The 69,680-nt window shown below is 47.0% G+C and overlaps 3 protein-coding genes, 1 long non-coding RNA gene and 2 pseudogenes across 6 annotated transcripts; 5 read left to right on the forward strand and 1 right to left on the reverse strand.

The window, feature by feature from the left end:
• Positions 1–4,379: 4,379 nt before the first annotated feature.
• LOC118990233 (uncharacterized) lies at positions 4,380–16,308 on the forward strand. Its single transcript, XR_005067183.1, has 3 exons — positions 4,380–4,392; positions 5,834–5,835; positions 16,080–16,308. It is a non-coding gene; the product is annotated as an uncharacterized LOC118990233 (long non-coding RNA).
• Positions 13,846–16,085, forward strand: LOC118990232 (protein S100-A2-like; annotated as a pseudogene).
• A 6,553-nt stretch (positions 16,309–22,861) lies between the features above and the next one.
• S100A3 (S100 calcium binding protein A3) lies at positions 22,862–25,629 on the forward strand. The gene is made up of 3 exons (XM_037050755.1): positions 22,862–22,915; positions 24,599–24,744; positions 25,202–25,629. The coding sequence occupies exons 2-3, from the start codon at positions 24,604–24,606 to the stop codon at positions 25,364–25,366; spliced, it is 306 nt and encodes a 101-aa protein (XP_036906650.1). The 5' UTR covers positions 22,862–22,915; positions 24,599–24,603; the 3' UTR covers positions 25,367–25,629.
• A 1,503-nt stretch (positions 25,630–27,132) lies between these two features.
• LOC118990220 (protein S100-A4) lies at positions 27,133–29,297 on the forward strand. The gene is made up of 3 exons (XM_037050748.1): positions 27,133–27,238; positions 28,068–28,223; positions 29,003–29,297. Exons 2-3 carry the CDS (start codon positions 28,083–28,085, stop codon positions 29,165–29,167), a joined length of 306 nt encoding a protein of 101 aa, XP_036906643.1. The 5' UTR covers positions 27,133–27,238; positions 28,068–28,082; the 3' UTR covers positions 29,168–29,297.
• Positions 29,298–31,333: 2,036 nt separating this feature from the next.
• On the forward strand, positions 31,334–34,711 carry S100A5 (S100 calcium binding protein A5). 3 transcript variants are annotated; one of them, XM_037050757.1, is made up of 3 exons: positions 31,334–31,406; positions 32,559–32,710; positions 34,409–34,711. In XM_037050757.1, exons 2-3 carry the CDS (start codon positions 32,573–32,575, stop codon positions 34,550–34,552), a joined length of 282 nt encoding a protein of 93 aa, XP_036906652.1. In that variant the 5' UTR covers positions 31,334–31,406; positions 32,559–32,572; the 3' UTR covers positions 34,553–34,711. The 3 variants fall into 3 exon arrangements, with proteins under 3 accessions (XP_036906652.1, XP_036906651.1, XP_036906653.1); XM_037050756.1 differs by having other exon boundaries at positions 34,412–34,711; XM_037050758.1 differs by lacking the exon at positions 31,334–31,406 and adding an exon at positions 31,817–31,868.
• Positions 34,712–44,186: 9,475 nt separating this feature from the next.
• On the reverse strand, positions 44,187–44,824 carry LOC118990221 (ATP synthase F(0) complex subunit C2, mitochondrial-like; annotated as a pseudogene).
• Positions 44,825–69,680: the final 24,856 nt, after the last annotated feature.

The raw sequence follows: 69,680 nt of genomic DNA on the forward strand, positions 1-69,680 counted from the left end.
GGGTGAGGCAGTAACTGAAGGTACTGAGAGGAAAGGTCTGTCTGACTAGGTGAGGTTGCAAGGAGAACTCTGAGCACTTGGGGAGCACTTGTGGCTGGCAAGGCTGCTTGGCCAGATCTGGGGTTCTGCAGAGCAAGGCAGAGATGATGTGCATCGGGGCTTGGGTGACTAGGGGAGCAGCGAGAGCCTGGGGCTTGGAAGATGGGGCTGGCTGAGCACAGAGCCAAACTGTTCCATTTTAAGAGTTCTCTAAACGGAGATGGTGATATTGTGAGACTGAGGGAAAAAGGGAAAGGAGTCTCAGAGAAGCAATCAAGAGAGAAAAGAAGACAGGCCCACCCGTGGAGGTAAGAAGAGGAGGAGGAACCAGGGAAGTGGCCAGGGAAGGAACTCTGGGTGAGGGAGCAGCTGTTGGGGTGACTGAGGAGTGGCACTCTCCTGCCAGGCCAACCTGAGTTCAAACCCTGGCTCAGAACTTGTTTGCTTGAGCTTCCATTTCCTGATCTATTAATCATAGACATTGTCCACATTATAAAGTGGTTGGGAGGATTAAATAAGATAATGTGTATAGAGTATGAGAACAATGTCTCCATAGAGTAAACACTCAGTAAACTTTAGTTTCTTCCCTCTTACCTGTCTGCCACCCTCTTCCCTTCTTGGAAGATGTTTATTTGGACAAGCTGGGCAGATTCTGAAAGTCATTTTTTAAATCACTTCCCTTAGGGATGGTCTTGTTCTGAGAGATGAATTCTTGTTTATTCTTATGACTGCATGGTAAACACAAACGTTCCAGGAATCAGCTCGATTTCTTGCCAGAAGGAAAGTCCCTTTGAGAATCTAAGTGCAAACCGGAGGTTGGTTGGTGGATAGAGAGCTGAGGTGACTGGAAGTGCAAGATCTTAAAGAGCTGCACAAATGAGCTGGGATGGCCACGTGTGTTATCCACACCACACAAAGAATTGCTTTCTTATCTACGAAATGGGGTATGGAGAGGCATTGACCTAGATCTGGCTAAGTTGTCATCAAACTCCACTATTTTTGAAGACAGCCTAGGTTTATCATCAATTGCTATAATGGGAAAAATACGACCATTTCCAAGCTAGGAGGAAGAATGAAGCAAATGAACAGACTTCTCAAGTTGAAGGTTTTCTTTATTTTTTCTTAAACTGTTAACACTTGATGGTAGCAGATGACAATGTGAGGGTTCAAAGGATAAATACATATTGGCAGGAAACCAGGAGTAGATGATTGTCCTCGTACGTTAGCGGAAGTGTGGGGTTCGATCGCAGTTTAACGCTGCTGATGTGTCAGACAGCCTCGTCTCAGCAAGGATGTAGGTTCTCACTGTGTGTCATGGTTTCTTTTTCTACTGCTGGATCCAATAACATACACTGAGTGCTCACTATGTTCTTTGCATGTGTTATATCATTTGACCTGTGAGGTAAGTGATAATATCCTCATGTTACAGAAGAGCAAACTGATGCTTAACGGAAGGTTAAGTAGTGCTAGTAAGGTCACTTGGTGCAGTGACTTGCCTTCTTTTTTTGGTAAGAGATCCTTGCTGAGTACCTGACCACACCAGTCAAGCATAGCACCCTGACCTCCTGGAAATGAGGATTGGTTCATGGCTGAGTACATGGATGAAGCAGGGCCAATCAGGGCTCTTCCCAGAATGTATGAACCCTGGGTTTATAAAGCTGGAACATTCTGTGACCATGGTGCTCATAATTTAGAGAGGTCCTGTTACAGTAAGTAAAGCCAACATGGAAAGAGAGACAAACAGTGGTGAGAGAAGGATGGACAGATGAAAGGAAGGATGAATGGATGGCTGTTGTGGAGTTTCTTGTGGCAGCCTCCAAGCGTGTGGTTCACTGATTCTGTGCATTATCCAAGTGACCTTACCAGTATGTAACACGAAACTTCCCTTTTCTCTGTGTCAGTGGGCATTGATGGGACTACAACATGGGGGAGTCCAGATTCAAACCCAGCCCTGGCTGGTGTAGCTCAGTGGATTGAGCACAGGCCTGTGAACCAAAGGGTTGCCGGCTCGATTCCCAGTCAGGGCACATGCCTGGGTTGCAGGCCAGTTCCCAGCAGGGGACACATGAGAGGCAACCATACCTTGATGTTTCTCTCCCACTCTTTTTCCTTCCCTTCCCCTCTCTCTCTAAAAAAAGAAAAAAAAGAAAAAAAAAGATTCAAACCCCAAATCCACTATTACACATCGATCTCTTAAAACATCACTTTAAACCACTTCCTTATGAGCAACACCCTATAATTTTTAAAACTACTGCTCACTCCCCTGAGTCAGCTTTCTTTTCTTGAAGCTGGCCTTAGTTCCTTTCTGAGATTTGTGAAGTTCCCTGGGTTTATCAGGACACATCAGAACGTGTCTCTCAAGTTGAGTCCTCTGGGAAGGTGGTTAATCACTCCGTTTTATGTTGATTCCTGTTAGCGCCAGTTTCACCAAGCGACATTTTCCATGCTTGGTCTTTCCATTGGAGCAAATGGCAGAGCCCAACTTCAGACCCAAGTCTGCCTGACACCCAGGCCTGAGAGTTTGCTGGGACAGCTGCTGCCCTCCAGGCTGTGGGAGGCTGTGAGGAGCCTATAGGCTGGGGTGGAAGTGTCCTGGGGTCCTGAGTCAGGTCAGACCTCAGAAACCACAGGTCTCTGTACCTGAGTTTCTGCAGATGCTGTGGGTCGAGCAGGTAAGTCTCCACACCTGAGCTGGGCAGGAGATGGCCCAGCGTGCTGTGCTCCTGTGAGTCTGTTTTCATGAGAACACAAATGGATGTTGGGGGCACAAGAAATGGTTTGTTCTTGACCAGAGTCTCTGCAGAATGACCCTGGTCAATGGCACAGATGACAACAGAGGGCCAAGGAGGAGGAGGCCTAGACATTGGGGTTTCCAAGGGTGCAGATTGTTCACACCCCTCTTCTGTTTGAGTGCTGACAAAATCTCCAGACCTCAGCTGTGGACCAGAGAATGCAATCTGGAGCTGAAGCAAAAAAAAATCTTTATGTTCTAATGTTGCTGCTTCCTTACTGACCTTCCTAAACTCCTCACAGAGAGCGGAGCTACCCAACTGTACCCTGTCCCATGGGTGGTGGGGTCACCTGAGAGGTGAGGAAGAGGAGGGACTGGCTGATTGAGAAAGAGGGAGCTGGTAACCTAGAACAGGCAGCGTCTCACCCCTCTTCCTTCAGAGGAGGGTGAGTGATGGAGAGAGGAGTGGACTGGCTCCTCCCTCTGAAGAGACCTCTGAGGAGCGGGCCTTATATTGTTCCCTCCCCAAAACACTGCCATTGGCAAGAAGGAAGTTTCTGGTACCACTGGAGAAAGTTGGTCCGCAGAGTATAACAAGTGAGCTTTTAGAAGTTTCAGGGGTGGGGCTAGAGAATTTAGGGCGGGGTCTGGAAATGTGGTATTGAAGGGAGGGGAAGGATAGTGGCCATTGAGACAGCACTGGTGCCCCCCTCTGGCCATTCACCAAACACCTGCTCAGTGTCAGGCACCTGGGACTGTGGCAATTACCAGTACTCAGTGTGTTTCCCAGCAGCCCAGGCTAGTGGGGGTGACACATAAATAGTCACAATTAAATTAAAAAAATTAAAAAAATTAATTCATTGATGAGAGAGTAATTTGTTGTACTACTCATTTATGTTGTTCTACTGGTTGACTCTTGTGTTTGCCCTGACCGGGAATTGAACCCTCAAGTTTGGCATATTGGGACAACACTCCGAACAACTAAGCTACCTGATCAAGGCAAAATAGACACACACACACAGACACACACACACACACACACACATTTAATGTTTCAGTTGCAGTTGACGTTCATCATTATTTTGTATTAGTTTCAGGAGTACAGTACAGTAGCCAGACACCCATATAACCCACAAAGTGATCCCCCCAATAACTCCAGTGCTCACTGTACACAGTTGTTACAATACCCTCGACTACACCCTCCATGCTGCATTCCACATCCCTGTGACCACCCAGCGACTGCCAATTTGTACTTCTCAATCCCCAATCTCCGCCCAGTCCCGCCCCCACCGCCCCCAACCAGGCAACCATCAGTCTGCTGTCTGTGTCTATGAGTCTACAATGAAACTTAAAGGGTATTGGGCAAGGGGCTGCCAAAGTACGTAAAAGAAACACCTAACTCTGTGCGTGCATGTGCGCATGCTCATATACACACTCACGCATTCAGGTGTGTGGGAGGTAGATTCAGGGATGCTGTACAAAGGAGATGATATATGAGCTGAGTTTAGAAGGTGGCGGGTGAGGAGACTGACTGGGGTACAAACTGGGGAAAGGCTTTCTGAGAGAACAAAGGAGAAGGCAGGGCTCGGAAGCATGGATGGGTCTGGGGTGTGCACAGTGAAGTTTCATTCCTGGGAAGTCATGCCATGCTCTGTAGCCTTCTCCTGAAAGTTTGAGAGTTCACTCAGTGTTTTCACCTGGAGAATGACGTGCTCAGGTTTGAATATTAAGATTACCCTGGTGGCAGAGCTGGGAAGGGGTCAGAATGGGGGTCAATGTTAGAGTAGGGGAGAGAGTCCAGATGTGTTTGGAGCGTCCAGGGACTGCAGAAGCACAGGCAGTGTGGATAGAGCTGAGCAGTATGTAGAAGGCAGGACAAAAATGTTAGCTGATCAGATATCTGGAGGGCGGCAAGGGGGAAACAGGAGGCTAGAAGGATGGTCAAGTTTCTGCTTTGGGTCATTGGGTGGGTGATGGTGTTATTTGTGGCAAAGAGAAGGGCTAAGTAAGGTGGGAGACATGAGGAATGTTTCTTTCAAGCTTATTTTAAATCTGGCCCAGAGGATTTGGAGGCAAGAGGAGAGAGGGTCCTTGAAGATGACAGAGCAGAACAGGCAGCGAAGGTGGGCTCCTGGGCACAAGGGCAGGTTGAGAAATGAGACTTAACAAGTGGATGGGGAGAGCATAGGCAGAGAGACCAAGGCTGGTCTGAGAGGAATCAGAAAGTTAGGGAGCTTGGGGGTTCTCAGTGATTGGGCCTATAGAGGAGGTTTAACATGGTGACTTCCTGTGTTTACCATGTCGTGTTAGTTGTGTGAACTTGGGCAAACTTTCCTCAGCCTCAATATCCTCCTCTGTAAAGTGAGGTGAGATTGTACCAATTTGCTGGGATTGTTGTGTAAATTAAAGGGGAAAATACACAGAAATCACCTAGCACCCCAGTAGGTGCTCTGTAATGTTACACGCAGAAACCAATCGCACATGGCAAGTCCAGAATGACCCAGACCCACTGTGACAACACTGTCATGTTGATTATGCTATCAGGGGATAGTTAGATAAATTATTATCATTTTATTTTAGTTTATTTTTGGTAAATAAATATACATTTATTAAATTGGATTTATTAAATTTCTGTGACATTGGCTAATAACATCATACAGATTTCAAGTGCACATTTCTATGATACATCATCTGTATATTGCACTGTGTCCACTACCCAAAGTCAAGTCATCTTTTGTCACCCTATATTAGGTGCCCTTTACTCTTTTTTTAAAAAATATATTTTATTGATTATACCATTACATTTGTTCTATTTCCCCCCTGCATTCTCCTCCACCCTGCACACCCCTCCCCCACAATTCCCCCCTTTAGTTTATGACCACGTGTCTCAAGTTCTTTAGATTCTATATTTCCCCTACTATTCTTGCCCTCCCCCCTATCTATTTTCTACCTACCATCTACGCTACTTATTTTCTGTACCTTCTCCCCCCTTATCCTCCTCCCACTCCCCTGTTACTAACCCTCCATGTGTTCTTCATATCTATGGTTCCACTCCTGATCTAGCTGTCTTCTTGGTTTGCTTTTGTTTTAGGTGTGGTTGTTAATAACTGTGAGTTTGCTGTCCTTTCACTGTTCACATTTTTTATATTCTTTTTCTTAGATAAGTCCCTTTAACATTTCATATAATAAGGGCTTGTTGATGATGAACTCCTTGAATTTGATCTTATCTGAGAAGCACTTTATCTGTCCTTCCATTCTAAATGAAAGCTTTGCTGGATAGAGCAATCTTGGATGTAGGGCTTTGTATTTCATGACTTGGAATACTTCTTTCCAGCCCCTTATTGCCTGTAAGGTCTCTCTTGAGAAATCAGCTGACAGTCTGATGGGAAGTCCTTTGTAGGTGACTGTCCCCTTATCTCTTGCTGCTTCTAGGATTCTCTCCTTCATTTTAATCTTGACTAATGTAATGATGATGTGCCTTGGTGTGTTCCTTCTTGGGTCCAACTTCTTTGGGACTCTCTGAGCTTCCTGGATTTCCTGGAAGTCTATTTCCTTTGCCAGACTGGGGAAGTTCTCCTTTATTATTTGTTCAAATAAGTTTTCCACTCATGGCTGTTTCTTTTCCCCTTGTGGTACCCCTATATTTCGGATGTTGGAATGTTTAAAGATGTCCTGGAAGTTCCTAAGCCTCTCCTCATTTTTTCGAATTCTTGTTACTTCAAATTTTTCTGTTTAGTCATTACTTCCTTCCTTCTGGTCCACTCCCTTGATTTGAATCCCAGTTTCCTTTCCATCACTATTGGTTTCCTGTGCATTTCCCTTCATTTCAATTAGTTTAGCTTTCATATGTTCCTCTAATTTGTGACTAAAATCGACCAGTTCTGTGAGCATCCTGATCACCAGTATTTTGAACTGTGCGTCTGATAGGATGGCTATTTCTTGGTCGCTTAGATTTATTGGCTCCGGGGCTTTGAGTTCTTCTTGAGCCATGTTTTGGACTGTTCGCACCTGTTATGTATGAGGAGCGGAGCCCTAGGTGTTCACCAGGGCGGGGCAACTCAGAAGCTGGGTTGTGACGCTATATGTGAGGGCGGGGTCAAAGAGGAGCAATGGCGATCTTCTCTGTTGCTTCCTGCCACTGGGGCCTGCGTGGTCTGTCTCACTGTGCGTGAATGTGTGAGCGCAGTTAGCCTGCTGCCTTGTGCCCTCACTGGATCCACCCGTCGCTACCCCATGCCTGGGATCTGTCCAGAGCTGCCTGGGCGCCTGATGTCTGGGGATCCTTCCTACCCAACCCTGCTCCGCTGCTGGCTCCACCCCTCTTACTGGTCGGGTTGAACAGTTCATTGTTGTCGGACTTCCATATAGTTTAGTTTTCTGTTCTTTGGCTGCGTCTTTGTTTACTAAACCTTTGTTGTATTCAAACTTGGTTGTGGGAGAAGGCACAGTGTTTCCACCTATGCGTCCATCTTGGCGGAAGTCCTAATTATTATCTTTTTTTAAAGATTTTATTTATTTATTTATCTTTAGAGGGGAAGGAGAGAGGGAGAGAAACATCAATGTATGGTTGCCTTTCGTGCGTCCCCTGCTGGGAGTTGGCCTGCCGGGAACTGGCCTGCAACCCAGGCGTGTGCCCCGACTGGGAATTGATCTGCGATCCTCTGGTTCGCAGGCCTGTGCCTAATTATTATCATTTAAAAATATTTCATGTATTTTCAGAGCTGATGAAGAGAGAGAGAGAGAAAGAGAGGGAAAGAAACATCCACGTGTGAGAGAAACATCAGTTAGTTGCCTCTTGCATGCCCCCAACCAGGGACCTGGCCCTCAATCCAGCCCTGTGCCCTGACTGAGAATGGAACTGGCGACCTTTCGGTTCATAGGCTGGCACTCAGTCCACTGAACCACATCAGCCAGGGCTAGATAAATTATTTAATGCAGTTTTCTAGGGGAAAATATTTCAAAGCATATTTCTGAGGGCGGGGAAATGATCAGAGTGATCCTTGCAATGAAGAAGTGTAAGCTCAGAGGTATGGTGCAGTTCACCTAAGATGGTGTGGCGAGTCCAAGGGAACATCAGGCTTAAACCTGGGGCCCCAACAATAAGGCCATTTCCCTTTGCACATAACTGCCCCAGGGAAAGGGGTGAGTGGGCAGTGTTTGGCCCCTGGGTTCTGCCACCTTCTTCCCTCATACCCCTATCCTAAGGCTTTTAAAATAGCGCCCGGGCATTTGGCTTACCTCCAAAAGTCCACCTGGGACTGTCCAGGAAACACCTTATACTCTATGTGAGGCAGATATGAGGCTTGTGGATGTTGGAAGGCTTCCTGGAGATGAATCCACACAGCATCCTCCTGTGTGAGTCAGGAGAAGGGCATGGCAAGGGCTGGCCAGCCCCCAAGAGGAAGGGATGGAGAGAGCAGGGAACCACCAGGGGGCACAGATCAGGCAGGCAAAAAAAGGAGAAGCTGCTGGTGGAAAAACTGGTGTGCGTGTGCGTGTTGGAGAGAGTGAGGACCCCATTTATAGTTATTTCTTTTTAAATATGTTTTATTGATTATGCTATTACAGTTGTCCCATTTCTCCCTCTTTATTCCCCTTTGCCCTGCACACCCCCTCCCACCCACATTCCCCCACTTTAGCTCATGTCCATAAGTTCTTTAGCTTCTACATTTCCCATACTATTCTTAACCTCCCCCTACCCTCTACTTACCATTTATGCTACTTATTCCCTGTACCTTTTCCCCCTCTATCTCCCTTCCCCTCCCCGCTGATAACCCTCCATGGGATCTCCATTTCTGTTACTCTGTTCCATTGTAGTTTTTTGCTTAGTTCGTTTTTTGTTTGTTTGCTTTTTAGGTTTGATTTTTGATAGTTGTGAGTTCGTTGTCATTTGACTGTTCATATTTTTTATCTTCTTTTTCTTAAAAAGTCCCTTTAATGTTTCATATAGTGTCATATAATAAGAGCTTGGTGATAATGAACTCCTTCAACTTGACCTTATCTGAGAAGCACTTTATCTGTCCTTCCATTCTAAATGAAAGCTTTGCTGGATAGAGCAATATTGGATGTAGGTCCTTCCCTTTCATGACTTGGAATACTTCTTTCCAGCCCCTTCTTGCCTGTAAGGTTTCTTTTGAGAAATCAGCTGATGGTCCTATGGGAACTTCTTTGTAGGTAACTCTCTTCTTTACTCCTGTTGCTTTTAATATTCTTTCCTTACCTTTAGTCTTGAGTGTTTTCCTTATGAAGTGCCTCGGTGTGTGCTTCCTTGAGGACCCTACTTCTTAGGCTGGGCATGGCCAGCATCACTGCCAGGAATGTGCCCACTGCCTGTCTGTGTCCTGGCTTCTCTGACTTCACAGAGAAGTGAAAAGTCAAGAGGGGGATTGGATTCTGGGGTTGGTTCTACCCAAATCTTCCTGTTTTGCTGATGGGGAGGGAGGGGCTCAAGATCACATAGCATGCTAGTGGCAAATTAATGTGATGTTCACTAGTCTCAGGCATATGGCCACTTGATGGACACTCTCTACCCTCGGTTCTTAGGTATGGGACAGGTCTCTAGGTGGGACCCTTAGTAATCATCGACTCAGCTTCTCTTTCTCTGTCTCTCCTTCTCTCTGTCTCTCTCACCTTATTTCTTTCTCCATCACATTTCCTTTATTTCTGTAACTATTTTTCTTCGATCTTTTCTTCTAGTTTCCATCTGTCTGCCTCTGTGTTTCTTGTTCCTGTCCCCATCTCTCCCTGATGGGGAGTTTGTTCATTGGGTCCCTGGAGTGAGATGTTTCCTGCAGTCAACCTTCAGGGATTTGTAGCTCTCTGAAGCTCTGTTTTCCAACCCAGTGTCTCAGTTCCACTCCTGGGATCCAGAGATGTTATGACCTGATAACATAACTTCGGGAGGGAGGTGAGAAGGCCTTCTGCCCCCTAAATGCTACCCCCAGTGTCCCCCAATCCCTGTTGCCATGCAGTAACCACAAACACTAATTGGCAGCTGGTGCGGGAGAGACCATTTCCACATGCAGAAATGAATAAGACCCAGTGTCTGCCCAGTGAGCTCACCATGTGGGGGCAAGGGCAAGAGAAGGCATGTCCACAAGTCATTCAATCTGAAGCAGAATGCTCACAAGGACACAAGGACAAAAGGAGTGCTTTGTATGGGACAGAGCAGGTAGAGATGGAATCCAATTGGGCCTGGGGAGGCTCCATGAAGTAGATGGCATATACCTGGGCTTTGAAGGACAGGTGGGATTTCAATAGGACCCCTCTGCATATGCTAATCAGAGGGATCAGCATATGCAAAGGGTCTTGGCCACCCCAGGCACAGTATCTATAGTTCAGGAGCAATGAGCAAGGCAGTTAGGGCATATGCCGGGGAGATTGGAAAGCAGGTGGGCCTCATTACTGGGCTTTGTAGAACAGCCAGGGCACACCACTGCAATTACTGAGCAGGAGAGGCATCTGCTAAAACTCTCAGTTAAAATGGAAGGACTGCTGAGAAAAAATGATGCATTGAACCTGTTGATGAACATAAAGGAGTCAGGAGGCTCGGGAAGAAAATAATGACAAAGATTTATTCAAGGGTCTTAGGATTTGCAAATTGAAAACACAACTAAGCAATACCCAGAGTGTTCTGAAGAAGAAAGAAAAGTTGAGAGTTCTTACAGGAAAAAGTACATTTTTGAGAACAATCAGTTCTTCTTCCTGAGCCTCTGGACTGGTCTGTGGTAGTAATAATCTTCCCGATGTTCAGTGGCCTGGCTAATGGATGTCAGGTGGTCTGGACTAGTGAAGGTTCTTTCCTAAGTTTGTCATTCTTTTCTAAGTCCTTCAGAGGGCTATCTGTGGGAATTTTGTATCTCCAGACATTGATGTATAACCAGAAAGTTCAAAACTTTAAGTCTTCAGGCTAGTTAAAAGAAAATAAAATTTATTCCTCATGCTTCAGCCCATTTGATCTGAACTAGTTTTGTCAAATTCACTGTAAAGAATCCATTTTAAGTCAGCTTAGCTGTACTGACTCCATCTTGTTTTCTTCACTCACTTCTCACTCCCCATTAGTCTTGGCGCTCAGGGTAAGGAATTTTTATTCCAAGCTCCATGTGACAGGTTTTGATGAGGAAGTGCAGTAGCATGGGAGGCTCAGGAGTCTTGGGAAGGAGGGAACACTGGGTGGTGTGCAAAGGTGTAGAAGAGGACATTGGGGCTCCAGGGCCTGACTTCATTTATAGTGCTTGGCTGCCCCCCAAGTCCCAAGGTGACCCCCAGGAAGAGGCCAGCTGGCTTTGCATGTGATCCTAGTCAGTTCTCAGTCTGAACTTCTCTGTTGTGTTGTAGTCCACAGCTGCCCGGGTGGGACACTAGAGAGTCTCAGGCAGGGTTGGGGTTTTCCGCCTGCTGTGCTGGCCCTGGGGGAGGAGGGCTGTGAGGGAGCTGCTGACTCACTGCCTGGGGCATCTGGGCCTGCACAAGGGGTGAGTCATGAATCACGTAGGACTAGGGGAAGTGTAGGGGGCTGGGATAGGGGAAAATCTGCTGGACTTCTGGAGGGGGGCAGAGGGGTAGGCCTGCAGGAAGGGCGGTGCCCAGACTGAGTTTGGGAGAGACCAAGAGAGCAGGCCTGGAGGGGGGCAGCATGAATCCTGCTCTGCCCCAGAAACCTGCACCCCAGGCTGGGTCCTGAATGTCCACAATGTTCACTGTTCTCTTGGTGTGGGTACTGCCTGTAAGGAAGGCTGAGGGAGAGCTGGGGTCTGCAGCCTCTGCCCTGGGACTGGCCTCCAGGCTTAGAAAGCTGTCACACCCCTCCTCGATCACCAATCCCCCAGGCTGGAGAAAGGAAGGTCTGAATGCTCTGCTCTCCCTTTCAGCTCTGGACTCCGTTACAGTTGGAACGGTGTATTGCTCATCCACTCTGATGGTGAACAGAGCCATCTCCATCTCTCATTGTGTCCCTATCTCCTTCCAGAACTTTTCAGACCCAAAGTGGGCCTTTCAAGGTATTTCTAAGCAAACCCACTTTCCTTATTACCTCATTCACAAGTATTCTTGTGGTGGCTGTAAAGAGTAACTTCATTTGTCCCCACTCCGTGAAGTCAGCCCTACTCTCCTCCTCCTCCTGTAGCTTCTCCACCTCTTTTTTGGCCCCCAGCTTTTTAAGGGGGATCCCAGACTGCTTTAAACTCCCCCCTCTCTCCCCCTCTCTCGTGCGCTAACACACACACACACACACACACACACACAAACACAGGTCTGTGAAGTCCCAGTGTGCCTTTGTAGCTTGTGACACATGAAAGAGCTGTGAGTCACAGGCATGTCATGAGAACAAGACCTAACATGAGTCTCCAGGCCCCACAAACCCTGGGCCCAGGCTGCTCCTTCCCCATGACGCCTTCCACTCCCTCTGGTGCCTGGGTGCGCCCAGGGGCTGCCTTCTGGGCCTTGAGCTGTCCTTCAGCTGGTGGTGGAGCTGGCACTCTCTGAGAGGGAGGGTACCAGGTGGGAGGGCTTGGAGGTGGCTGAAGGCCAGGCTTTGGCGGGATCAGGTTAGGGCAGGTTCAGTTTCCTGGAAATGCCAAGTTGAGGGCCAGTGGGGCTGGCATATAAATCCCCACTCTGGGCACCTGGCCCTTACTTTCCTTCCATCTCTCTCTTCCATCTCTTCTGGTGAGTACCTCTGTCTTGCTGAGGGCTGGGAAGGGAGGACCCCCATGAGTCTCTGTCTTTGCCTCTTTGTCCTGACTTTTTCTCCATAGTTTCCTGTTTCTGGTTTCCTTGATAGATCAGCTTTGGTCCTCTCTGCATCTCTCCCACTGGGGCAGGACTTTTATGAAGGATCAGTTTGAAGGTTTCTTTCCAGTTTCTCTGTGAGGTCTCAGTTTAGAGGTTACTCTGAGGCCTTCTCTTGGATCTCAGTATGGGGGCTCCCTGTGGGTCTCTCAGTGCAGGAGAGAGGATCTGTGGGTCTCTCAGTCTGAATGCTTTAGTCTGGAGGCCCTTCTTAGGGATCCAGGGCTAGGAGTATGAGGTGTGGGGGTGGTGCTTTGATGAGAATCCTGAGTTTGTTTTTTTGCCAAGTCCTGGAATCCAGCAGGACTAAGGAGCAGGAGTCAGGGATCTCAAATGCGTGGGCCCACTGGGTCTCCACCCCAGCAGCAGCATAGCTTTGCCCACTGCAGCTTCCTGTCTCCTTCTGCCCTTCCCTTGCTGGCAGGATGGGCCCCCGGGGTGGGGGTGGGATTTTTTAGCCTCCCTCACCAGCTCTGTTGGCCTCATCCTGGGTCCTGCCCAACCCTCCTGGGCCTGTCTGAGCATTTTCAGAGGCAGGAGTTTGGGAAAGACCTCTGAGGTCTGCCCCTGTGTCCCAAGACCCCGCACTGATCCCAGGGTACTGGGCATTTAATTTCCTTAATTCCAAACCCAACAAGATCCTTCTGGTGGAGAAGGTGTTTATGTCTTGTCTGCAAGGAGCCAGCACCCTGTCTCAGGGGCCTCTGATATGAAGGGAGGCTTAGTTCCTACCCTCTGAAAGTTCCCAGTCTGAGGGAGGAAACATCCTGCCCGAGGAAGTTTCCATTTAAATGGGAGAGTGACAACTTTTGGCCTTAGGAGCCCCTGTCTGAGGATGGAAACAGCTCCTCAGGGAGCCTTGTACCCCTAGGCTGTAGCCATGGTTACTGCCCTAGCCCAGTGGTTGTCCACTAACTAACCCATGGAGATGCCTGTCACCCCATTGCTGGCAGAGTCCTTGGCCTGAGAACGAGCCAAATGGGACTCTGGTGCCCCTGTTATTTCCCTTCCCACAGACGCTTGAAGGTGGGAGCCCTACCCTCAGAGGTATGCCCCAAGAGTGGTAAGAGGAGGCTTGAGGCCCTGCCCTTGGGGACTTCCATACACAAGGGAAGGTTTACGATCTGCCCTCAGTGTGAGGTGGAGCTATGGCCCCTGCCCAGGGAGCCAGATTGAGGGGGAGACACAGCCCCTGCCTTCCTCGTTTGGAGGGGCAGTTTGGGGCACAAGGGCAGAAGTGGGTTTTGCAGGTTTGACTGAGGTGTCTCCATCACGTCACTTATTTGGGTCCCAGATCCAAGATGTGCAGTTCCCTGGAGCAGGCACTGGCTGTGATGGTCACTACCTTTCACAAGTACTCCGGCTTGGAGGGTGACAAGTTCCAGCTGAGAAGAAGGAGCTGAAGGAACTTCTGAAAAAGAGCTGCCCAGCTTTGTAGGGCTGAGTGGGGCCGGCCTGGAGCGGTAGGGCTCTGCTGTGTGAGTATGGGGCTACTGGTTAAACCTCTTCTCTCCTCCTCCGAGAGGGAGGTGCCTGCTGACACAGACACCAGGGTAGGGCTGGGCCCTCCATGGCCTCGCTGGAGTGGGAGAGAGGCCCACGTGTGAGAGAGCCCTATTACTGCCTGTTCCCTGCAGCTCTCCAGGGAATGGGTGTGCTGTCAGTGCCTTCAAAGTCTGTCTGTTCTGTCCTCATTGGAGAGTTGAGCAAACCAGAGCCCAGAGAGGGGAAGTGCCTGGCCCAAGGTTGCACAGTGTGCTCTCTCTCCCATTTATTATTATTATATATATATATGCCACACTAAGGTGTGCTGGGGAAGAAAGGTCCAGCTAAGACACACCCCTGGGACATTTGCAGAGAAATGCAGTCAACTTTTCAACTTTCAACTTTCATTTGCTCCTCGTCCTCCCCATATTGACTACTGGATAATCTAAGTCAGGTCTCAGACTCTGAACCAAGGAGGTATGTCCTTTCCTTTAAAAAAATTTTTGGGCCCTGGCCAGGTGGCTCAGTTGGTTACAGCATTGTCCCAATATGCCAAGATTGTGGGTTCAATCCTCAGTCAAGGCATGTATAAAAATCAACCAATAAATGGATAAATAAGTAGAACAATAAATTGATGTCCCCACCTCCTACCATTGCACTTCCTCTGTTTCTCTAAAACCAATTAAAAGTTAATTAAAATTCTTTTTGGCCAAGCTTTTAAAATTTAGTTTCATTTTGGCTAGTATTAAAAAGTTTGGCCCTGGCTGGTGTAGCTCAGTGGATTGAGCGCGGGCCTCCGAACCAAAGGACCGCGGTTCAGATTCCCAGTCAGGGCACATGCCTGGGTTGCAGGCCAGTTCCCAGCAGGGGACTCACGAGAGGCAACCATACATTGATATTTCTCTCCTTCTCTCCTTCCCTTCCTCTCTAAAGATAAATAAATAAACTCTTTTTTAAAAATATTTTATTCACCCATCTTAGAGGGGAAGGGAAGGAGAGAGAGAGAGAGAGAAATATCAATGTATGATTGCCTCTCATTCGTCCCCTGCCGGGAACCGGGAACTGGCCTGCAACCCAGGCAAGTGCCCTGACTGGGAATCGAACTGCGATCGTGTGGTTCGCAGGCCCTCGCTCAATCCACTGAGCTACACCAGCCAGGGCAAATAAATAAACTCTTAAAAAAAAAAGTTTGCCTTGCCTCCCTTGGCCAGGGGGCTCAGTTGTTGGATCTTCGTCTCCTATACCAAACGCTGTGGGTTCTATCCCCAGTCAGGGTAAATGCCTGGGTTGTGGGTTTGATCCCTAGTTGGGAGGCAACCAGTTGATGTTTCTTTCTCACATCAATGTCTCTCTCGCTCTCCCCCTCCCTTCCTCTCACTCTGAAATCAATAAACATATCCCTGAGTGAGGATTTTTTAAAAAGCTTGCTTTCTTGTGAATTTAACTTGCTGATAATGGAGAGTGGTGGTGACTCCAGAAAGCTTTAGTTTCTTTGTCAGCAAAATGGGGGCTATGACACCTACCTCACTGGGCTCCTGTGGGGAGTAGAGTTGACCCTGTGCTTAGGGGGTGCCTGGCATGCTCCCCACTCCCAGCAGGAGGAGCTGGACGCTCTCACCAATGAGCACCCATCTGTCCTCACTCACAGGGCCTCTGAGGAGCTCCCAGCGGCTCTCCTCCCCCCCAACTCCCCACCCCTGCCCTGCTTACTGGGCTGCCCAGTTCACAGGGAGAACTGGGCTCTGACCAGTGAGTGTGTGTTTGGGGTAGAGGTGGGTGGAGAGCTGCCTGGTGATGACTCCACTCTCTCTTGCCTTCAGGAGAAGGTGGTTGAGGAGAGCCTGAAGAAGCCCATGGAAGACCTGGATGATAACAGTGGCCAGGAGGTGGACTTCCGGGAGAATGGTATTTCTCTGGCCCTGATCACTGTTACGTGCAATGACTTCTTCCAGGGCTCCCCAGACCGGTCCTGAAGCAGAGCTCTCGGCTCCCTGCCACGGTCTCTTGGGCCCAGGAGGACTTCCCATCTTTTTAGTTTTTGTTTGCTGATAAAATTTTAATCACCCAGTGATGCCCTGTAACCAGGCTGGCTTAGTTGGAATGCTGAAAACTGAAGGCCTCCTAGATCTGACCCCCTTCTGGGCCCTGACTCTCCTTCTAGAAGTCTCCCCAAGGCCTGAGGTCCCATACTTTGGGGTTTCAAATACCAGTAAAAATTTGGAAATTGAGATACTTTGCTAACTTTTCTTTTTTTGCCAAATAAAGATATTTAAAAAGGAAAATTCTGTCTACTATCACTATCATTTCATAAAAAAAGAAAATTCCAATGAAGAAGGAAAGATGTAATCTCAGAACAAAGGGTAGACTTTGACATTCAGTATTGCAAGCAATCATGGCTTTGGGATCTGCTCAAGAGATGTTAGTCTAGTCATCCAGCAAAGCTGCGTACCAAGGACTTCTTGTCTAATTGCGGGCCATAGGCTGTTTCCGGCAAAGCTGTATTTCCTTTTATATCTGCTTTCAGATTGGCTAGCTCTAGTCAGAGTTCATTCCTATCCTGTTGGTCTCTGCTGAAAGCTACTAGGACATAGTTCAGAACACCATTCTGATTTTTTTCTACCATTTCCCCCTAAAATTGCCATATATTTTGCATCCTATGGTGCATTATAAGATGATGGTTTGACCATGCTTTGCCATTTCATAACAAGGTCATCCATTTTCCAATTTGCAAAGGTTAGGTCCTTAGATTTTATTCTTTTCTCTCTTCTTCCAATTCCACATTTTTGGTTCCTTTTTTTTTAATGGAGCTCACTTCTAGTTGCTAAATTCTCTACCAGTTAGGAATATATTCAGTTGTGAGTTACAGGAAACCTTATTAAATGTTGGCATTTAAATGCTTTGTACAATAGCAAGACTGGTGTATGCAATTCAGATTTGGTTCAGTGACTCAAAGATACTCTTCTGGTTACCTGTTACTGTATAACAAATCACCCCAACACTTGGTGAGTTAAAATGTAAAATTGTTACTGAACAGAAATGGGGTTCTACTGCCCACTGCCCATAGGCAAACCCCAGAGGCAGAGGCTTGGTGAAAAAAGAAAGAGGTTGTTTATTCAAAAGACTCACAACTTCAGGAGAATGGCAGGTTTCTGCCTGAGGGCCCATTCCCTCTGAAACACCCAAAGAAAAACCCCACCACCCTTTGCCAGATTAGGTCAAGGCTGTGCCTGGAGTTTCTCCTCCCCAGAGATGGAGAGGAGCTGAGTGAGGAGATGCCGGGACAACTTGCTTGTTTTCACTTACTCTTCTGCCTTAACAGCATGTCTGGGGCTGGTGAGGCGAGGCCAGGTTTGTTCTAGCAATAAAAAAATGAGAAGCCTACTTTCCTAATATTCTGTAGGAAAGGGAGCCAGTGACTATAGGTCAGGGAATCACGATAATGGTAATTAACATTTCCACAGCAGTTCTCAAATCTCTGTTGGCCTACATTGTCATTTCAGCCTCGTGGTAACACCAGGAGGCACTATCATTAGGTCCTTTTGCAGATGAGGAAACTGGGAGGAAAGAGCACCCCCCACTCAGGAGCACTTCCTCTGGCCAGGCTCGGTGCTGGGCCTGTTTGAGCACCAAGCGCCGTCTCGTTGACTCCTCAGCATTGGATCAGGGATTTGCCATCAGTTCTTGCACTTCACAGAGGAGACGATAGGGTCTGGGAGAGGCTAAGAAGAGCAGTGCTGGGTCTTGACCCTGGTCTCTGAGAAAAGGTCTCACTCCTATGCAACACAGGCGTGGCAGTCTGTGCCTTCCTCCCCTTCCCCCGAGCCATCTCCAGAGCCTTGGCTTTGTGTCAGGTGACAGAGACCCTAGGTGAGCAGAGTCCAGATGCTCTGGATCAATGGGGAACAAGGCCCAATTGCTAGTGGTGGCATAGTATAGTCTGACTGTTCACCGTGGACCCCAGCCTCTGTTGGGGCTCAGTTCCCGGTGCTGGGGCTTATTTGGCTGGTGGAGACTGGCCTCAGCTGGCTAGGGACTAAACAGGACTAATTTCCTTCCACACATTTGATAATCTAACAAATGGCAGCCTTTCTTAACTGATCTCAACGATCTTTCCTTGTTCTGACGTTCCCCTCACATCTCCGTGCTGGTGCAGAGAGCAGGAGGATCAGGAAAATGGCGCTGCACACAAGACAAGACTGCTGACCAGGTTCTCTCTCACCTCCCACTGGGATTGCGATTGGGAGGAGAGCCTTAGGTATACACATCTCACCTCCCATCGGGTCCTCCTGTCACTTTGGTCTTCGGTCTTTTAGGTAAGGCCCTGGAAGCCTATTGACCCTCTAAGAAAAGAGAGACTTAAAGCAAAGGTGGGTTCTGAGACAGGGGAATGACTGAAATAGGGCTCTCCCTATTTAGATCTCCCTGTCTTTAAATCACTTGATCTCCCCACCAACTCACTGCGCCATTCTGGGAAATGGGCATAATTGGGCATTGACTTGGCAGTCAAGAAGGGTAGTAGGTCTAAGCCCCACAGGCTGTCTTTGATCCCATTTCTGACCCTCTGCCCACCCGTATCCCCCAGCCCTGAGCGAAGGCCTCCCTGGCTCTATTCCCAGGAATCAAATATCCCTTCCCACACTTTCTCTATACTTGGCTCAGGTGATGGGAACGGAGGTGGATCAGTGTGACAAGGTTTATTGGCCCCATGGGTCACCCTGTCCCTCAGGCCCAAGTCCTCTGGCACAGCACGTAAGCACCCAGGTGCTCTGGGACACTTCATCTTTCTTTCTGATGTGCAGCACTAGACCTGACCTTCAGGGGTCAAGGTAGTTTGGCCTTAGTGAGGGGATGGGGGTGATAGTGAGGGACAGAGGCAGTGAGAGTTGGGAAGAGGGTCAGTGCTGTGAGAAGTCCTGCCAGGCAAGATAGCATCTGCTCTCACCCTTTACACTCTGGTGCTACTTCTGCAGGGACAGACTCTCCCCACGTGGTGTACTTCTCAGAGTCGGCTCCATATCTCACCTGAGAGTTCTGGTGAGAGGCCAAGGGCAGGGCTCCACCCCAGGGTAGAGAATCAAGTGGACATTGTAGGCAGTGGGGGTGGGGAAGGAGGACTGGTCCCGCCGGGGCCTCAGAGGGGCAGTTAGGGTGATGTGCATTTGGAACCACTGTGGAAAGGGGGGTTCTGGTGGACGCTGGGCAGCACTTCCGGCAGTGCAGGAAGAGTCCAGTTACTGTGAGGATAGCTTGGGAGGCAAGGGAAGAGAGGCTGCAGCTTTGCCCTCTGCCTGCGTGGAGGTAGAAGGTGGACAAAATGACCTGGTGAGGAGGGCCTGGTGCTCTCGCTCCACCTCCCTTCTCCCTGCTGCCTCCATTGTGCTGCCTCCACTGAGGGGACTGTGTGCGACTGTTGAGTGAGACTGAGACCTCTGCCCCGAATTGTCTACAGTAATAGCAAGACTTTCACCTCAGAGTCTTGCCATAGGAATCTTCCCAACACATTTTGGAGAAAAGGAAATTAAGGTCCAAACTAGGTACAGGGTGTGCTCAAATCAGGTGGGCAAGAGGGTGCTGGAGCTTGGAGTAAGTGTCCCACCAAGGGTTCTTTCTCTAGTGGTCCTCCAAGTCCAAAATGCCTAGACTCAGAACCCCTCTCCATCCCCCAGCCTGCCCCAGCCTGCCCTGTTCTGGAAGTCTCAGCCTCTCCCATTGGGCAAACAAAGGTGAGACATCCAGGCTGGGAAACATGAGAGGCTGGGGGCTGAGGGTGTAGCTCGGGAGCCTGGCGACCCAGCCCTGCTCTGACGGGCCACCTGTCTAGAGTTCCCTGGGCCCCACTTTCTTTTCCTCGACCCTGCTTATTGGTCTCCCTGGCATTTAATCTGCCTGCTTACAGTGTATCGCATATGTATTTGTTATTGTCTGATTTCGGTTTCAATTCTCATCTTCACAGAACAGGGACTATGTCAGGTTTTTTTTTAATGGCTATATCCCCAATGCCTTGGACAGGTATCTCTGAATATTTATATGAATAATAAATGGCTCTAAGCCCTGCCGCTGATTAGTTATGTGACCTTTGGATAAGTTACCAACCTCTCAGTTCACATTTCTGCCCTTACCAAAAGCCAGGCACTACTTATATAGAAACTTTGTGTAAATGAATTCATTTAAACCCTGCAGCAATCCTATGAAGTGGTCCCCATTATTATCCTTGTCACTGACAGATGAGGAAAATGAGGGATGCTGGTGGTAAGGGAGTGACCTGCTGCCAAGAGGTGGCTGGAGGCGGAGCTGGGCTATCAGAGGTGAGAATAAGTGCTTGACCTAGAACTGAGTTAATTGCTGGTCCACTCTGGCCCCCACTTCTTGTAATTCTGAGCCCTGCTCCTTGTAATTCCTTGCCTATAAAACAGGGCTAATCACAGCCCCCATTTCCCTCCCGTTGTTCACTCCCCTCAGCCACAGGGGCTGAGTCTCCAAGGAGATGATGGCACAGGCAAGGTTTGGGTGCTAGGGGCCCGGGTGATTGCACGGTGTCATTTCCCTGTCTACCTCTATGAGCGCTGGGGGTTCTTCAGAGGCCTGGCATGTGACCTCTCCACCACTCTTCTGGGTCTTGGGTTCTCTGTCTGTGAAATGGGAAGGGGTCTCTCAGGCTCAGGGATAAGGAATGAAGAAGGAATATAATGTGTGGGGAGGAAGAAACTTACCTTTACTCATTTTAGGTTCTTCCAGCTGGTCTAATAATTAAATCAACATGAGCCTGATTAACAAAAGATAATAGCCAAATTCAATTACAGACGTACACATGGAAACTCCACATACATGAGAGAGTCAGAGACCCCACATACATGCAGGGTTCAGAGACAGAAAGTCCAAATGAGGTATGTATGACATTCTGAGCTAAGGATGGGGTCAGGAGGCAGGGCTTCAGAGGGGAGGGTTATTGGTAGGATGATAAAAAGAGCTGGTGTTCAGTAATTAGATGTTTGCACTGCCATATAGTTAGGTTGTAAAAGTTATTTCTGGTGATACTCTTATTACCGACAAAGCCCCTAATTTAAATTCTTTAAGGGAGAGGTAAAGTCTTCTCATGAGCCCATAGGGTCTCGGTTGCCTTCAGTTCAAAATAAATCACATGCCCAAGTGTTACCTCTCGGAGAGGCCTGTTCTGAACCCCATAAGAGGGATTTCCATTTCTGGTAACATGGAAATCTGTGCCTGCTCCAGCTAAAAACATCAAGAAATGCTGTGCAGAATAAAAAAAAACACACACAAAACAAAACCTTTTCAAATATGTAAGTGCTGACAAAGCAGTAAGGAATGGAGAAATCACAGTCTAAGTAAAAGCAGACTCCAGGAGGTGAGCAGGGCACCAGGGTCCCCTGTGCCCTGAAGGCATTGACCAAACTAAGCCGAGAAGAACTTTAGTTTTGTTGGTTTGTGAAGAAGACAGAGCTAAAGCCCAGGGTCCACTCTAGGCGGGGAGGCAAGGGGCACTCCTCTCCCTTATGCTGTGACCCTAAATGGTTTAAGTTTAAAATCCATACGTGTTTAAGCTTAAAAACCAGAGGAAACCCATCCCATCCACTTCATGGGATTGCAAGGAACGGTCATGCTGAAGGGGGCTGGGGAAGGCAGGAAGTAGGCGGCCCAGGCAGGTGTCCGCAGTCCACCTTCATTTAAGGCACTTCGGCAGTGGTGGGGGTCGGGGGTGTAGGGGTTGTGGGAGAACTCAGCCCAGCTAGACCGCTGCGAGTGCCCCTATGAGCGACACATTTTCCTCCTGTGTCTCAATCTGTAGGGGCTCGGAATGAGTATCCCCAGAATGCACCACCCTGGCTTGCGGATTCTTTGGGCTGAAGACGATAGATGTCCAAAAGTCTCAGGAAGGGTATTCATGTCCCTCTTAGCTGCCTAAAAGAATTTAAATAAAGGACCTGGTCCAAGAAGAGCACTATTACCAGAAAGACTGCAAAGAATGTGGGCTGGGTGCAGGAGGGGAGACTCAGCTGGGCTTGGAGAGAGTCCTCTGTGTCCCATTGTCTCTTCTGGGCCCAGCAAATATTTGGTTTTCCACCTCCATGTGAATTGCCTTTCTCCCCTTTGAAGTCCCACACCCTAGCTCCCTTCTCTTTAGTTCCTACTACTTTATCACCCCACTTGACCACCTGTGGACCCCATATTCTTATGGAGACCCCCGTACATACAAAGTTAATCATTTTTTTCTCCTGTTAATCTGTCTTATGTTAATTTGATTATTAGACCAACCAAAGAACTTAGAAGGGTAAAATAAAAATTTTTCCTCCCTCACACATCCTACAGGTGATCTCCTCAGGGCAGTGAGCAGTTACAGTCACCAGCGCAAAGCAACCCAAGTGCAAAGCAATCAAGATCAGGCAGGGGAATGTCCCCTGCCTTCCTTCTTGTCACCTGTAAATGACAGGCTCAGCCAGATGTTCCAAGATCCCCCTGGCACAAGGGTTCTCTGGGGTACACACTTACTCCAGGTAGAGTGTGCTCCCACTTTGTATTCTGTGGTTCCTGTCCAGAGTGAAGTATAGGGGATGCGAATGATGGACTGGGCCAGAAGGAGCTGGGCAAGAGGCTGCCCCAGTTCCCAGCTCTGGTGGAGGGCAGAGGAGTAATGAAGTGGCTGATGACTGAGGCCCAGACTGGGCCTTTGATGTCTGCGTGGATAGGTGGGTGGGTAACAGTCCCAGTAATAGGTGCTGCCGGAAAGAGGGGGAGCCCCTGGGGGCATCCTCTGCTTGACCTGCTTCTCCTGTAATTGCCCTCTTCCTTCCCTGGCAGACTACAAATAGGGGTGTCTGCTTCTAGGCGCCTACAGTTGAAACAGCAACACCAGTGGTGAGTGCCAGCTGCTTGGGTCCTGCTCTGGTTTGGGTGTTAGGCAGCGCAGGACCTGTCTCCTGGCCCAGGGTCGGGCACGGGGCTGGGGGATAACCACCGCAGGGGTTGGTGAGGTGAGGGAAGTCAGATGTAGTGGACTCAGAGGTTCCCGTGTACGGTGAGGGGCTGTTGGGAAGTTTGGGTTAGGGGGAGTGCAGAGCTGAGGTCTGGGCCTGGGGTGGGGGCAATGGGTTAAAAGCACCAGTGCTGCCCTCAGTTAGCTCCCCTCTCCTCCCCTTTGCCTTCTTCCTTCTTTCCTGACTGCGGGTTGAGACAAGCCAGACTGCTCAGGGAAGAGAGGGTTCCCTCCAGTTTACAGGCACCGAGCTTCTGGAAAAGCACAGTGGTGGCACCGGGCAGGCTGGCAGGAGCCTAGGAGGGCAGCTGCGCACCTCTGAGATTCCCTCGTCTGGGATCATGGCCCTTTCTCCTCCTGGGAACCTGGGCACCCTGCTCCCATCCTGGGCTGCCGCAAAGAGACCCCCGGGAGTGCTTGGACCCATCTCCCCCTGCCTTTTCTTCCCCCACAGCCACAGCCATTTGCTGGCCATTTGTTCCATAGGCCCAGCAGAGGGGGAATCATTAGAGGGAGAGGCTTGGCCCTGGGTCTCTTATGTTGTAAGACTCCTGTCCCTGGGGGAACCAGGAGTGAGTCATGGGGCTCGAAGGAAAACAACACTTGGCTCCCCAGCTGCCTCATGGTTCCACCAGGCTGGAAGTGTCCTCCCAGAAGGCCAGTGAAAGGAGCCAGTGGAATGGGGTGGAGGGAAATTTTAGAAAGGGTTTCCCCTCTGACAGAACAGGGTACCCCTATGCAGAGCCTCTGTCTCAAGACCCCCAAGGGTCAGGACGATGGGATGGCCTCAGATGGGGCAGATTAGAGATAGGCAAAAACACCTGATCTAGCTCCCCGTCTAGGCCTGTGAGGTAAGACTGGCCTCGCTTTATAGATATGACACCTGCCTGACCGAGCCTGTGAGATGGGATTGACCCCACTTTACAGATAAGGCACCTGAGACCCAGGCAAGGTAAACGGCTCGTCCAGGGTTGCACAGCTAGTGAGGGGCAAGAGGGTCCCAGAAGTATTTCCTCTGGATGCAGCTTCTGAGTCAGGGGAGGAGGGATGGTGAGGAGTGGTGAGGCAGTGGGGGTCCCTCTTGGACCTGACCCTTCCTAAGAATGCCCAGCTTCTTCAAGAACCTGAGGACAGGGGGCATGGGGCAAGGGTCTTTTTGAGTACGTTCCTACAGAAGCTCTGGGGTCCTGAAGGGGAGGAAGCTTCCAGGGCCAAGGGCTATATGTTCTGGGGTGGCACAGAGGGAACTGATTTGTCTTGGGTGTCTGAAATGAGAAAATGTGGAGAGAACCAGGGAGTCCCTTGGGGGCTATGCCGAGATGATGGGGAAATGAGACCTCTGTCCAGGGAAATAACGTCCAGGTGGAAGGGATGGGCAGTAGGGAGGTGGATTAGGTGACACTGGTATAATCAGGGTGGGCTGCTCAGAGGAGGAGGGGCTTGTAGGGCCAGGAGCCTGGTGGAGATTAAGAGAGGCCTGGGAGCAGTCCCAGAAACATGGAGGGTAGAGGTGCTGAGGGGTGACCAGGGCTTCTGCTGTGGGTCACATCTTTGTTCCCTAACAGTGAGGATGGCTAGGCCTCTGGAGCAGGCGGTGGCTGCCATCGTGTGCACCTTCCGAGAATATGCGGGGCGCTGTGGGGACAAGCACAAGCTCTGCCAGGCAGAGCTCAAGGAGCTGCTACAGAAGGAGCTGCCCACCTGGACCCCGGTGAGCACCGGGGATACCGACCCTGCGGGGAAGCACTGCTTGGACAAGCTCCCCTGTACCTGAAGGCATTGACCAAGCAGAGGACAGCAAGAGCGGCGAAGCTAGACCACGGGGACGGGATACCAGGAAGGGAACTGACGCGCCGGAATCTCCGATTCCTCATCAGCCCTGCTGGTTTTCAGGGCTGCTGGGAGGACGGAGTGAGAGCTTGGGAAGAATGCCTAACACGCAGAGGCACTTGGTGTCAATAGCGGGTGCTCAGTACCTGACCTGAGAAGGAGGGTTTGGGAGGGGGTTGGCGTGGTGAGTTATCAGGGTGGGGAGGGTGAGGCTGGCCCCCAGAAGGGGTGTGGGTTGGGGATGGGCGGGATCGCGCAGGAGTAGAGGGGAGGGAAGCAGTGCGTGTGTAAGGTGCCCTGCCCTCTTCAACCTGCCCCCCTCCCACCCCCCCCAACAGACGGAGTTCCGGGAGTGTGACTACAATAAACTCATGAGCGTTCTGGACACCAACAAGGACTGCGAGGTGGACTTTGCTGAGTACATGCGCTCCCTTGCCTGCGTCTGCACCTACTGCCACGACTACTTCAAGGACGGCCCCCCGGAGCCTCCCTGCTCCCAGTAGCCTCTGCTCCCGCAGGCGGGGCACCTGCAAGCCAGGGTCTGCTCAGATCTGCTCCATCCCTGCCCTGAGGTGGTCCTGGTCATGTTGCCCACACCCCCTCCCCTCTCTCCTACACCCTCTCCACCAGCAGTCTCCAGTTTTGCCCCTGATATCTCCATCTGGAGTCTTCTCCCTCTGCCCATGGTAAGGGACACATGAGGGACCTGTTTCCGGGATCACAGCTAGTGACATGTACAGCAGCCACCCTCGAGACCCTACATGGCCCGAGATGGGTGGGCAGGGGTGGGGGTTTGTTTCAAGGGTCTCTGGGCCTGACAGAATATGTGCACAAATGAAACCACGGCAAGAGCAGGCCTACTTAACTCTTAATAAAGAACTGGTGTCACTTGACTTGCTTTGGTTCTTTTAAGAGGACAGCCAGGGCCTCGGGGCAAAGTCTGCTGACTTCTTAGCTCCTCCCTGGCCTTTTCCACTGGAGAACAAGAGACACTGCAGAAATGAAATGGTCTCTATGGTCCAGCAGGAGAGGGTGGGATCTATACAAGGCCGATGTTCAGATGAGTCTGGGAGTCTCTCTGTCTCTGGGGTCTTTGAGGGACAAGCTTCCTTGGGCTGTTCAGGAGGGAGAGAGGGCAGCCTGGAGAGGGAGAGTGGGCAGCCTGGGGACCAAGTCAGCCCTCTGACAGGATGTTGTGAATGAGGGTGAGGCCGTGGGGCTGGGGCGGGTTTGTTCCCTGCCCCGGGCTGTGTGAGCCCAGAGTGCAGCACTAATTGGATTAGGGTGCCTGAGATCTGATTAGGGTATTGTCCCAGCCAGGGAGGGGTGCCTTGCAATGGGAGGGAAAGGGGAAACCTTGAGGTGCACCCCGTCCCTGAAGCTGCAGCCACTTGAGGGTCTTAACCACCACTTCTGACCCTCACTCAGTCCCTGAATTCATACCCCACCCTGAGGGCCTAACCCTGATCCCTAATTCTCCCATTTTGTGTCATTTTATCTCTAAATTTCTACCCCGTTTTTCATTACAGACACCCACCCAATTCTAAACTCCCACTGTGGAGGCCCTGCCTGCCCCACCTGCCAATCCATCCCTGAACTCCCACACCCGATTCCTACTCCCTACTCATCACTACCTCACCCAGGTTCCCTCCTCCACTGACAAGCTTTGGTGGTCCCAGTTCCTCCTTTAGGTGTGAGCCTGTTCCTCCTCCCAGACCCCCGGCTCCTGCCCTGGGCCTCACTCGGCATGGCAGAGAGCCCTTTGGGGAGGGGAGAAAGGCAGCGTGAGCTGTCCCAGTCGCTCTAACTGAGATCCTAGAGCCAGCACATTCCAAGCCTCTGGGGGTCCCTTTATCTGCCTTTGGTCCACTCAGAGTCAACTCTGTCACACACATAGGAGCCTGGGGTCCTGTCCCTTAATTCCTGGGCAGTCATGTTTCCAGGGCAACCTCCCACCTACCATCCACCATACCTGGATCCCCTTTCCTAGCTGCTGGGTGGGACCACTTATTCTATGTCCCCCATTCCCAGGCATAGACAGCCCCTTCCTTCAGCTACTAACACTCAGGCCGAGCGGTGTACATTGTGGACGGAGGGTGCCCGCCTCCCTGAGGCCCCTGCCTGTGCCCACTGGGCTCTCCCATTGTCTCTCTTTGGCCCCTCAGGGCAGGGAGCTGTGATTCCAGGCTGGGCTGGTGGAGGGGGCCCTGGCATGCACCACATTGGCCCAGGCGGGAGGGCTGCCTCCCACTCTCCCCCATCCGCTGCCATGGGCAGGGCCTGGCTGGGGTATAAATAGGTCAGACCGCTGGGCTTTCCCCACTCTTCCTGTCTCCCCAACCCTCTCTCTTCAGTGCTTCCTCTCTCTTGGACTGGTGAGTTGTGGTCACTTGACTGGCAAGCAAGAGGTGGCAGGCTGAGGTTCAGGGCAAGAAAAAGAGGTGGCTGGTAGGGGCCAGATGTGCTAATGAGGTCCAGATGTGAGATTCCAGGGTGGAGGCTCTGGGATGGGATGTGTGTGCTGTGCACACCCTTGCATGTGCGAAAGAGAAAACAAAGAGAAAGATGTGTGCAGGTGGCTGGATCTGAGCTATAGTACGTCCAATTGCTCTAGTATGTTTGGTGTGCGTGTGACCTGTGGGTGTGCACATTGGCTTGTGTTTGCTGGCTTGCACGGGCTTGTGTGTGCATACTCTGGTGCAGGAAGCAAAGTGGGCGCAGAAGGTAGCTGTGAGCTTTTGTCTGGTAGTGTCCGTGAACCTCTGCCCGGCACCCAGCAGCCCAGCCCATGGGCACTCAGCCTCCCTGGCATCCCTGCCTCTGCCACCTCACCCTGCCCCTCCCTGTGCTAGGCCGCTGGTGTTTTCCGCTACAGGATCCTGGGCAGGCTCCAGCAGCCTCGCCCAGCGCTGGGAGGGGGAAGAATGAGCTGGGCGGGCTGCTGTGGGCCGAGTGGACCAAGTGAGGCCCCGGGAGTTTGCTGCCTGAAACCCAGAGCCTGTGCAGTGGATCCTGCAAGTGTGTCCTGCCAAAACATACATTTCCACTGTGCTGCCCCCAGGAGCTGAGCCCCACCTTTCTGGGCTCCCCCTGTGGTGGGAGTAGAATGTCACCAAGGATGGTGGTGGGGGTGGGATGAGGCATTCTAATTATATGGCTGGGGTGGGGTAGATAAAGAGGCCTCTGTGACCCCCACCACCACAGATCTCGACTGCTACCATGGCATACCCTCTGGAGAAGGCCCTGGATGTGATGGTGTCTACCTTCCACAAGTACTCGGGCAAGGAAGGTGACAAGTTCAAGCTCAATAAGTCGGAGCTGAAGGACCTGCTGACTCGGGAGATGCCCAGCTTCTTGGGGGTGAGTGACTACTGCCTGGGAACGAGTCTCCATTGTGGGGCATCCCCCACAGAGGAGGGGTTAGGGCCCTGGGAGGCACGAGTCTTTCTGCAGAGCAGTGGCTACGGCTGGCATCTAACATTGAGTTGGGGAAGGTGGGGCAGAGCGCTTACTCTGGTTGCCTGGGGTGGAGACAGAGCAAGCACCCACCACTTACTTCCTGGCGCCCAGCAGAAAGGTGGCTGAGAATGAACAGGCAGGTTACCAGCCCAACAATTGGCCAGGGGCTTTGCACAAATTAACTGAAGGGCAACCAAACCTCAGAGAAGCTAAGTAACATCCTGAGGTAGTCAGTGTGCAAAGCTGAGATCTGTGGAACAGGATGGTCCACTGTCACTCCAGCAAAGAATAATTTTTGAGTTTCTGTTTGGCTTTTAGGCGTGAAGACAGTGAAGGAGACACTTACCTGCTTATTTCTCCTGATCAGGCACAGCTTGCACCTGTATCAAACTTTATGCAGTTTATGTACTGCTTTCATGACCATTTGCTAATTGGATTCTCAAAAAGACCTTGGGGGAAGATGGGGTCCCCTTTTCCAGTAACACCCTGGGACTCAGGTTTCCTCATCTGTAGGGAACCCACCTCCTGGCCGAGCTTAGTCCTGGAGGCTGGAGTTCCAAAGCTGGACCCCCTAGCACTGGCTGCACCTTCTTGAGCCCATGTGCATGTGGAAACCTGGTCTAGTCTTGTCTCTGTCCCTTGGGGTGCTGGTGTCTACCTGTCGCTTCTTCCCCCTGCAGAAAAGGACAGATGAAGCAGCATTCCAGAAGCTGATGAGCAACTTAGACAGCAACAAGGACAACGAGGTGGACTTCCAGGAGTACTGTGTCTTCCTCTCCTGCATCGCCATGATGTGCAATGAGTTCTTCGAGGGCTTCCCCGATAAGCAGCCCCGGAAGAAATGAGGGCCCCTCAGATGCGGTGGGGGCCTGCCAGCTGGGGTTTCCCCTGTGGGCAGTGGGCACAAGCCTCATCCTGGTTTCTCCCGATGTGTGCAGGATGCTGAGCAAATTCAATAAAGGTTTTTGAAAACTATGTATGAGTCTAATGGTCTGAAAGACTCTAGGGGCACGGGGTTGGGGCTGAGGGATATGGGAGTTGAGCTGCAGTTTTGTGGAGAGAACTGGAGGATGGGGGAGGGATGTAGTGTGACTGTGTGTGTGTGTGTGTGTGTGTGTTTGTGTGACAGAGTTGACTCTGAGTGGACCAAAGGCAGATAAAGGGACCCCCAGAGGCTGGAATGTGCCGGCTCTAGGATCTTAGTTAGAGCAATTGCTACTCTCACCCCTCCAACGGTGACTGTGGCCGGACTTCTGACTGAGGCTGGGATGGGTGGAGGGTCACATCTGCTCCTGGTTGGTGTCTGGGATGAAGCATATGTGCCTTGAGGGTGCAGTGAGGGAACGGGCCGAGTCACGGTGAGGCCGTGTGGGATGTGGAGGGGGGCTCCATCCTGGTACCTCCTTCTAGCGCATGACTTAAACCCCCAGGCATGGGTGAGTCCTTCCTGGACGTGATCGGATCAGAGGGGCGACCTGGAGGGAGACCAGGCTGTTGGCAACAGCCTGAGAATACTGTCCTTCTCTAATCCCCCCGTCTTTGTCCCAGAGGTCCTGGGATGAGTGAGATCTGTTATTAGTTAGGGGTCACATTCCTTCAGAGAAGGACAGAGCAGCTCAGAGGGCTGAGTGGAGGACAGTGAGGGAGACAGTGGGAGGCGATCACAATTCTGAAGACAAAATTCCAGACATATGATCTGATAAATAAAATTGAGACTCCCCCACGCCCAAAATATCAGGCATGGCGTTGCTTTTCTGTATTGTTAAAGGGAAGTAGCTTCAGCCTCCAGCGAGTGGGATTGAGGTTAGCCTTCCAGGCCACACCTGAGTGGTGTGGGGACCTTTAAGGAAGAGCTGAATAGCCGGCAGGTCCAGAGGCAGGGGGGGGTTGTCCCCTTGACCTTCTAAGTTTTCCCTTTTTCTTCTCATCATGTTATGTTTTTCTCTCAAGTTTCAGAAGAATGGGGTAGGTGACTCAGATATTCCCTCAGTGTTACTACAGAGACTTTGGTAGAACTTTGGTCCAGGAAAAAGTTTGGCTCTTCCCTCTTCTTTCTCTGCCTTCCGCCCTGCCCCAAGTCTGCCCATAACCCTGGGGAGTGCCCTCCCCAGAGCCTCCTCCAGTTTCACCCTCTGCTTCGGAAACTTCTGTTGCTAGGCAACCAGTCCCTGCTGCCTTTCTAGCCTTGCCAGCTGGGGGTGGAAGCGGAGTGGGGCTGCAGAGAAGACCTAGGCAAGCTAGGGAGGGGCTGCAGCAGCCGCAGGTGCTAAGCCTCTAACTCTGTTCTGCTCTCAGACTTGGACTGGTTCGTGGTAGAACAATGAGTCTCTCTTGGAATAAGGCAACTCTCCCTGACTCCTACCCCATTCATTACTGCACCTAGAACTTGCTGTCCACAATCCAAATCTCTAGCCCATCACCAGGACCTACCCTCCCTGGACCCCCTCCCCAGGCCCTGATTTGCAGTTTTCCAGTCCAAGAATCTCTGACAATTCTTTCTCAGGAAGTTAAATGAGGTGTAGAAGAAATCATTCGTTTGAAAGCCATTTCAAAACCGTAGCTCTATACTATACTAACTAGTGACCTGGACCATTGCCTTGGCAAGAAACATCTTCCCATCTAATTCCCATCTCCAGGTGTGTCTGTTCTGCTCTTGAAGAGGTTAGGAGGGCCCAAGTGGACGGCAGCCTAGGGCATGGGAGATACCCTGTGGTTGGTCCACTCCTCTTGGGTCTTCTTTTGAGGATAGCCTGGCTTCTCTTCTGCCCTATTGACCCATCAGATTGGGAATTCTCATTTCCTGTTGGGGAAACAAAGCCTCCAGGGCTGATGATGTGTAAGTCACCATGGACTCAGTGTGCCGCCCTTCCCTTTGGAAATGGAAAGGTGATATTGGCAGAGGGGATTTCTCCCCAGCCCTGTCCCAGGAGACTCTGACCTGGGTCTCTTCATGTCCCTGGCCCCTTCTCATTGGCTCTGTCCCTCTGCTAATTTCCTGGGGATTGGAGAGAGGGAATAAAGGCGTAGAAAAGTGTAAGGGAGCCTGTTTTTGCTGGGTGAGTTCTCTGGCTTGGTCTTTCCTTGGTAAGTCTTTCTCTCTGATCTCCCTGCTCATCTATGTGGTAGGGCAAGCTGGGTGATAAGGGAAGAGGGTGTTAAGCCATGATGACCTCCCCCAAGGGAGACTCGGCCCAATGAGTAGACATCTATTTAGGGAAAGAAGAACAGGGCATTTGAACTGCGGCTTTCAGCATTTCCTGAGAGGGATTCTGGGGTTGCCTCCACTTTGGTCCTGGCTGAGTCTCCAGGAGGTGGGGAGAAGCTGGGGTTTTGGGGAGGTGTGAGGTGAATTACAGGTCCAGTTCAAGAATCCTGGGGTAGTCTTTGGGTTGACAATGAGAGCCAGCAGCTTCTTCCTGCTTGCTCTGGACTCTGCACAGATTTACCTGAAGCCTCCAAGTTTCTTGGGTGTTGCCTCCTTCCTCCCAAAGGGGGAAGTGGTTTTCAAGTGTGAGTCACAGGAGCCCCAGCTTCCTCCTTACTTGGGTGGGTGTGGCTGTGCTGATGGACCAGAGGTCCCCATCCAGTGCTACCTCTGGATCTGACTCTCAGAATGATCTGGAGAATTCAATAAGTGCACCCCCTTCGCTGCCTCGTGGCCAGTCTCCCGGCACAGTTCTCTGGGCCAGAGACTGGAGACCAGCTGGACACGTCCAATCATCTCTGTTCTGTTTCCTGTTGAGATCGTATCTCCCGGGCCCAGCTCTAACCCCCTCCAACCTCTGAACTCTCTCCTTGCCCTGTCCCCAACTCCCACATAGGACAGGAGGCAAAGGAGGGCGACTAGGGGGCCTCTGGAAAGGAATGTCTAGGCTGGATGGGGCGGGGAGAAAACCCTGCCCCCTTATCTGCTCCATCATCTATCACCCGTTCTTCTATTGGAGAGTTCATCTGGTCTAGGTGGCACCTAGACCCCCCTTTAACATCCCCTGAGCAGGGCGGTGTGCAGTCTCCTTCGGGAGCTGGTCAGTCTCACCACTCTGGCTGTTCCACTGGAGCGTGGCTCTCACTAGAACCATCCTTGACACATTTGAATCCACCTGTTGGTGGATTTTGGTCTCATGGATTCTAGTCTGATCCTTGAGGGATGGGTCTGGGAGATGAGCTAGTGATAGGGGGCAGCAGAAGACCCGGCTTCCCAGGAAACGTGACCTGTCCCCTCCCTTTCCCCTCCAGAATTGCACACCATCATGGAGACCCCTCTTGAGAAGGCCCTGGCCACGATGGTCACCACTTTCCACAAATATTCGGGGAGAGAGGGCAGCAAACTGACCCTGAGTAGAAAGGAACTAAAGGAGCTGATCAAGAAGGAGCTGTGTCTTGGCGAGGTAGGTGGCTGCCCCCTCACCCGCCCAAGTTCATGTGTTCCCTGTGGACCCCATGGGAAGAGAGGGAGAAAAAGAGGAACCACGGAAGCATTGATACCACTCTCAGGGGGTCTCCGTGGAGGTGGGAGACCCAGCCCTGCCTTCACAGAGACCCAGAGTGAGGGCACACACACCTCCCCACAGGGCACTCTAGTCTCAGCCAGGAGCAGGGTGGCCAAAAGGGGCAGAGACCAAAGGAAGATGAGTGCCTTAGACCAACAGGACTCTGGATCTCCAGGCTGCGGGAAAAGTCAGGTTTCACTGGGAAGAAGGAAGTCCGGGCGAGGCTTTAGAGAAGGAAATCGAGAAATCTCTGATTCGAGGCCAAGGCCCACTCAGGGGTGGCAGAACCTACGGGAGGCATTGCAGGGGATGAGGGGGCCCAGGGGTCCAGGCTGGCCTGGGCACCACTGAAGGGCAGAGCCCCCCTATGCAGAGCTCTCAGCTGGTGCTGCCGCAGGAACCAAAGGGATAGCTCTGCTAGTCTGTGAACACAGGTTTGGAAGGAGGCGGAACTGATTGTTACCAGATGCAGATGTTGGTAGAGAGGTAACTGGCAGAGGGGACGGCCTAGGAAGTAGTTATGGTATTATTTCTACTGTTAAAAAATCGAGTCTCAGATACATTATATGACTTGTTTAGGGACATCCAGCTCATGAGAGGCTGAGCTGGAATTCCAGGCAAGGCTTCTGTATCACTCTTCCCTTTTCCTTTAAAATTCAGTCACATACTGAACCCTGGAGGGCCTCCCCAGAGAGGAGCTCCCCGAAGCGTGCCCTGTGGGCAGGGGACTGAAGCAAGTACGCATGTCAGCAGGCCTACTCTCTGGCCTTCCTGCCAGATTTTCTGCATCCTGGCGTTAATGAGGGTGGAGGGAGGGGCCCTGGGTCCAGTAGGGGTTAATTACAGGAGGACAGAGGCCCTGGGGAGGGTCTGGCTCTATAACAGGAGCCCAGACTGGAGACAAGAATTGCATCACAGACAAGCTGTTTCCATTTCTGTATGTCTCGATGTCCTGTCTCCTGTGGAAAGGCTGGAGCTTCCCCCTGTGAGGAGAGAGGGGCAGGGTGTCTGTGTTTTCTTTGTGTACCACTCCGGGGCCGTGTCTCCATTCTCTTGGTGGAGCTGGGCTGGGAGGGCAGGGGACCAGACAGGGATTACGGTTGGGCGCCAGGCACTCATCTCTGTCCAGCTGCCCTGCAAGTTCCGCTAGCAGGGCAGGATATTGCGTCCCCCAGCTCCCACACACTGCTGTCAGGGACAGATGTGTAGTCTGCGTCAGTCCTCACCTATCCGTCATGGGGACAGCATAAGTCAGAGACTCGGGTCATGCTCAATGACACATTGTCACCAGGTGGTTACTGTCAGCTATTAGATAAAATCTGGATAGTGGAAAGTGGTGAGGGAGAGGGAGGGTGGCCTTGCCTTCCTATTGTAATTTACTTAGGTTCAGGTGTCAGGTCCCCACACCTCTGGTTGGTGCCAGGCCCTGTGCTGGATGTGGGCTGGGGAGGGTCTGGGGGTCCAGATGCTTAGGTATTGCCTACTCAGGTGGGGGTCACCATGAGGCTGCCTTTTCCAGGGCGGGAGGCACCAGGGCAATGGTGGGGCAGGGCCTCGAGGGCTGGCTGATGTGTCCCTGTACCTGGGCCCTCCAAGAAGATGCAGGAGGGCAGTATCGATGACCTGATGAAGAGCCTTGACAAAAACTGCGACCAGGAGATCGACTTCAAGGAGTACTCGGTGTTCCTGACAACGCTGTGCATGGCCTACAATGACTTCTTCCTGGAGGACCACAAATGACAGGGCTCAGCCGCTGCCCTGGCCTCTGCAGCTTCTTCCACAGATGCTCCGCGGCCCTATGCACCCCTCTCCCTCCCAGGTGGGCCCCGCTTCAGCTTTCCCTTCCACCAGAGGAAATAAAGATTTTTCCACTCCAGGTGTCTGGAGGCTAGCTTTGAAGACGTTTTGTCCACCTTGGCTGGGGGTGGGGTGGGGCAAGGCAGAACTTCTCCTTGAGTGGGTTGAGCGCCTCTGGGTGTTAGCGCCCTGGGCTCCTACTCATTTTCCTGGTCTTCACTGTGGACATCACTGAGCTTACCCAGGTTTAGTTCTGCCCTTCTGGAAAATGGGGAAGCGGGGCCAGGCTTTCGCTTGCCTTCCATGGGTGCTGCTAAGATGCAGAGAAAGCTAAGGGGGAAAGTGCTTTGACAGTGAGGACACTTGGGTTGTCTGGGGTGTGGTACCTGAGGGCAGTGGTGGACCAGCCAGTCTGACTTGTCACCAGCTCACAGGAGTTTACCCTGGCAACACTAATAAGAAGGACAAAAACAAAACAAAACAGAACAAAACCCTAACTCTGCCCCCCCCAAACAAAATAAAAAATAAGACAAAGTAATAGTAAAAAAAAGAAGGGCAAACTTGGTCCCTGGCCAGGTCACTCAGGTGTTTAGAGCATAGACTTGATACTCCAAGGTTGTGGGTTCAATTCCTGGTCAGGGCACATACAAGAATCAACCAGTGAATGCATAAATAAGTGGAACACGTTATTTCTCTCTCCTCTCTCTTCTTTCTCTCTCTAAAATTGATACATTAAAAAAAAAGATGGGCAAACTTGGCAGCCTTCTTCCCTCTCCTCCATTCCCCCCTGAGCACCAGCAAATCCCACCCGCCCCATTACCCTCGGTGGAGGGGACATAACTAATGATGTTTACAGGCAGGCAGGCTCATAACGCTAAAGCTCCGGGTAGAAGGTAGAATTCCAGGGTGGGGGTGGGAGGAGGAAGCTGGTTGGTAGTAGGAATTTATTTTTGCTGGTGGGTAGGTGTAGAAGTCCTTCAAAATTTAAATCATATCACTGGCTACACCCCCTCCTTCATTTTCATCTAGGTTTGAGCCTGAACACCCTCTGTGGGGCACCCTTTTCCATCTTCCCCCTATACATGTACACACACACACACACACACACACACACACTGCTGTGGCTCTCCACCAGGAGGTCACTTGTCACCGAGGCAAACAAACTGAGCAGTGGTCTCCATTGGGCCCCCATTTTCCTGCCAGCCCCCTCCCTTGCCCTCTTTGACAGCTCCAGAGCAGGAGGCATGAAAAGTTGAATGGGCTGCGTGGCGGTTGGGTGTTGAGCAAACCGTGAGGTGGGGTGTGGCACAGCCCTGGCCAGTGGCTGCAGGCAGTTGGATTACTTAGTGCATCCCCTCCGTGCTCCCTCTGGCTTGGCTGCAGCTAGAAGAGGACTTCTTTTTTTTTTTTTTTTTTTTAAGATTTATTTACTTCTCTTTAGAGGGGAAGGGAAGGAGAGAAGGAGAGAAATATCAATGTATGGTTGCTTCTCGTGAGTCCCCTGCTGGGAACTGGCCTGCAACCCAGGCACGTGCCCTGACTGGGAATCGAACTGCCATCATGTGGTTCGCAGGCCCGTGCTCAATCCACTGAGCTACACCAGCCAGGGCTAGAAGAGGACTTCTGGCCAGGTCAGTGGTCCCTCAGCCACCCCGAAGCTGGTGCAGCCACACCCACCATCCAGGCCCACTGTGCAGGCTCCAGACTGGGCAGGTCTGTGCAGGAGTCAGGACTGTGGGCTGGATCCTGGCTAAGGCTTCCAGCGGCATGGCTTCCACCGTAGGCTTTTCTGGAGTGTGAGAGGGCGCTTCTCGGGTATGTTAGCCTGCAGTGTGTGGCCCTGTGAGGCTGTGTGTGAAGGGCTGGGTGTGCAGCCTCTGCTCCCCCCACCCCACACTTTCCCACTTCTTTTGGAACCCCTGGAGGACAGTTTCCAGCTGCAGCCCTATTTGCTCCTTAGAATCCTTGAACTACCCATCCTCCTTACCTCTTCCTACCTCTTGCCCTTTAGAAGCAGATTAGACAAGGGAAGATGCTAAATGCATCTGACTGGCATGCTGGGGTCCTAGTTCACACGCCTTAGCCTTACTGAGCTCATTGGTCCACTCCCCTGAGTGGCTGGGGGATACTCTCAGCCTGGTATTCACTCCTTCTGAGTGAAGAGTAGGAGCAAAGGAGAGGTCAAGGCAAGTGAACCCAAGGTGGATTGGGATCTTTGGTGACAAGTGAGTACTCCCTTGATCCACTTATATGAGAGAGGGCTGCCTGGTGGGGGATGGGGGGGAGGACCCAGACCCAGGTTCTCATCACCACTGAGTCTGAATTTTTCACTGTAACACTTTAGAAGCTGCAGAAATTTCAAAGTGGAATGCCAATGGCTGGCTTGGACCGGAACAGGACTAGGTGGTGGTGAACTTCCAGGAACATATCACTTTTCAGGGGCCTTAGTTATGTTCTACCATGAGCTTCTTAGTGGCTAAGGATAAATTGGGAAAGTAGAGGCACCCTCTCATTGGCTTAAGTCCAATCCAGTGGTGGGTGATTGTACAGTAAATAGATATGTATTTTTGTCAACTTTAATCGTGTGTCCTTGCTTTCCAATGAGTTCTGCCTCCTCCTTTGCTTGGTGCTGTCCCAGCAGCAGAGGGTTTGTCCAGTAAGCTCTGGGAGGGACTCAGTGACTCACCAGGCCGGGAGCTGGTGGAAAGGTCCACAGGATGGTGGATCCAACTCCGACAAGGTGGCTGCTAGCTCCTAAGGTGCCATTACACTAATTAGAAAAGGTGCCCCCTCTGGACAAAGCCCTCTTAAGGAAAGGCGCCAGTGATCCTCAGTAGAGAGGGTTCTGGATGGGCTTGGAAAGGGGCATGGTGCTTGAGCCAGGCTGCGAAGGGCCCGGAGTGGGGCAGAGACAGTCCTAGCAGGGTTCCAGAAGATGTGTTTTCCTCTGGGTATGGTGAGAGTGTTGGGAACAAGAACAATGGCCTCAGCACCAAGGAGCCTGAAACCCTAGAAGAGACCCTGTAAGCCAATAATCTGCCTCTGTGCCAAAAAAAAAAACAAAACACATGCCTGCTTTATGACCTGTATATAAGGACTTAGCTGTAAGCGCTAGGCGCGAATCCCTGATGAGCCCCCAGTGGGCACAGTGTCTCTGGAGGGATCGCCCCTGCGCAGGTTAAACTTGGCCAATAAATTAACATCTTTGAATCCCTGAAAGTCTCCGATATTTGTTCTCGTGGTTGGTGGATCTAACAAGAGCAGAAGAGCCAGGAGGACTCTGGGCTGGGCCAGCTCACTTTCTCACCATGGTGAAGTGGGGGCCTAGAGGACGCAGGTGGCATACCCAAAGCCTGGCCCGCGGTATTCTTTCTGAGACCACTGAGGATGGCTGAGTTCACTGCAGCTGCCCACACCCTGGTCTAAGGTAGGAGGCATGGTTTAGCAGCCTGTCCCTGCATTCAGGGACAGCATCCTTTGTGTCGGCGTGGCAGTCTGAGGAGCTGGCAGCTGTAGGAACACATGAGTCATGGGGCGGGGCAGGGCGGGGCAGAGGGGTCCCCAGAGCTGGGCAAACCGCAGCTTCAAGCCTTTCTGTCAGTATAGAGCCCTGCCCATCCCTGCAGCCTCAGCAGAAGGAATCACTCTGGTTATTTCCTGGAACCAAGACTGACTCTCAGACCCAAGGCCCCATCAGCACTGTTTGCATTACTAGTGTTTGCAGGGAGAAGGTGGGAGTAGGAGGCAGAAGAGTAAACTGTCTCAGGGCAGTGCAGCATTTGTCACAGTTCTGTCCCCTCCAGGACTAGTCTGAACCAGGCAAGTTCCCCTGTAGGTTCTGGGGACTTCAGGGTAAGACCATATCCATCTTCCCCTCTTACTCACCTCCAACTTCCCTGGGGGTCCTACTTTGTGGAAGTAGTTCTTTTTCCTCCCTGCGGTGGGGACGTCCTGAGAAGGCTGGAACCATCACCTGTCAGAGTCCTTCCTTCCCTAGTGGTCTCCTCTGCCTTGCAGGGAGTAGGGACTTGCATGGCTGGACCACAGGAAGGGACCCAGACTCTGGCTCCTAGTCTGCCCAGCCCTGTCCAAGCCTTGGCTCCATTCAAGTCTCTTCGGAAAATACCTCAGGCCACCAGTGACTGGTAATTTGGGGTGTGGAGTGAGCGCCCTCATGTGGGCAGAAAGCAAGATGCTGTGGGAAGAGTTGGGGTGTTTTCCCGAACCCCTGGGGAGGCACTGCAACCATGGCCATCAAGGAGACCTTCCTGTGAAGAGGAAGATAGAACTTGGATGTCTAGGGGGTGTCAGCAGGGGAACCTTTTGACTTCCAGCCATCAACCCCCAAGTAAAGCAACTCGACTACACCTAAGACACACCTACCACGAACAAGTCCACGGTTTACAAAGTAAATTCTGAATCTTGCCCCTGCTCTCCCCCGTTTCAGAGCTTTCTGAACCAAGAAGATCTTCATACAAAGAGGAAGAAAGGGTTATTTCTGTGGTCAAAGACCCACTGCCTCAGGCAGGACTCAGGGAAAGCCCTCACCCTTCATTTCCAGGGAGCTGGTGGGCGAGCCAAACAAGAGGCCGAAGAGAATCAACAAAAGCTCTCAGTCCACCTGCTGAATACCTAGGTGCATCCCATGGTAGTGGAGGGAAACAGGAACGTGGATTTAAACAATAAAGCAAAACCCTGAACAAATAACAAATCTTTTGTTGGCTTTGAGGGTATGATTTTTAAGGGTATTTTGGGGGGTGGGTGGGTGGGAGGAAGCGACATTTACAATGGAATTTGGTGAGTGAAAGGGTGGGATTGGGTGTGGAGAGGAGCTCAGACTGGTCGCCAGAGCTGTTTCTGTTTCTGTGAACCAGGGCGGGCCCCAGTGAGGGGTTTAGGACTGAGTCACAAGCTGTGGCTGTTGTTCTCCTGCAAGTGAACCTGAAATTGTCAAGCATAATGCCACTTCACATTTGCATGGCCATTTTACTGTTACAAGGCACTTTCTGCTCCACTGCCGTTTGTGATCCTCAGAAGATTTATGTGTGGTGTGTATTGTTCACCCCAATCAAAAGTGAAAAGACGAAATTATAGGAAATTACTTCATCCAGGGCAAACTCTAGGCTAGGAAGGAGCACGCACCATCCCCTTGTCAATTCACTGGTGCTTTTGTCATCATGGCAAACTCCGGCCATTTCTTCTTCATCTTTTTCTCTTACATGTTTTAATAACATTGCGAGTATACAAAATGATTTATAGAACACATCTAAGATATAAGAATAGTGACACAAAGTTTAAGAAGTGAGCATTACCACTATTTTTCAAGCCCCTGGATGGCCTTCCCTGCCCCATCTCTTTCCTTCTTAGTGGAACCAGTCATGTTGTTGTGTTTCTCATTTCTTCTTTCTTTTCTTTTTTAAACATTTTTATTTATTTATATTTAAAGTATATTTTATTGAATATGCTATTACAGTTGTCCTATTCCTTTTTTCGCCCCTTTATCCCCCTCTGCCTGGTACCCCCATTCGCTCCAGCATTCCCCTCCCCCCACTTTAGTTCATGTCCATGGATCATGGGTATAAGTTCTTTGGCTTCCCCATTTCTCATATTATTCTTAACCTCCCCCTGTCTATTTTGTACTGACCATTTATGTTTCTTATTTCCTATATCTTTCCCCTCAGTCTCTCTTCTCTCCTTCCCCATTGATAACCCTCCATGTGATTGATATTTCTGTGATTCTGTTCCTGTTCTAGTTGTTCACTTAGTTTGTTTTTGTTTTTGTTTTTAAGTTCATTTGTTGATAGTTGTGAGTTTGTTGCTACTTCACTGTTCATAGGTTTTTATTTATAGTCTTCTATTTCTTAGATTTAAGTTCCTTTAACATTTCATATAATAAGGACTTGGTGATGATGAACTCCTTGAATTTGATCTTATCTGAGAAGCCGGTTATCTGCCCTTCCATTCTAAATGATAGCTTTGTTGGATAGAGTAATCTTGGATGTAGGTCCTTGCCTTTCATGACTTCAAATACTTCTTTCCAGCCCCTTCTTGCCTGTAAGATTTCTTTTGAGAAATCAGCTAATAGCTTTATAAGAACTCCTTTCTTCTTGCTGCTTTTGATATTCTCTCCTTATCTTTAATCTTGGGTAATTTAATTATGATGTGTTTTTGTGTGGTCCTCCTTGGGTCCATCTTGTTTGGGACTCTCTGAGCTTCCTGGACTTGCATGTCTATTTCCTTTGCCAGATTGGGGGATTTTTTCTTCATTATTTTTCTCAAATAAGTTTTCAACTTCTTGCTGTTCCTCTTCTTCTTCTGGCACCCCTATGATTTGGACATTAGAATATTTAAAGTTGTCCCAGAGGTTCCTAAGCCTCTCCTAATTTTTTGAATTCTTGTTTTTTTATACTGTTCTGGTTTATTGAATGTTTATTTCTTTCTTTTGTCCCAAATCATTGATTTGAATCCCTGTTTCCTTCCCTCACTATTGGTTCCCTGTGTATTTTTCTTTATTTTCTTCACTTCTCATGGCCTCCACTTCTTCCTTTATTTTGCATCCATAGTCAATCATTTCTGTGAGTATCCTGATTATCAGTGTTTTGAACTGTGCATCTGATAGGTTGGCTATCTCCTTGTCACTTAATTCTTTGTCTGGAGTTTTGATCTGTTTTTTCATTTGGGCCATATTTCTTTATCTCAGTGCATCTGTTGCATTGTAAGGAGCAGAGATTTAGACACTTGCCAGGGAAGGGCAAACCACTTTGATGCATTGTGGTGTCATATCTTCTTTCTCTAGTGACTTTTACTACATACATTTTCATCTCTAAACAATAGGTGGTTTTGCATTATCATGAGATTTATATAGTTGAAATGACACTATATATTTGTTTATAGTATGATGAAGGAGTCAAATCTATTTTTTCTCTTATAGATAAACAATCATTCCAGAAAAATGTATTCAAAATTTCATTCCTTTATTCCCACTCTGTAATGCCAGTTATGTAATACGTTTATATATGGGTCTGTTTCTGAGTGCTCTTTTCTCTTTCATTGCTTGACTGGTCTGTTTCTATACAATACAATGCCATCTTTTAAAAATGTTTATATTTTATAAAAATTACAAAAATTTAAAAAAATTGGTAAGACAAATCTCCCATCTTGTCGTTCGTTTTCAGGGTTACCTTAGCTATTTTTGGCCCTGTAAATACAAACTTTAGAGCAAGCTTGTTAAATTCCACAAAACAACCTGTTGGGATTTTGGTTGAAATTGTATTGATTCTAGAGATCACCTTGTCGAGAATATTGAATCTTCTAATCCATGAACATGCTTTATATGTCCACTTATTTATGCCTTCTTTAACATCTTTGAACAACATGTTATCATTTCACCATGTAAGTATTTCATTGTACAATTTATTGACATTGCAAATAGCATATTTTTAAAAATATTTTTCTCTTTTTTATTGGTATAGAAATGTAATTAAGTTTTTAGATACTTAAAAATTCTAAATTGTGGTAAAAAACATAACATGAAATTTACCATCTTAACTAGTGTTAAGTATACTCACATTGTTGGACACAGATCTCCAGAACTTTTTCATTTTGCAGAACTGTACATCTATAGCCACTCAACAAGAACTCCCATCTCATCCTTCTCCTGGTGTCTGGCAACCATCATTCTGTTTCCTGTTTCTGTGAATTTGACCATGTTAGATATTAATGTAAGTGGAACCATACAGTATGTATTTTTGGGACTGGCTTATTTGACTTAGCAGAATGTGCTTGAGTTTCATTCATGTTATGGTACGTGACAAGATTTCTCTCCTCTTTGTAATTGAGTTTTGTATTGAAATAAACTCTTGTATTATATCTTTTTTTAAATGAGATATTTTATTTAGAGCAATGGAAAAGTTATATTTGTGGCATCACTGAACGTTTATTTTTTAAAGATCTTATTTATTTATTTTTTAGAAAGGGAGAAAAAGGGAAAGAAACATTGACATGCTAGAGAAACATTGATAGGTTGCCCTTTGCATGCCCCCAACTGGGGACCTGGCCCACACCCAGGCCTGTACCATGACTGGGAATTGAACTGATTACTTTCCTATTCACAGGCTGGCACTCAGTCCACTGAGCCACACCAGCTAGGGCTATATTATTTCTAATCATTTAGATTCTTTTGAATTTCTTTCAGAGCCAATTATTTCAGTCTGCAAATAATTAAAGTTTTGCTTTTTTCCTTTGTAACATTTATGTCTTTCCCCCCTCCTATTGCACTGGAGAGGGTGTCTAGTATCTTGTTAGTGCCTTGTTAAACAGAAGTGACAGTGGGTATTCCTGTTTAGTTTCTGACCTTAAATTAAAAAAAATTTTTTTTAATCACAGGGAGGAAAGGAGATAGAGAAAGAGAGAGAGAAATGTTGATTTATTGTTCCACTTATTGGTGCATTCACAGGTTAATTCTTGTATGTTCCCTGACTGGGGATCCAACCAGCAACCTTGGCATAGTGGGAGGACACTAACCAACTGAGCTACCTGGCCAGGTCCTAGTTTCTGACCTTAAAAGGAATGATTTTCAATGTTTCATCATTGGTCCAGCATCTTATGGAGGCAGAAGTGGTAGCAGGTGCTCTCTGAGTTTCACTCTGCTGCCCAATGGCAACAAGAGGGAAGATTCTGGAAAGTTGTCAAAAATCCAGTGAACAAATCTGAGGGAAAGGCCAAAAAGAAGTGGTCCAAAGGCAAAGTTTGGGACAAGCCCAATAATCTGGTCTTATTTGACAGAGCAACATATGACAAGCTTTGTAAGGAAGTTCCCAAGTATAAGTTTACAATCCCAGCAGTTGTCTCCGAGAGACTGAAGATCTGCCGCTCCTTGGCCAGGGCAGCCCTTCAGGAGCTCCTTAGTGAAGGACTTAAATTTAGTTTCAAAGTACAGAGCTCAAGTAATGTGCCAGAAACACCGAAGTTGGGGATGCATCTGCTGCTGGTGAGGATGCATGAACAACAGGTCCCAACAGCTGTATATTTTGAAAAATAAAATTTTATTAAATAAATAAATCCATCCATTCATCCAAATGTTTCATCATAAGTATTTGCTGTAGGTTTTTTTCAAAACAAGGAGTTTCTTTATTCTCAGTTTTTTGAGTTTTTATTTAAAATCCTGACTGGATCAACTTTTTTCAGATGCTTTTTTGGGCATATATTAAGATAATTATTGAACATTCTTCTTTTATCTGTTAATGAAATAAATTATATAACTTTATTTTCTTCTCAAACTAAACTTACATTCTCGGGAGAAACTCACCTGGGTGATGCTATATGTCATTGCTGGATTGGGTTTACTAGTACTGCACTTTAGATATTTATATCTGCATTCATAAGTAAGATTGGTTTGTAATTTTTCTTTCTTGTATTGTCTTTGTCGAGGTTGGCTAACAAAGGGTATACTGCCTTTATAAAATGAATTGGAGAGAGATTTTTTTTGTTGTTTCTAAACTTTAGTATAAAAAGCTGAAATTTGTTCCTTGAATGTTTTTCATAAATGTCATTGGCAGAATTTGGCTCTTTTTTTTTAAACATATTATTAATACAGTATTTATTTGTCTTTCCTACGTTAAACCCTGAGCCAACCACTTTCCCCAGGCTGCCTAGGGAGGTATAGGGAAAGGAACATACAGGGCAGACGAGACATGGGAGGAAGAACTATGGGAGGTGGTAAAGGCTCCTTCACATGGCGAAGAGGATGAGAAAAGCCACCATCAGGCAAAAAAGCCCCATGGCCTCTGAGAGAGCAAAGCCCAGAATGGCGTACGAGAAGAGCTGTTGCTTCAGAGAACGGTTCCTGGCATAACCAATGATGAGGCTCCCACAGTCCCAATTCCAGCCCCAGAGCCTGCCACCCCTACTGTGGCAGCCCCAGCCCCAATGAACTTGGCTGCTGTGTCAATGTCCCTTGAAATGGCGCTGGTTTGGAAGCTTCGGCTAGAAATAAGTGAGTTCAGAGGACGTGGGGCTGCCCAGCTGCCAAGGCTCTCATCTGTCAGTGTCTCTGCTCATTTTAGCACCACTGCAGATAGTGACCAGCTCAGCAGCTGAGAGGAGCTCCTGACCCAGGTGGGGGTGGAGATAAGCTTGGCGCAGGTGTACATTTTCAGGGAATGAGGGCCCGAGGCAGGAGAGCTGCTCCCAGGGCGGAGAAGACAGAAAGCCAAAATTTGGCTCTTACACTAAGTTTTCTTAGTTGTAAGAGCTTAAACTATTGATGCAATTATTGAGCTATTCAGTCTTTCTGTTCTTTCTTGTATCAGTTCTTGTGTGGATTCCCACTCAACAAGAATTTAACTATTTTATCTACATTTTAAAATTTACTGACATGAAATTATTTACTCTGTACTCTTATTACCTATATTTTTGAAACATTTATAATTTGTTGCATCCACCAACTGTGAGAACAAATGTCGGAGACTTTCAGGGTTTCAAAGATGTTACTTTATTGGCCAAGTTTAAACTGCGCAGGGGCAAACTCTCAAAGTGTCTGGAGACACGGTGCCCGCAGGGGCTGCAAACGAGAGTCACGCCCAGCGCTTGCAGCTAAGTCCTTATATAGAGGCAAGCAAACAAGCATTACACAGGAGCAGATGTGGCGGTTAGCTGTTGGCTTACAGAGCCTGTGTGTGGGAACAGGGTGGGGTCTGTCTCAACTGAGAGGGAAATTTTGAAACTAAACAGATGGCAATCAACTTACAGGATGTTTGCTAAGGATGTTTGCAGGCTCCTTGGGGCTGAGACTATTTTTCTTGTTCCCAACATTCCCCCGTTTTCTTTGGGGGTATGTCAAACCCTTGACTCTTCATCACTCGGAAGGATGGTATAAGGTTGGGAGAGTACTATTAACTTGACTACTTCTATCCTCTCTTTGATAAAAGCAAGAACTCTATTTAGGATGACAGGCCCTATGGTGATCGCTAATAGGAGCAGTAAGAGGGGTCCAGCAATAGCAGATATAAGGGTAGGTAACCAAGGCGATGTTTTGAACATGGAGGCATACCAACTAGAACTTGTCTTCCTCTTTATCTCTATCCTTTAATCTTTTGGTGAGTGTCTCAATATTTTCTCTAACTACTCCAGAGTGGTTAGCATAACCCACCTTGCTGGAGGAAGAGGAGATCTAATCCTCTCTTATTTTGTAATGCTACTTCAGCAAGGGAGTCCACTTGGTGCTCTAAATATATTACCTGATCTTGGAGGAGGGAGATATCTGAGGTGCTGTGGCTCTCATTGTCTGCACGGCAGAAGCGGTTACAGAAGGGGAATGCGGAAGTTAGACTCTCCTAGGGGGCGTTCTTAGGCTAGCGGAAAAGGGCCTTTTCTCTATCATTCCCCTCTGTGGGTGCTTAGACAGTGCTTTCGTCTGTCTCAGCATCCAATAACGGGACTCTCTGCTCTTGTTGTTGCTGGAGCATGAGAATGCAGCTAGTGGTCTTCCGTACTAGTGCTCCTTCTAACTGGCTGACTACTGTTCTGATGGCCCAGGGTCCTACAGTAATGACTAGAATGAGGATGATCAGGGGTCCTAGGACGGGGGCTAGGAAGGAGAGAAGAGTGTCCTGCCACCAGGAGGATGCTCCTGTCCTGGCCCTGGGCCATAGTCTGTTTTTAACAAAATAGCAACACTATTCTCCTAGGAATATATAGGTTCCCCCTGTTCTTCGATTCAGAGCATTAATGAGGTTTTTTCCTCATCATTTTTCTCCTCCTGTGATTAACTATTAGGAGGGGTTCTGAGATTCCTTTCTCCTTCTGGAATCATATAAAGGACAATGGAAGAAGGTCTCATCTTCTTATAACTACTTCAGGTTGGACATGGACGTCGTCCTACCTACCCTTGGGTCAGGGGTACCCTGAAAGAGGAGGTGGGTGCAGCACAGAGGGAGTCCTTCCTGCAAGGGGAAGGACCTTACAGGGTCCTGGTCAGTTGGCTGTCACCAGGAAGTTGCAGGCTTGGTGTCCAAAGGCTGGCATTACTGGACCGTTGGCCTTCCGGTCAGGTCATATTCTGGAGGTGACAGATTAGGCAGGTCATAGGCATACGGCCTATGTAAACAGAAGAACACACAGGTTAATTCACATAATAATCCCCAAACCAGTTGCTGTGCCTGTGAGACTATCTTTTGGGATGACATTCTATTGCAAGGTCCTTCCTGAAATGACATTTAACAGTGGCAATTTGACAGGTCCTTTGCACCTGTAAATTGTACATCTTTGGTGACATCACAAACCTGGTTTCAACTCTTAAATGAAAATAAGACAGTTTTAAGACAGTTAGCTGAGCCATTCTGATATCCAATACTGGGCATAGTGATTTTTCTTGAACTATAATTTTTCTCCCTAACATCACCCTTACTGTTATTACAGGGACCACTTTTGATTTTGACTGTTCATTTGCATAAACACATCAAGAGCAGCCTGGATCACTTATGATCTTTAAGTCTGCTTTGCTGGAACTCACACAGGGAACCTTCAGATTGACTTCCCAGTCTGCCCCTCAGGGCACAGAAGCAGAGCCACACATCCGCCATCTGGCTTCACCTGTACCAGTCATTTCACTCAAATCCTTGAGCCTCCATTGTGCCTATAGGTTCCTTTTAGCCATCTTTCAGGAAGGCAACCTTCGTTCCTTCCCTGGAACGACTGGCACGAACTTCACAACCATCCAAAGTATGTGGGCTTTTGCTAGCTTCACAGGTCAATCCCAGTTCCTCTGAGCTCTCTGGTAACGACCAGAACCCATACATGCCTCCTTCAGGCGTGACATTCCAGTCAAAGTCCCGGTTAACGAAACTACTATTAATGACTGGTCTTATTGGTTTTATGCAAAGAAAGCTTACGTCATTATTTATTCCTTCAGAATGCCAAATTCTGGAGGGATCAGGTAGGGAGAAAAACACAAAGCTTGAAGGAAAATCTTTCTCCTCCTAATACCCATCAAGATGCATCTCCATGCCTTATACCTTTTATTACTGATACCACATAATTTCTTTCCAAAACTTTCACATTTCCATTTATTTTTATAACTTCCCACAGACTTTCTACAATATTCATAAACCTTCTATAGCCTTTTTACCTATCCAGATTTATCCACAATTCTCTTTTAATCCCTGTTCCTTTCCCACCCTGGGAAGGACTGTACTTAAACTCAGTATCTGGCAGCTGAAAGTCCCTAGATTTGCAGGGACATTTTTCACCTTTCTGAAGCTTAGACCTTGCAAACACCCTATAAATCAGATGGTCAGCCTTGGACCTCAGTTCATGACCTTCAAAACTAGAGCCATTCTTATTAAAACCAGTTATACAGAGAATTTGGCTGCTGCAGGGTCCACACAGCAGCAGCATACAGCTAAGGAGATTTACAGAAGCAAGAAAGCAGGGCTATTGATAGGGTAATGTTCTTTTGTTCTTACTTCTTAGTTACTTAGTTGTTTACTCCTCTTTATCTTAGTGGCTCAGCAAACGGACCCAGTCTCTTTGACTTGTCTGGGCTTGTCTAAACAGGTCTCTTGCTACACCTCCCCCCTTTATCTATTGTGAGGATGGGAGGAGGTCTTCTGAAGACTTAGGGGCATTCCTAATTCTAAGCAGTGCCAGCGGCAGCAAATCTGTCCAAGGTCATCCAGTCTCCTTCTCAGTGAATGATTTGAGATCTCTGGTCCGGGCCTCTCCGAGGGGAGTGGCAGAGTTTCTAAAGCACTGTGACAGTCTGGTCTGGGTCTAAGCCAGCTAGGCTGAGGACTGTAGGCACCTGTAACCCTGGTCTTTGTTGCCTGCCAGTGGGCTTTTTCTCTTCCCTTTTCAGATATGGATACAGAACAAAATCCAAAACACAGAGTTCTGAAATAACACACAGGCATTCTCTTGCACCAGTGTGTCCACTGGTGCCTCACAGAGACATGCTCCTTCAGGCCCAGTCTCATGGCAGAGACATGCTGCTTTGCCTCAGGCTGAAGCACTCGTCAGCCCCAATTGACCCTTCCTGGGTCCCAGGTGGCAAAGGCATTTTCCCCAACTGGCTACAGGCAACCTTTCCTAGGTCTTACAATACAGCTTTCTGATCAGAAATAGAACCACATGTGAGAAATTTGCTCTTTTCCCACAAAACTAGAAAACAAGTAGTTGAGGTTTCCTTTACTTTAGGTTTAAAACTTTCACATCTTTTATACATATTTTTACTTATTTAGATTTATCTATCATTCTTTTTTACTCTTGGTTCCTCTGCCTCGGGATTGAGGGGTGTATATACCCTATATGCTTCCATAAGCCTTTCTAGGAACGCTGCTGGGGATTCTTCTCTGCCCTGGATGACTTCACTGACCTTACTAAAGTTGGTAGGCTTTCCCGCAGCTGCCCCGACCCCCCCCAGCAGAGCCCGGCGACACTGGAGGAGCGCATCCCTTCCCCTGATAGCACCAGAGTCCTAGGCCGGGGGCGAGAAGGGAGATCAGCCCGTGGGGTTTCTCAGAGAAAGAGGGACTCCGATGTTTCCAATTACATAAGTCACCGGTGGAAAAGGGCACATAAACCAGACGGGGAGGCGCTCGCGGGGGAGCATCCAGCGCCGGCTCCAGTCCCTCCAGCAAGGGGAGGGGGGGTGTCTCTCTTGCTCCATAGGTTTTTCACCCGCGGAGCTATAAGCACAGTCACTCTTATAAACACACAAACATCCAAACAAATAACACAGTTCCACGAACACATGGACCATCAGACGCGACCGGCACACAAACTGAAACTAAACGCAGCGCAGCGCGGCGCGGGGGAAGGAAAACCTAACGTGACCGGTCACAATCCAAATTACCAAAACCAAATTTCAGAGGGCGGCGTCCCGCCTCTGAAAGTCCCTGGGTAGGTCACAGGCAGCATCCCACCTACTACCTCAGGGGTTATTTGCTCCGGAGCACCAAAACCGAAAGAGGATCCTCACCAAATACTTACTCAGCTCGAGCTGCCCATTCGGTCTCCGAACTGAAACTCCGCTGAGGGAGATCTCGCTGGGGCCTCCAAATGTTGCATCCACCAACCGCGAGAACAAATGTCGGAGACTTTCAGGGTTTCAAAGATGTTACTTCATTGGCCAAGTTTAAACTGCGCAGGGGCAAACTCTCAAAGTGTCTGGAGACACGGTGCCCGCAGGGGCTGCAAACGAGAGTCACGCCCAGCGCTTGCAGCTAAGTCCTTATATAGAGGCAAGCAAGCAAGCGTTGCATAGGAGCAGATGTGTCAGGTAGCTGTTGGCTTACAGAGCCTGTGCGTGGGAACAGGGTGGGGTCTGTCTCAACTGAGAGGGAAATTTTGAAACTAAACAGATGGCAATCAACTTACAGGATGTTTGCTAGGGACGCAGGCTCCTTGGGACTGAGACTATTTTTCTTGTTCCCAACATAATTATGCTTCCCCCTTTTTTGGTTCTTAAAGATAATTTGTGCCTTATCTTCCTTTGTATACTTCTGGAGTATACTTCAGAGGATTGTCTTTATTCTTCCACTTTTTCTAAGAAACGAAACTTGACTTTATCTTTTTATTGTAGATTTGTTTTCTGTTTTATTATATTTTATTGATTATGCTACTGCAGTTTTCCTGATTTTTTCCCCTTTGCCCTGCCCCACCCAGCAATCCCCACTCCTTCAGGCAAGCCTCCCACCATTGTGTGTCCATGGGTGATGCGTGTAAGTTCTTTGGCTCCTCCTTTTCCTATTCTGTATTTTACAACAGCCACCTGGCTATTCTGTAATTACCTATTTGTACTTCTCAATCTTCTCGCCTCTTCACCTGTTCCTCCATACCCCCCTCCCATCTGGCAACCATCAAAACACTCTCTATATCCATCATTCTGTCTTTGTTCTTGTTTGCTTAGTTTGTTTTTGAGATTCAACTGTTGATAGATATGTATTTATTGCCATTTTATTGTTCATAGTTTTAAAAAACATTTAATTTACTTTTAGAGAGAGGGGAAGGGAGGGAGAAAGAGAGGGAGAAAGAGAGGGAGAGAAACATCAATGTGTGGTTGCCTCTCATGTGGCCTCTACCGGGGACCTGTCCTACGCCCGGGCATGTGCTCTGACTAGGAAGAGAACTGGAGACCCTTTGGTTCGCAGGCCAGCACTCAATCCACTCAGCCACACCAGCCAGGGCTATTGTTCATAGTCTTGATCTACTTTTTCTTAAATAAGTCCCTTTAACTTATAATAATGGCTTGGTGAAGAACTCCTTTAGTTTTTTTTCTTTTCTGGGAAGTTCTTTATCTGCCCTTCCATTCTAAACAATAGCTTTGCTGAGTAGAGCAATCTTGCCTGTAGGTCTTGCTTCTCATGACTTTGAATATTTCTTGTCAATCCCTTCCAGCCTGCAAAGTTTCTCTTGATAAATCAGCTGAGAGTCTTATGAGGATACCCGTGTAGGTAACTGCTTTTCTCCCGCTGCTTATCAGATTCTCTCTTTATCTTTAACCTTTGGCATTTTAATTATGATGTGTCTTGGAGTGGGCCTCTTTGCATCCATCTTTTTTGGGACTCTGTGCTTCCTGGACTTGCATATTTATTTCCTCCGCCAAATTAGGGGTTATTTTTCATTATTTTTTCTTTTTAAAATATATTTTATTGATTATACCATTACAGTTGTTCTATTCCCCCCTTCATTCCCCTCCACCCACACACTCCCTCCCCCACCATTCTCCCCCCTTTAGTTTATAACCACATGTCTCAAGTTCTTTAGATTCTATGTTTCCCCCACTATTCTCACCCTCCCCCCTATCTATTTTCTACCTACCATCTATGCTATTTTCTGTGCCTTCTCCCCCCTTCTCCTCCTCCCAACCCCCTGTTTCCAACCCTCCATGTATTCTTCATTTCGATGGTTCCACTCCTGATCTAGCTGTCCTCTTGGTTTGCTTTTGTTTTAGGTGTGGTTGTTAATAACTGTGTGTTTCCTGTCCTTTCACTGTTAATATTTTTCATCTTCTTTTTCTTATATAAGTCCCTTTAGCATTTCATATAATAAGGGCTTATTGATGATGAACTCCTTGAACTTGACCTTATCTGAGAAGCACTTTATCTGTCCTTCCATTCTAAATGAAAGCTTTGCTGGATAAAACAATCTTGGCTGTAGGTCTTTGCATTTCATGACTTAGAATACTTCTTTCCAGCCCCTTCTTGCCTGCAAGGTCTCTTTTGAGAAATCCACTGACAGTCTGATGGGTACTCCTTTGTAGGTGACTGTCCCCTTATCCCTTGATGCTTCTAGGATTCTCTCCTTCATTTTAGTCTTGGCTAATGTAATGATGATGTGCCTTGGTGTGTTCCTTCTTGGGTCCAACTTCTTTGGCACTCTCTGAGCTTCCTGGATTTCCTGGAAGTCTATTTCCTTTGCCAGACTGGGGAAGTTCTCCTTTATTATTTGTTCAAATACGTTTTCCACTCATGGCTGTTTCTTTCCCCCTTCTGGTACCCCTATAATCCAGATGTTGGAATGTTGAAAGATGTCCTGGAGGTTCCTAAGCCTCTCCTCATTTTTTTGAATTCTCATTTCTTCATTCCTTTCTGGTGGGATGTTTCGTTCTTCCTTCTGGTCCAGCCCCTTGATTTGAGTCCCAGTTTCCTTTCCATCGCTATTGGTTTCCTGGACATCTCCCTTCATTTCAATTAGTTTAGCCTTCATATGTTCCTCTAAGTTGTGACTATAATCCACCAGTTTTGTGAGCATCCTGATAAATAGTGTCTTGAATTGTGCTTCTGAGAGGCTGGCAATTTCTTGGTCTCTTAGAATTATTGGCTCTGGGACTTTGAGTTCTTCTTGTGCCATCTTTTGGGCTGTTCGTGCCTGTTCCATAGCAGGATCGGCGCCCTAAAGTGTTCACTAGAACAGGGCAACTAAGTCGCTGGGTTGTAACGTTGTATGTGGGGGCGGGGTCAAAGAGGGACAATGGCTTCCCGTCTGCCGCCTGCCGCCGCGGCCCCCACGGGCGCCGCAGCCACCACCATCACCAGGCCCACGCGCTTCGTTCCACTGCATGCAAGTGTGCCACCGCTGTCAGCCCTCCACCACTGGGTTCGCCCCCTGGGGCCTGCGTGGTCCGTCTCACTGTGTGCGAATGTGCGACCTTGGTCAGTCTGCCCCACACCCCGACTGGTTCCGGGCTGCCTGCGCACCTAGGTCGGGGGATCTGTCCTGCCCGACCCTGCTCCGCTGCTGGCTCTGTCCCTCTTACTGTCCCCGTTAAACAGTTTGTGGTTGTTGGACTTCTGTATAATTCAGTTTTCTGGTCTTTGGGTGTGTCCTTGTTCTCCAAACCTTTGTTGTATTCAAACTTGGTTGTGGGAGAAGGCACACTGTTTCCACCTATGCCTCCATCTTGGCGGAAGTCATCATCATTATTATTTTATGCAGTTAATATATAACTAGTCACATGTTTTATCACTCATTTTGCTCAACTTTTCTTGTTTAAAAATTTATCTGTAAACATTTTCTATCATTTGGTGGCAAATTCTCTTAGCTATTTTTAAAAGATTTTATTTATTTTTAGAGAGAGGGGAAGGGAGGGAGAAAGAGAGAAACATCAATGTGTGGTTGTCTCTCATGTGCCCCTTGTTGGAGACCTGGCCTGCAACCCAGATACATGCCCTGACTAGGAAGAGAACTGGTGACCGTTTGGTTTGTAGGCAGGTGCTCAATCCACTGAACCACATCAGCCAGGGCAAATTCTTTTAGATTTTTGTTTCTCTTTGTTTTGAACTTGTATTGAAAGATATTTTGGTGGTTGAAAGTTGTTTTCTCAATCCTTATTTAAGAAATTATTCACTTTTTGCCCTGGCTGGTATAGCTCAGTGGATTGAGCGTGAGCCTGTGAACCAGGCAATTGTGGTTCAATTCCCAGTCAGGGCACATGCCTGGGTTGCAGGCCAGTTCCCAGAAGGGGACTCACGAGAGGCAACCATACATTGATATTTCTCTCCTGTCCTTCCCTTCCCCTCTAAAGATAAATAAATAAAATCTTAAAAAAAAAAGAAGTTATTCACTTTCTTCTGTTTCCTACTTTTGTTTTTGAGAACTGGGCCATCATTTTATTTTTTACTCCCTAGTACCAATTCTTCTTTGTTCTCTATTACTTCTCTAACATTTTTATTTTTGAATTACAGTTGATATACAGTATTTTATTAGTTTCAGGTGTGCAACATGGTGATTAGACATTTAAATAACTTACAAAGTCAGCACCCCAATGTCTCGTACCCATCTGGTACCACACATAGTTATTACAATCTCTGTATTACTTCTAAGATCTTTTCCTTTATTTCTATAGTTTTGTTATTATGTCTCTGAGTTTAGATTTCTTTGTATTTAAACTGTTTGGGATATTAATTCAAAGGTTTTTTGGATCACCCTGTGTTGTCTACTCTAGATGCACAACTGAGAGGTGATTGGTTTGCTGTTCAGTTATTGGGGAGCAGTTTTTCTCCCTTACTCAGCACCTGGATTCAAAAAAAGCAAATTTCCTTGAGTATATGCATAGATTTATCTCTATGTCACCTTCACTTTATAGGCAAGACTTCTAAAATCTCAGGTTTATGCAGGGATGGGAAATATTTTTTCTCAATAAACCTCCTACCTAGAGAAGATCTTGGGCTTTGTCTTTTGCATTTTTTACCCTGGGTGGCAGTAAAAATAGAAACTCAATTTCACTAATTTTGGCAAATACCCTGAAAGCAAAAGCCAACTTCAAAGCTCCTCTTATTTCTTTGGATTCCTATTTTTATTTAAATTTGGACTCTGAATATTTCTTACTAAATTTTTTGTTTACCGATACACTTTGAAAAGGGTTTTCACATTTTCTGCAGCACTTTGAGTTGTTTCTAGTTGGCCAGAGTACCTATTCTGCCATTATTTATTCTTTCATCCAAGAAGCATGCACTCAGGGAGTGCCTTCTGTGTACCAGGAACTAGCTTCGTTGCCTTGGTGGATGAGATTCATTCTCTGCCCTGGGGAAATTCCTTATCCATTGCGAATCAGAGCAAGTCATTTCAGTTTACTTAGATACCTAGTTTTAATGGATTCCATAGCTGCAATAAAATATCTTGCAAAAAAATACAAAGCCCAACAGACTAGCCCAGGAATGAGGCCGTAGAGCTGAAGAACGGAAGTACACTAGTGCTAGATGAGATGTAGGTGATGGTCCAGTACAGGCATACCTCATTTTATTGCATTTTTTACAAATTGAAGGTAAGACCTTCCACCAGCAACAGCTCGCTGGTTTCTCAGGTGATGGTTACCATTAACAGTAAAGTATTTTGTTTTTAAAAATTTTCTGTAAAAACAATTCAGTTGAAAAGTATACGGAATCTTTTTTTTTAATTTGAGAGAGAGAGAAAGAGAGAGAAAAACATCAATTTGTTGTTCCACTTATTTATGCATTTACTTGTAATTCTTATGTGAGCCCTGACCAGGGATCAAACCTGCAACCTGGGTGTATTGGAATGATGCTCCAACAACTGAGATACCCAGCCAGGGCTCCCACTGAATCTTTATTTACAAGATGAAAAAAATTGTGTTTCGTAACTTCTTACTCATCTTTAAAGTGGACAGGGCAATGAGGTGCACAGAGGAAACTCAGGAACTCGGTGTCCTTTTACCTGGCTCTTTTCCACTTGTTCCAGGTGGGCCTGCCAACACGCGACGTGGCGCCTTGTCTGCTTTGGATTCACTCATCTACAGTTTGTAACCATGCCCCTTTCTTAAAAGAAAGCAATAAAATATGTTAAATTAAGGTATGTACATTGCTTTTTTAATAGACATAATACTATTGTACACTTAACAGAGTACGATATACAAGGTCCACCACAAATAATGCGCCGTTTTATTATAAAATCATAAGCATGTAATTCTGTAACATAACAATATCACACTGAAGCACATCATATGAAATTTTAGGTGAAATGTTCAAGGTAAAACTATGAATTATTATATTTCACCAACCACATCACAGTATACAAAATACAGTATTCCAAGCAGGCATTACTTCTGCCGGAACTTGTAGTATAAACATAACTTTTATATACACTGGGAAACCCCCCAAATTTGTGCGACTCTCTTTATTGTGGTACTCACTTCATTGTGCTGGCCTGGAACTGAACCTCAATATCTCTGCGTATGCCCGGGCCGCGTGTGAAAGCTGTGTTCCCTGGAGTTAGTTACCCTGGGCGGGGCTGCTGGGAAGTCAGTAATTCATGCTCTGCACAAAAAAGCCTGGCGGGGGAGCCAGTGAGGGCTCAAATTCAGCGTGTGTTGAGGTTTCCAAGCTGCCACCTTGGTGCCCCACTGTATCTGCCTGGAAGGTGAGATGCTTCTCATTTGCATGAAGGCTGCATACAGGTTAGCAGGTCTGGGAACAATATACAGTCCAGGGCCTAAGCAGGAATGTCTGATGGCCAGGACTCTGAGACCTGTACCTAGTTCTTAGGTAGGAGGCTCTCACTTTTACTTTTAATTAGCTTCCTAAAAATTCATGAAAAAAACCCCAACATAAGGTTTTTGATTCTGCCTTTAAAAAACCCCAATAATATGGTTGCCCTTAGTTATGCAGAGAAGTGCTAGAATTTCAAAGAGGGAAAATGATTTGGTGACTTAATTTGGCCAGGATCACACAGTCAGAGGCTAGGCTGTGAAATACCCCTCACCCCACCCCCAGTTTATATCAATAAACATGTTCATTAAAATTGTTTTGAAAAATATTTTAAAATATAAAGGAAAAATCATCTGGAATCTCATCTTCATGAAATAGCCATTGGTTTAATTACATCCTTCTATGCATCTCTTTTTAGATACGTAATTTTACATGTATGGGATGTTGAATGAACTCCAAAAGGGTCTGGAGGCTTTGCTAGAAAAAAATAATAGAGATTTGTGCAAGGGTCTTGAAGTTGCAAACTGGGAGCAGAGCTAGGGAAAACCCTAGAACTTTTCTAAAGAAGAAAGAAAAGCTAAAAGTTCTTATAGTAAAAAGTACAGTATGGAGAATTATTAGTCCTGCATTCTTAGCCCTAGGTTTGCTCAGGATGGTTGCCAGCCAGGTGCCAGTCAGTCAAGATGATGAATTTGGGTGAAGGTACGAGTACTTTGGCGGGTTATCAGAGAGCCTGGGTTCGTGAGTCCTTCAAGGGCTAATTAGAGGGTTACCTGGAGGTCTAGATGTATATCCATCCTTGATGCAGGACTGGAAAGTTCAAAAAAGTTTCAGCTTCCAGGTTAGCCAGAGTAAGACTAGAGACTTTCCTCATGCTCCAACCTCCACAATGTTAATAATTTTAGCAACTTGGTTAAAAAGGATTGCATTTTATATGTTTCCTATCTTAACTCTTTCCTTAGAGATCATACAATTAATGGTGATACTTATAAAATTTTTCAAAGCATTTTTATTACAGTAACACCATAAAATTTACCATATTGACCGTTTTTAAGTGTACAGGTCAGTAATGTTTAAATATATTTACACTTGTGCAACCAGCCTACAGAACTCCTTTCCTCTTGTGAGACAGGAACTTTGTATCCACTGAACAGCAACACCCATTGCTCTTCCTCCCATTCCCTGGAAACAGCCATTTTGCTTTCTGTCTCTGTGGATCTGACTACAGTTAGTGCTGTTACCGAAAGGCAGCCAGGGTCCTGCTGCCCACCACCACCACCCTCGAGGCAAAATTCCAGGGGCAAAGGAGTGGTGATAAAGGAAAAGAATCTTTATTCAAAAGCTTCACAATTTTGGAATACTGTATTCTGCTGTGTATAATGTGCACCTTTTTGCCCAAATTTTTGAGGGAAAAATAAGGATGCACATCATATATGGGCATAATGACTACATGCCATGGGCATAATCCCATGTGCACAAAAGATATGAATGAGAATAATACACGAAAAATATGGTAGTAGATTTCCACTGAGTCACTTAAGCCAATTAAAGCCAAATTCTTTAACTCTTTAGTTATAGCTTTGATTGCTGAAGCCTATCAATTAATGATAAAGGAGTAAGCAATCCACTGAAAAGCCAGACTTAAAAGCTGCAACCCATTTCATCCCTCTCCCCGGGTCATCTCAACCCTTATGCACCTTGAGAATTTTCTTCAAACAGCTCAAATAAAGTCATGGCCTGCTACTTGGAGAAAGAAGGCCTGTGATTCCAAAACAAAGCTCACCTCAATTTACCTGGTGCAAAGCAAGAAGCTGGTGGGACACAGTGGGCGCTTGCTGGTACTTAGCCCTGGCCTGGGTCTGCAGGGTGGACCTGGTAGGCTTCTTGGAATCTTGCCAACTACTCCAAGTAAGTGTTGATGTAAGAAATGTCCAAACCATATGTCCAAACAAAAATGTCCAAATTTTAAAAAGTTTATTTGAGCCAAACTGATGACTCATGCCAGGGAGGAAGATCTCAAATACTTCTAAGGCAGTGATACTTTTTAAAGGAAGTGGGGTTTTTTTTTTCCACTTACTTTTCTCTCTTGCATTTCTTCTCTGTAACTATCCCTCCCCCACTTGTTTTTTGTTGGTCTTCTGGGTTTTGCTGTGAACCCTGTGACAGATGACCATATCGGGTATCCGTGCTCATAGACCTTCTGTTCTAGAGAAAAGATGCTGCCTGGAGCCCTGCCCGCCTCTCTGCTTGTCACCGCCCACCACACTCAGCCACCTCTCCGTGTGGATGGCAGCAAGGCCTGCTCATTTCTCTAGCCTTAGTCAGTCGACAGTTTAGAAAAGAAGTGAGTCAACTCACCCAGAGAGTAGCTGCCAAATTTAGCTGCATTGCAGACTAGCTACCTGCCTTGAACTCTGTGGATTAGACTCATGGATGCGCAAAGTGTACGGCCAAGGCCCTGCACTCAGAAGAGGCCCCCTCACTTGTCTGAATGCTCTTCTGTCACCATCATGACTCAGTTTTTGAATGAGGGGTCCTACATTTTCATTCAATACTGGGCCCTGCAAATTATGTAGGTGGTCCTGCTCCAGAGCCACTTAACACAGCTTCTCCGGTTGTTACCAGAAAGGGGACCTGACCCTGAGCGGGTCTCCCAAGGGCCTGCTGGTAATATATGGGTTCTTGGCTCCGTGCAGGGGAGATTTCACAACATGAGTCTAGGTGATTTTTAGAGGATGTTTATTAAAGCTGGGGACAGTGAAACAAGGAAGGGCCTCCCCTAGACAGAAGAACAGCAGGGTAGGGAGTGACTGGGTGTGGAAAGGAGCCTTGGTGAGGCTGCTTAAACTCACTGAAAAGCCGGAGAAAAGGAGGCTGTTGGGGACAGGGTCAGGGGGTTATGCCAGGATAAGCTGCTGCTGCCCTGGTTGCGAGTCTAATGGGGTCCCTTAGAGTTTAGGAGATGCCTGCCTGTGGGGGAAGAAAAGGCACGGGTGTGCTCCAGGGAGCTATAACTATCCCCTTAAAAAAGGGTTCTGGTACCAATTCCAATTTGTGGAGCCTTCCCCACCCCCACTACCAAGCAAATCTCAGACACTAGTAGGTGTCCAACTCAATTACAACGTTGTCTGCCTGAAGATAATAACAAGAAAAAAAAACTCCGAGATGTTCTACACTAAAATTACAGCAGCTGGCCCTGGCTGGCATAGCTCAGTGGATTGACCAAGGGCCTGTGAACCACAAGATCGATTCCCAGTCTGGGCACATGCCTGGGTTGCAGGCCAGTACCCAGCAGGGGATGAATGAGAGGCAACCATACATTGATATTTCTCTCCCTCTCTCCATCCCTTCCCTTCTAAAGATAAATAAATAGAATATTTTTTAAAATCCTCACACAAAGACTTTTTAAAATTGCTTTTAGAGAGAGAGGAAGGGAGACAGAAGCATCGGTCAGTTGCCTCCCATATGCACTTGGGAGGGAGATTGGCACCCAGATCAGAATTGAACACCTCCAGACCCAGACAGGGGATCAGACCTGCAACCTATACTGTGCTGTGACCGGGAATCAAACCTACAACTTTTTGCCCTGGCTGGTGTAGCTCAGTGGATTGAGCACAGGCCTGTGAACCAAAGGATCACAGTTCAATTCCAAGTCAGGGCACATGCCTGGGTTGCAGGCCAGTTCCCAGCAGGGGACTCACGAGAGGCAACCATACATTGATACTTCTCTCCTTCCCTTCCCCTCTAAAGATAAATAAATAAAATCTTCAAAAAAAAAAAGAACAAGTAGATTTTCAAAAATATATAAATAAAATAAAATTACAGCAGCTGGAAAGTGAGAGAATGAGATAGGACAGTTAGCCCCTTAATAGTTGTGACCAGCCAGGCCCCACCAAACCTCAGGGGCTCCGATTCTGCTTTGCACATGGTCTCCCTGATATGTTGCTTACAGCTAATCTACAAGAGCAGATATTTTTTCTTTGGGACTCTGTGGTGCCTCTCCGAGAACCAGCCCTGCTTCATCTTCTCACACCCTCTTTGTCTGGAGCTAATGTAAACCTTTTCCGAATGGCTTACACCCCTGGCCCCACACCTGATGTATAAAAACACTTGCAAACTCCAAGAGGATGGGCATGTTCTTTCCTGTCTAGCCATGCCGCTGGGGGTTTAGACTGTGGACAAACCAGGGGCGACATACTAAACCTGATAAGCTCAGGGGAGACCTTACAAACTCAGAGACTGAAAGTGACCACACAGGATAGCCTGAACGTAAAAATCCCTAATTAAAAGGTCAAAGAGGACAGGCACATCCTAGGCCTGTAGCTTCCTTGACAAAGGTCAGTCTTTAAGTGAGCCTACCTATTTTCTTCACAACATACCTTCGAAAGTCGAAGTAACCTGCTTTCCCAGACCCCTCAGGGCAGACCCACTACACCCCAGAACCAGAGCAACTATTGATAATTGCTGAAGGTATATGTTACCATATTTTTTGAAGCATAAGATGCATCCAGGTTTTAGAGGAGGAAAATAGGGAAAATTGAAGCAAAAAATTTGGTAAAATATTTAATAACATAAATAGCATAATATTTCACCAATGTAAGTGTAACCAGATCTCAACAGCAGCATTAACAACCATTATTCCTCCCAAATTTGGGGGATGGCGGTGTGTTTTATAGTCCAAAAATATGGCTTTTCTATTATCAGTAATGCACTGTTTTGGTTATTCTTTTGAAATTTAGAAGGAATGTTATGATAGAAAGAAGGAAAGGGATGTGTGTGTTCTTGAGAGAAGCTAAGAGGAAGTAGTTTGTCAAAATAAGTTGGTTATTTTTGAATGAGTGAAAAGGGACCAACTAAAAAGAACGTAGGACATTGTAGGTTAGCGGGAAAGAAATATTGAGAAAGGAGTCTTATGCTGAAATGCTGGAAACCTGTTATTGGAATGTACTTACTTCCCGGCCCAACTAACTGTATTAACTTGGGTGAAGACTGAAGGGCAAAAACAAAACAGAACAAAACAAAAAAACAGTCAACTGACCAAGCAAACAAAACTCCCTATAACTGCTGGAACTGCTGCTAAGGCACAGAAAATTTACTTATAAAACTCTTACTGTCCTTTTGGCCTCTGGAAATTTTTAGATGGTACATGTAATTTATACCGTTGTGTTCTTACAGACTTGGCTGTGATTAAAACCTTAAAATTATAGTTCTCAATTGCACAACAATCAGGAATCAGATTAATAATGAATGACACTTGAGTGCTTTCAGTGGGATGCAAATGACCATGTGAATAATAATAATAACAGCAACAGTAAATGGGAACCTGTCTCGTGGCCAGATGATGAAAACTGCAGAGATGTATGGCGTGCCCTCAAACTATAAGTAAGTGTTATAGTAGATGCAAAATACAGGAAAGTGAGACAGATAGCAAAACTTGGATCGTGATAGCCTGCAGGTTAGAAATGATCTGGAGTGTTTTTTTCTTAATGAAGGCCCATAATACCTGACTGCCTCCCACTTGCCTGCCTTTCCCTGCTGAGAAAAATTAGGCCTTGACTTCCACCTCAGGTTATGGTCTTGTCCCACCCCCATGGCCCACCATTCAGCAAGACAAAATACTGATGCTGAGACTTCCTAGAAATGAGCCTTGCTAGCATCGTGGGACCACATTATGAAGCCAAAAGTTTGGTCATCAGTGCATCCTTAGGACTGAGTTATATCCAAAAGGGGAAACTGAATGAAAAGGGGGCCACACACTAACCCCACAAGCTCACAAGAGGGCTGCACGGCAGGCCTTACAAACTCAGAGACTGGAAGTGACCGCATAGAATGGTCTGAATACAAAAATCTCTAACTAAAAGGAGGTCATAGAGGAGAGGCACATCCTAGGCCTGTACTTCCCTTGGTAAAGGCAATCTTAAGTGAGCCTGCCTGTTGTCTTTTTGAGACAGGTTAGTAAGAAACTAGGAAAATTTCCCTGGCAAGTGAAATGGAAAAACTTTGACTAAATGGTTGAACAAATGGCCAGAATAGCTAAACAATTAATAGCCAGCGGATAAATCACAAGACTCTGTCCTCCCTAACCAAAGATACCTAAGAACAGATGGTTTAAGCCATCCTCCCTAACCAATGAATGATATCTAAAAGCAGGTGATTTAAACCTATCCTCCCTAACCAATGATATCTAAGAGCAGGTGGTTTAAATTACGATAGTAGGGAAGGTAGATAAAAAACCAATTACAGCCAGACTAATCCAAGATAGAAGTGAAACTAACCAGAGAACAACCCCAGGCCCATTATATGCTCATTTTAATACATCAGCATACTAAACAACACACCCAGAAATCTAATGAAATTCTATTGAACTCCTCCCCTGGGACCTTCCCCCAAATTCCCTGCCTATAGAAAATAGATAAAGTGTTCAGGACAAAGGACACCAGCAGCTCTTCTTTGAGCATGTCCATGTCCCCCCTTTCCTGAGGTGTATACTTTGCTTCTTTTATTCTTTGCTTTAAGGGTTCCAAGGAGACTTGCACCCTGGGGAGCAATGGGCAGGGATAGCTCATCCCAGGCTTCCTCCTCCCCCTTCCCCATTCCCTTCCTTTGCCTCACTGTCCCAAGCTTTAATAAGCTTACTGTTACTTTCACCTGGACTTGTGCCTTGAAATTTTTCCTGCTCAAGTCAAGAACCATGCGCTGCTGCCGTGGTCGTGTCTGCTGTCGCTGACTCTGAAGCAGCAAAGAACTTCTTTGCAAGATGCTTCATTGCAGACTTGGATTTTACCTGGACTTTAAGACCTGTGCCTTTCCTGAGTTTCACTGTGGTACAGAGTAATATGGAGCATGCTTTTCTGGACTATTAAAACGGACGCTAATGAACACGTACGCCAAATTCTGAAGGAAAGAGCTCCTGCACAAGGATGGCAATTTGGCACCTCCCAGAGGGACCGGAGACCTGTTTACGCAGCCGGCTTCAGATAAGAATATGGGAAACTTTCAGCGATGCTTTTGGCTTATAGTCCGGTGGGGAGCATGGGAAGTGCTGGGTTTTGTGGGAGAACTGAGCTCAGAGCATGAGTGCTCTAGGCTACCCCAGGGTTGGAATGTTGTAAATAAAGATCTGCTCCTTCCAGCATTAACTGTTGGGTCATTCACCAAGGCGTGTGGTAGCACAACCAGTGCACCAAAGCACCAGAGCAGGAGGCCGCATAACCCCTCATTGTTATCTTGTTTCCTGTGAGCTGTAAATGTTAATCATTACGGCTCTAGTACCCACCAATGTAAAAGATGTGTCTGTCCATTTTACTTTGAAAACAAGATTTTTAAAATTTATTTATTTTTAGAGAGAGGGGAGGGAGGGAGAAAGAGAGGAAGAGAAACATCAATGGGTGGTTGCATCTCACACACCCCCTACTGGGGACCTGGCCTGCAACCCAGGCATGTGCCCCGACTGGCAATTGAACCAGTAACCCCTTGGTTTTCAGGCTGGCACTGAGTCCACTGAGCCACACTAGCCAGAGACATTTTACTTTTTATCCAATCCCGGTGATTTCCCTGCTTTGCTTTCTCCCATCCTTCCTAATATATCACCAATGGATTTCATGGGATCTTCCTTATGTCTTCTCCTTTGATTGTAATGTAAAAAAAAGCAGTAAAATGGCTACTTTCAGGAGCGTTTTCTCAATCCATTGAGATTTTGCTTCTCAGCAATGGTTATCAGTTTGGCTTAAATAAACTCTTGTAAGACTTTTTCCTAGGCTGGATCTTCTTTAGAGGGCAACTCCATGTCCCAAGACCTTTTTTTTTTTTTTTAACTGAGGATGACTTAATAAATCCTTTCTTTTAAAAAGACTTTCAACTGTGGAAGTTAAATTTTTTTGTTTAACCATAGTATCAGATTCCACAAGAGTTCCATCTCACCCTTCTATGTTCATGGTCAGTTCCCCTGGCAGCTCTGTCCCGCACCAATTGTTAGGTGCTTTCCAAAAATTACCTCATTAGCATAAACCCAATTTTTGTGGAAAGGGGCTTGTTATGAATAACAAGACACTCCTTTAAAGACACTCCTTTAACCTTTATGGCTCTGAGTGGTTTTTCAGGAACTGAGGACTAGACCCCAGATGTTGTAACAAAAGATACTCCATTGCTCTTACCACTCAGAAAATTTCAAGTGTTTTGGGAGCTGTGAGCCAGGAATGGTGGGTAAAGACCAAATATATATGAGAAATATATTTTAGTCATTTGAATAATTAAATATATATATATATATTACAAATCACAATACCTCACCCTTCTGTTTCAGTGCTGGGATTTTATTTTTCTTAAAAAATTTTTTTCTTTACTCCCTTTTATTGAATTTTTTGGGGTGACACTGGTTAACAAAATTATATAAGATTCAGGTGCATAGTTCTACAACACATCATCTGTATACTGTATTGTGTGTTCACCACCCCAAGTCAATTCTCCATCCATCTCCCTTTATCACTCCATACCTTCCTCCACCCCACCCCTCACCCCCAGCAATCACTACACTGTTGTTCAAGCCCATGAGTTTTCTCTCTCTTTTTTGCTCAATCTGTCCACTCCCTTGATAGCTGTCAGCCTGCTCTTTATGTGTGAGTCTGTCACTATTCTGCTTGTTATTTCATTTTGTTCATTAGATTTCACATATGAGTGAGATCATAAGGTATTCGTCTTTCTCTGACTGGCTTATTTCACTTATCATAATGCTCTCAAGGTCCATCCATGCTGTCACAAAAGTCAAGATTTCCCTTTTTATGGCTGAGTAGTATTCCATTGTTTAAACGTACCACAGCTATTTTATCCACTCACCTATTGATGGACATTTAAGCTGCTTCCAAATCTTGGCTTTTGTAAATAATGCTGCAATGAACATAGGGGTGCATATATTCTTTCAAATTGGTGTTTCAGGTTCCTTTGGATAAATTGCCAGAAATGGAATGCCTGGGTCATAAGGCAGTTCCATTTTTAATTTTTTGAGGTAACTGCATACTGCTTTTCACAGTGGCTGCACCAGTCTGCGGTCCTACCGACAGTGCACAAGACTTCCCCATTTTCCACATCCTTGCCAACACTTGTTTTTGTTGATTTATTGATGATAGCCATTCTGACAGGTGTGAGATTATATTGTGGTTTTAATTTGTATTTTTCTGATGATTACTGACATTGAGCATTTTTTCATATGCCTATAAACCATCAGTGTCTATTCAGGTCCTTTGATGATTTTTTAATTGGACTGCTTGTTTTTCTGGTGTTGAATTTTATAAGTTCTTTAAAAATTTGAATATTAATCCCTTATCAAATGTATCATTGGGAAATATGGTCTCCCATTCAGTGGATTGTATTTCCATTTCGTTGATGGTTCCCTTTGCTGTGCAAAAACTTTTTAGTTTGAAGTAGTCCCATTTGTCTATTTTCCTTTTGTTTCCCTTGCCCAAGGAGATTAAGTCAGAAAAAAATATTGCTATGAGAAATGTCTGAGATTTTATTACCTGTTTTTTCTAGGATTTTTATGGTTTCAGTTTAACATTTATGGTTTCAAGCCTAACGTTTCACGTCTTTAATTCATTTTGAGTTTATTCTCATGTGTGGTGTAAGAAGGTGGTCTAGTTTCATTTTTTTGCATGTATCTAATTTTTCCAACACCCCCATTGCATCTTTTGCCTCCTTTGTCAAATATTAATTGACAGCCCTGGCTGGTGTAGCTCAGTGGATTGAGTGTGGGCCTGCGAACCACACGATCGTGGTTCGATTCCCAGTCAGGGCACATGCCTGGGTTGCAGGCCAGGTCCCAGCGTGGGATGTATGAGAGGCAACCATACATTGATATTTCTCTCCTCTCTCCTTCCCTTCCCCTCTAAAGATAAAAAAAAATATATTAATTGACAACTGAACATGGGTTTATTTTGGGGGCTCTCTATTCTGTTCCATTAGTCTATATGTTTTTATGCTAGTACCATGCTGTCTTAATTACTATGACCTTGTACTATATAGTTTGATATCAGGTAGTGGTATTCCCCCAACTTTGTTCTTCTTTCTGAAAATCACTGTGACTTTTCAGTGTCTTTTGTGAATGTATATACATTTTTAAAATATTTATTCTAGTTTTGCCATTGGTATCTTGATAAGAATCGTGTTGAGTCTGTAGAGTGCTTTGGGTAGTATGGACATTTTCATGATGTTAATTCTTTTTATCTATGAACATGGTATATGCTTTCACTTATTTTTCTTTTCTTTTTTTTTTAAGATTTAAAAAAAATTTCGACTTCCGCCAAGATGGAGGCATAGGTGGAAACACTGTGCTTTCTCCCACAACCAAGTTTGAATACAACAAAGGTTTGGAGAAACAAAGACACAACCAAAGGACAGAAAATTGAATTATACGGAAGTCCGACTACATCTAACCGTTCAATGGGGACAGTAAGAGGGGCGGAGCCAGCAGTGAGCAGGGTTGGGCAGGACAGATCCCCCGACCCAGGCGCGCAGGCAGCCCGGAACCAGTTGGGGTGCGGGGCAGACTAACTGTGGGCGCACATTCGCGCACAGTGAGACAGACCACGCAGGCACCAGGGGGCGAGGGCTGATGGCGGTGGCACACTCGCGTGCAGTGGGACGAAACGAGTGGGCCCGGTGACAGCAGCAACTGCGGCACCGGTGAGGGCCATGGCGGCAGGCGGCAGACAGGACGCCATAGTCCCTCTTTGACCCCGCCCCCACATACAGCGTCACAACCCAGCGACTTAGGTGCCCTGTTCTAGTGAACACTTTAGGGCTCTGATCCTGCTATGGAACAGGCACGAACAGCCCAAAAGATGGTGCAGGAAGAACTCAAAGTCCCAGAGCCAATAACTCTAAGCGACCGAGAAATTGCCAGCCTCTCAGAAGCACAATTCAAGACACTATTTATCAGGATACTCACAGAACTGGTAGATTATAGTCACAAATTAGAGGAACATAGTCACAAATTAGAGGAACATATGAAGGCTAAACTAATTGAAATGAAGGGAGATGCACAGAAAACCAATAGTGATGGAAAGGAAACTGGGACTCAAGTCAATGGAATGGACCAGAAGGAAGAACAAAACATCCAACCAGAAAGGAATGAAGAAATGAGAATTCAAAAAAATGAGGAGAGGCTTAGGAACCTCCAGGACATCTTTCAACATTCCAACATCTGGATTATAGGGGTACCAGAAGGGGGAAAGAAACAGCCATGAGTGGAAAACGTATTTGAACAAATAATAAAGGAGAACTTCCCTAGTCTAGCAAAGGAAATAGACTTCCAGGAAATCCAGGAAGCTCAGAGAGTCCCAAAGAAGTTGGACCCAAGAAGGAACACACCAAGGCACATCATAATTACATTAGCCAAGACCAAAATGAAGGAGAGAATCCTAGAAGCATCAAGGGATAAGGGNGATTGTCTGGTTCACAGGCCCAAGCTAGATCAGGAGTGGAACCATAGAAATGAAGAATACATGGAGGGTTGGAAACGGGGTTGGGAGGAGGAGAAGGGGGGAGAAGGCACAGAAAATAGCATAGATGGTAGGTAGAAAATAGGGGGGAGGGCGAGAATAGTGGGGGAAATATAGAATCCAAAGAACTTGAGACCCGTGGTTATAAACTAAGTGGGGGAGAATGATGGGGGAGGGAGGGTGAGGGTGGAGGGGAATGAAGGGGGGGAATAGAACAACTGTAATGGTATAATCAATAAAATATATTTAAAAAGAAGAAGAAAAAAATATTAAAAAAATTTATCTTTAGAGGGGAAGGGAAGGAGAGGGGGAGAGAGATATCAATGTATGGTTGCTTCTCATGTGTCCTCTGTTGGGAACTGGCCTGCAACCCAGGCATGTGCCCTGACTGGGAATCGAAAGGCGATTGTCTGGTTCACAGGCTCGCGCTCAATCCACTGAGCTATACCAGCCAGGTCTATTTGTATTTTCTTTAATTTCTTTCTTCAGTGTCTTATAATTTTCCAAGTACAAATCTTATACATCCTTGTTTAAATTTAACTCCAGGCATTTTACTATTTTTTGAAGCAACTGTGCATGGTATTGTTTTCTTAGTTTTCCTTTCTGATAGTTTATTGTTAGTCTATAAAAACATACCCTGGCTGGTGTAGCTCAGTGGATTGAGCATGGGCCTGTGAACCAGACAATCACGGTTCGATTCCCAGTCAGGGCACATTCCTGGGTTGCAGGCCAGTTCCCGGCAGGGGATGCATAAGAAGCAACCATACATTGATGTTTCTCTTCCTCTCTCCTTCCTTTCCCCTCTAAAGATAAATAAATAAAATATTTAAAAAAAAAAACCCAAACACAACTGATTTCTGGATGTTTGTTTTGTATCCTACTACTTTACTGAATTTATTTGTCAGTTCAGGTAGTTTTATGGTAAAATTTTAAGGGTTTCTATATACAGTATTACATCATCTGCAAATAGTGAGAATTTTACTTCTTCCTTTCCAACTTGAATCACTTTTATTTTTGTTCTTTTTTCCTTTAATTATATTTATAGATTATACTATTACAGTTGTCACAAATTTTCCACTTTGCCCCCTTCCACTCAGCACCCCCTACTCCCTCAGACAATCCCCTCACCATTGTTCATGTCCATGGGTCATGCATATAAGTTCTTTGGCTACTTCATTTTCCTATACTGCACTTTACATCCCCATGGCTATTCTGTAACTACCTATTTGTACTTCTTAATTCCCTCACCTCTTCATCCATTCCCCTACACCTCCCTCCCATCTGGCAACCATCAGAATGCTCTCTGTGCTGATGATTCTGTCTCTGTTCTTCTTGTATGCTTAGTTTGTTTTTTAGATTCAATTGTTGATAGATATGTATTTATTGCTATTTTATTGTTCATAGGTTTGATTTTCTTAAACAAATCTCTTTAATATTTCATATAATAATGGTTTGGTGATGATGAACTCCTTTAGTTTTTTCTTGTCTGGGAAGCTCTTCATCTGCCCTTCAATTCTAAATAATATCTTTGCTGAGTAGAGCAATGTTGGTTGTAGGTCCCGCTTTTCATGACTTTGAATATTTCTTGCTAATCCTTTCTAGCCTGCAAGATTTTCTTTGATAAATCAGCTGACTATCTTATGACGATACCCTTGTAGGTAACTAACTGCTTTTCTCTTGCTGCTTTTCAGATTCTCTCTTTATCTTTAACCTTTGGGATTTTAATTATGATGTGTCTTGGAATGGGCCTCTTTGCATCCATCAACTCTCTGTAATTCCTGGACTTGTATGTCTATTTCCTCCACCAAATTAGGGAAGTTTTTTTTCACTATTTTTTCCAAACAGACTTCCAATTTCTTTTTCTCTTCTCTTTCTGGCACCCCTATGACACAAATGTTGGACCTCTTGAAATTTTACCAGAGGCTGCTTACACCATCCTCATTTTTTTGATTCTGCTTTCTTCTTGTTCTGATTGGTTGTTCTTTTTACTTTCTTCTTTGGAACATCGATGATGTTCCAAATCATCAATTTGATTCTCAACTTCATCTACTGTACTGTTGGTTCCCTATAAATTGTTCTTTATTTTGCTTACTGTATCTTTGTTTCTTTTTTTTAAAGATTTTATTTATTTATTTA

This window comes from Sturnira hondurensis, unplaced genomic scaffold, assembly GCF_014824575.4.
Source record: "Sturnira hondurensis isolate 20B ecotype Veracruz unplaced genomic scaffold, ASM1482457v3 Scaffold0006829, whole genome shotgun sequence".
In the NCBI taxonomy this organism is placed as follows: Eukaryota; Metazoa; Chordata; class Mammalia; order Chiroptera; family Phyllostomidae; genus Sturnira; species Sturnira hondurensis.

Bases quoted from the DNA above. Each gene is read 5' to 3' on its own strand.
- LOC118990220 (XM_037050748.1), top strand. From the start codon at position 28,083: ATGGCATACCCTCTGGAGAAGGCCCTGGATGTGATGGTGTCTACCTTC. The intron at 28,224-29,002 runs GTGAGTGACTAC...TTCCCCCTGCAG, and splicing joins AGATGCCCAGCTTCTTGGGG to AAAAGGACAGATGAAGCAGC.
- S100A3 (XM_037050755.1), top strand. From the start codon at position 24,604: ATGGCTAGGCCTCTGGAGCAGGCGGTGGCTGCCATCGTGTGCACCTTC. The intron at 24,745-25,201 runs GTGAGCACCGGG...CCCCCCCAACAG, and splicing joins AGCTGCCCACCTGGACCCCG to ACGGAGTTCCGGGAGTGTGA.
- S100A5 (XM_037050757.1), top strand. From the start codon at position 32,573: ATGGAGACCCCTCTTGAGAAGGCCCTGGCCACGATGGTCACCACTTTC. The intron at 32,711-34,408 runs GTAGGTGGCTGC...GGGCCCTCCAAG, and splicing joins AGGAGCTGTGTCTTGGCGAG to AAGATGCAGGAGGGCAGTAT.